We start from the raw sequence: 62,699 nt of genomic DNA, 5'->3' as shown, positions 1-62,699 counted from the left end.
ATCAGGTGTAAAATACAGCGGTATACTCAATCAGGTGTAAAATACAATAGTATACTCAATCAGGTGTAAAATACACTAGTATACTCAATCAGGTGTAAATACAGCTATTTACTTAATTAGGTGAAGTTACAGATGCAACAAGTAATATGCATGCAAAAACTACATCAAACTATACCTTTGCAATGTATATATAAAATATATATAATTCATAATGTATGTATAATTCATTTATCAATGTGAAAGTTAGACTGGGGGGGGGGGGGGGGGGGGGGGGGGGGGGGGTAGCATTGGTGGCCCAGTCGTCTAAGGCGCCGAGATTCGCTGTGCGGAGTTGCGTCCCTTGGGCACACCAGAAACCTAGGATTGTGGGTTCGAATCCCGGTCCCCAATTAATATGTTTCTAGGTTTGTCAGCACCATACCCGTGCTCGTGGGTTTCACCGAAGCGGGTGAACGTCTCAGACCTGCATCACTTCGGATTTTCTTCACACATTAAGCTGACACGCCGTGATATAACGGGAATACTGTTAAAAGCGGCGTTAAACCCAACTCACTCACCCACTCACTCACTCATCTTATAACCAAATCAGAGAACCACTGTTTGTTCCACAAAGCAGTCATGGTCGTAGCTTTTACAACTGTCGATACATAGCACTGTGGGAGAGTATATAAAAATCCAGTAAAACGAATTTAAAACAAAATATTGTTGAATAATAACACCGTGATACATTGAATATAAATACTTGTACAGCTAAATTATTAAGTCCTGTTCATTGAAGTATTAAATATATAAACCCGTGTAAGTGGCTCGAATTAAAACGAGAAAGAAATTACCTTTAAATTTCCACATTTTTCTAAAACCATGTTCATACTTTCTGGACGTTGCTTGTATAGACATGTCAATCACAAGTTTCCAACGGAAATGTGAAGTTAAACATCATGACAGTGGATGGGTTGCAATTGACATCCCACGTGACGACCCTCACCTCGACACGTGGGCGCTCAGTGAGGGTTATAACAATAGACAACCGGAGTTCAGCTTGCATGCGTGAAACATAACTCCAAACATCTACGGCTATATCAATTTCTACATCAGCTTCCAAATGCGTCCACTCTTATCATACTTTCAATGTCTTCTTTCCTCTTGGAAGATTGTCGTCGTCATTTTCATCGAAACCGTGGCCATCAGTATCGTCGTTGTTGTCACCATCGCCCTCGTTATTGTTATAAATGTCATCATCACCATTGACGTCACTGTCATCATCACTATTGTCGTCACTGTCATCATAACCATTGTCGTCACTGTCATCGTCACTGTCATCATCACCATTGCCGTCACTGTCATCATCACCATTGACGTCACTGTCATCATCACCATTGTCGTCACTGTCGCCATCACTGACGTCCTTACTGTTATCATCCCGTCGTCGTCGCTGTCATCATTCATGTCATTATCACTGTCGTCCTTACTGTTATCATCGCCGTCGTCGTCACCGCCATTGCTATCCCCGTATTTGTCATAAATACCGTCGTCACTTTCTTTAACCGTCACTGTCACTGCAATCATTACCGTCATCGTCACTCTCATCCTCTCCGTCGTCGTTCTTGTCTTCGTGACGATACTTGCACGTTGTCGTCAATGCCATCATTAGCATCGCCAGTGTTACTTGACTATCCCCATCGTCGTCATTATCATGAGTACCATCATCACCGCCGTCGTCACTGCCACTAATTGTCTTCACTGTTATCAACACATACGTCTTCATCGTCATCGCCACCTTCACCGTCATCATAACCATCGTCATCATTATCATTAAGACCGTCGTCACTTTTTTATCACCGTTGTCGTCACAACAAACATTACCGTCATCGTTACTGTCGTCGTTGCACCGTTATTGTAAATGACATCATTCACGTCTCCAGTGTCATCATCGCCGCTGTCGTCACATTTATCGTCACCACCATTGTCGTAGTTTTCAACATAACTAATTTTCATCGCTTCTTCTTTCGTATGTTATATAATTTTTGTTGTTATTTTTAATGCATGTACCGTTAAGTTACAAAAATCCAGAAAACGTACATTGTGGCTCTGTTAAGGTTTATGTTTTAACCGTTATGTGAGGCTTGGCCCAAATTCCATAACTTGTTGATATGTCATGATGCATGTATACGTCATGTATCAGGTTGAGGAGTGCTTGTACACACCTGGCACTTGCCCGTCTTTTGTTGACCCTCCACGTCTTCTTTATATCGACATTTTATCGCTAGTGGTGCCCAACTCACTTGGTCTTTGAGGCAGCGAGTCGCACAAGCAAAGCACCAAGTTGAGGTCATAACATACAGAGTAGGGCCTTTTCAGCGTAAATTCCAGCCCTGATCGAGCAGAAGTCCACTGTGGTCGACACATCTTAAGTTCAGTGGAGCGTTGCACCGATGTCACATGTTATCTAATCGTAGTGATGTATATACTTGACTGTGGACGTCATGAGTCGGTACAACCACCGTAAAGGCTGTCGTCATGTGACAGTGTTGATGTTATGAACTTATACGTATTTTTATAAAAAGGGAAATCATTTTTTTTCTGCTTTGAACCTTTTCGGATAAACAAATTAATGCGTTTAACATGTTTTGAATTTGATATTTTTTACTTATTCAAAAGATATGTGCACCAATTTATTTAACACAGGTGTTACTTTCAATGCGATACATGCGCTGTTTTTTTGTTCGTTTTTGACAACAGTTAAATGTTAGAAACTGAAAAGGAAGTCTACTTTTCTTTACATTTTCAGATCTTAACTCAGATTCTGATTTTTGATAATAGATTTATCAATAGCTGTCGACTCTGATTTAAAAACCTTATAACGACAGCTCTTTTGTCGAGGAAACTATTTCTCAATATCTGTGTGTGGTGCAGTAGCCTGGTGGTAAGTTTTGACTCGTTACGATCAAGACCCGGGTTCGATTCCCTTCAAAGGTATAACGTGTGAAGCCCATTCTCCGATGTCCCACGCCACGTTATTGCTGGAATATTCTAAAAGCGGCGCAAAACCATACTCCCTCACACTGCGATGTAACAAGGACACAATCTAACAGCGCCATAGATACTTTCTGGAGACCTAGGCCAGTGTCCCCCAGTCGCGTCCCCGGGATCATGACCTCTGACCCCGTCAGGTTGCGGTGTCACTATACTTTCTCCCTGTGGAGAACAGGATCCCGGTGCCTCTTCTCCGCCTTGGTCGTGTAGTGGTTAGTGCGCTTACCCAGAGTGCGGGAGGTCGGCGGTTCTATCCCCGGCCGTGTCATACCAAAAGATGTTAAGGGATGGTACTTGTTGTCACCCTGCCTGGTACTCAGCATGAAGGGGATAACACAAGGATTGGTTGGCTCTAAGTCAGTGTACTGTGTCTGAGTGGAGTATTTATGTAAACCAGTAGGCTACCCCACAGTCTGACAAACTCTTTATCCTTTCCTGAACGTTGTACTGTGGCCGGGTGAAACAGGCTTTGTGTTTCTCACCGCAGTCCGACTCTAAGAATCAGCCTAAATATGAATGATTAAACTAAATCATTTCTAGGAAATCCATATGAACAATGCCGTTTGTCCATCGATCATCCAATGTATTACATCTCCACTCTTATCATAATATAGGGACGGTGGGGGTAGCTTCGTGGTTAAAGCGTTCGCTCGTCACACCGAAGACCCGGGTTCGATTTCCCACATGGGTACAAATTAAAAGCCCATTTCTGGTGTCCCCCGCCGTGATATTGCTGGAATAATGGAAATAGCGGTTCACTCACTCAACATATTATAATAAATAGGACAAATGAAGGAGATATACCGTATACATACCATACTAAATGATTGGAGGTGTTTTGGTACTGCTGGCCTGCCAACTAAAATTCTCCGATATCACAATTCATAATTTTTCTCGATGAGAAGGCGTTACATTAAAAGAACAAGCGTATAGATGACGAAGTCATCTATATCCCCCGCCATTTTAACACGTTATGGTCCCAAACCAGGTAACTGACTCAACATTTCTCATAGGCCATGTCAAAATAGCTGCAATGGAAATTCTAAAATAAACTCCTAAATAGCAAAAGGCACCAGTTCAGTATGTGCCTAGTAGACATGCAAAGTTTTGTAAGAAATTATTTAACCGTTTTGGAGTTCCGGAGCTCCGGAAACGAACAACACCCTTATAGAAGCTAAGTCCAACTTGTTGCCATGGAAACGTAAAAAATAAAATTTTATAAAATTCCTAAATAGCAAAAGGCACCAGTTCAGCATGAGTCTGATAGACATGCAAAGTTTTGTAGAGAAATATGTATGCGATTTCGGGACGCACACACGCGCAAACACACACACGCACACACACACACACACGGACGGAACCCATTTCTATATCCCTCGCCAACTTCGTTGGGGCGGGGGATAATAATAAATACTAACACATTCCTCCTTACTTGCTTTTATCATTCTTAATAAATGCATGTAGAGAGACGTCGCGAAGTCGCCACAACGTACATACTGATTATGCATGAAATACGGACGATAAAGACGTCCTGTTACCACAGCTTAGGACGAACTGTTAGTTAAGAAGATGAATTTGTGTGGCCCATCTCTGAATACGCCAGTTACTCTGTGCAGGTCTTTATTGGTGAGACTGGGGATTGCATGGTTCGCTGCCCACTAATATAGAGGGCTGATGTGATTAGTGTACATTATATTGAATATCAACAAAGCTAATCAAGTAAAACAGGTTGAAGACGTGATGGGACGAGAGATGGCCACGCAGCATGTAGTTTTACAACATGTATGAAAAGGGTTGGTTGCGTTCGTTAAGATTGTGGCGTGGTGTTAGCGGTATAAGCGGGCATAGGCAGACGACTGTGGCGTGAGTGAGGAACACAGGCATAACGGGACTCCGTTTGCACAGTCGACTGATCCTGTGTCGCGGGTACTTGTGCGAATAGCATACTAACATGGCACTGTAGAGCTCGTGGTGTTAATCATATGTGGCCACAGGAAGTAGATTATCTGTTGCTAGGAAACGCGGCTTCTTTTACACTGAAAACATAGTTGAAAACTCTCTTTCCTGGGTAGTATTTCATACAGCGGAAATGGTGCTAGTTGTAGCAGTAGCAGCAGTAGTAGAAGCAGCAGTAGTAGTAGTAGTAGCAGTAGTAGAAGCAGTAGTAGAAGCAGTAGTAGAAGTAGTAGCAATAGTAGTAGTCGCAGAAGTAGTAGTAGTAGCAGTAGCAGTTGTAGCAGTAGTAACAGCAGTAATAGTAGTAGCAGTAGTAGTAGTAGCAGTAGTAGTAGCAGCAGCAGTAGTAGTAGCAATAGTAGTAGTAGCAGAAGTAGTAGTAGTAGCAGTTGTAGTAGTAGTAACAGCAGTAGTAGTAGTAGCAGTGGTAGTAGTAGCAGTAGTAGTAGTAGTAGTAGTAGTAGCAGCAGTAGAAGTAGTAGCAGTGGTAGTAGTAGCAGTAGTAGTAGTAGCAGTAGTAGTAGTAGCAGCAGTAGTAGCAGTAGTGGTAGAAGTAGTAGTAAAAGTAGTAGTAGTAGTAGTAGTAGTAGTAGCAGTAGTAGTAGTAGCAGCAGCAGCATTAGTAGCAGTAGTAGTAGCAACAGCAGTAATAGTAGTAGCGGTAGTAGCAGTAGTAGTAGTAGCGGTAGCAGTAATAGTAGTAGTAGCTGTAGTAGCAGTAGTAGCAATAGTAGTAGTACCACCAGTAGCAGTAGTAGTAGCTGTTCTAAAGTGTCTATTTGAAACCAATAACGAAACATTGTTTGGATAGCTATTAATGTCGCAATATTTACAGACCGTTACATCCGCATAACGACGAGTAATACCTGTCATATCTTATGAAATGTTGTTTTATGTTGTTATGTTTTCCCATATTCCAAACCGGATAAAACCTTTTTCGCAGAAACCTGATCTTGCAACTTTCAGATTAATTGAAGTTATCATCAGGACAGTCTCCCCTGAATCTGTTAAGGAATCTGTTATCACAAAGACACCCCGACTCAAGCTGTCACCCCAATACCGTATATGTCTCTTCAAACCACCGGCGGTGGTACAAAAGAGGACAAAAGATAAGCTTGTACACATAGATTATTAATATATGACAAGATGAGAATGTCATTCATGGATATATATTATTTTTTTATCTTTACATCTTTATATATTTCATCGATAAATCTCGACAGGTTCTTAAGCTCTCTAGCGTTTTGACTAGACAATAACCGCTTAAATGTATACAAATTATACCATTTATTCTGGTAAGCAATTGGTAAGTATACAAGTCTATGTTTAAGAGCCTGGCATCTAAACAAATACTCGAAATATTTAAACAGGTCGACCTCCTCGACGAATGACTTTTTTATTACCTTTCATAAAATATTCGACTGATCGAACAAATATGCTGTTTAATGTGAACTAAAATGCGAATATGATACATTAATTCTTATATTCTGTTTGCTTTACATTCCGCTCTTTGATAAAACCCCTTGATGAAATTTACATGCATCCCATCTGACAGCGTTGACCAATGTGGATCTTCAAAGCCAACAGGTGCGAGGCCATAACAACGACGCGGAGATGGCCAGAGCGCAGGATGACAATTACCCGTAAATTCAAAGCCATAAACCTGCCTCTCCCTTACATGTTGGGGCAAGGGTCGTCATGTTTACAATAGCTTGACCAGCAGGTGCCCGACCGGACAGGACACTGGACAGAAGAGTCACTGCATGACTGAATTCACTTTACACGTAAAGCATCCATTATAGAAGAAACCAAGTGCGGTTTGTTTAAATTCCGCCATTATATTGGCGTCGGCTTCGTGTGTTTTGCCTATCGCAAGTTGAATTTGAAGCACTTCTTTTGATGACTGTCACTTAGGAATCCGTCTCGTAGAGACAAGTTGGCGTTATCCTTCATGTGATGTCAATACGTCTTGCACGCGTTCTTTGAAACGTTCCCACTTCCCACTGAATACGTGTTTCCATGGATTGGCACACCGACAAGAAATATGGTAATGCCACACGACACACTTACCCGTCCATTCCCGGGTAGATAATGGTGACGTCGGGTGCCCACCCTTATCTACTGATTTATGGACAGAATATGCAGTTGAGCTTCATTCATTCGGTGAAGGGGGGAATGTATTCACGAAGAGATGAAAAGGAACACGCGGGGTGAAAGTCTCCTGTGAAAGTGTGCCGTGTTGTGGTAACCATTAAAGACCGTTCAAGAACCGTAGGTGGCTGTACAGTCATATATCTGTAGTTTCTTTAGTCTTTCTCTAAACTCCTTTAAATAAAAGCGACAAAACCATTTCCACAATCGTGAGAATTCTCGGCTAAAAGAAGAGTGAGTAGTTCTGGCTATGTCATAAGCACGTATTCATGTTATCATATCTACATCTAACAGAAGTCCATATAACCTGAAAATTATTTCTATATTTTATAAATGTGTGCATGTTTAGGTGCTATAAATCTACAACTTTGATTTATGGATTTTATTTTCATTAACATATCTTTAAACGTATCACATTCTTATTTATATGAAGAAGTAAAAGCTTAGCGGATCAGGTTACAGCCATGGAAACAGCTGGAAGTTGGTGGACTTTCAGTTTGTGGTAGATTTTAACCAGTGTTCTGTTTTATTCACACAAAAACACCATGTGCACTCATAATAATTAATTTTCCAGGATACACTATACATATGAGCGTAATATGATTTGGTATATTTTACATACACTATAACAAATTCGTGATTGCTTTCTTCGAGAAAACCTTTAATAAATGGGATCGTTAACGTCTATTAAATACAATCATAATTTCTAAACAAAAACATAATTCATGATTCGATCCGATTACTAGTATGGAGATAGATATATTTAGTAAGAATTTCGGTTAAGAAACAAAAGCAGACATTATTTCAACCATACCTGACATAGATATGTGGCTTTGTAGATATACACTCACGCAGGTATTGAGTACAGCTGCCTTCAAGTCAACACAGAGAATCTCAATCTGTCTTCATCTCGTTTAATACCTTGCTTGTGGGTGAAGACAGCCTCTCATTGACTGGAAACAGCTGCCTCTTGGAACATTCGACCTGCTGGCTTTTCATCTTGGAGTTTCGTAGGAGCTCGGCCCGATGGTAACCGTTGGGGGAATATCGAACCCTCCCACACCAACAAACCCCGTAACTCCTGTTAGCGGGGGAGGACAAATGGTTTTAGGGAAATATCCAATTTGTTTTGCAACAAATGTCGACAATCATCCTGCTTGCGTATTCACCGTAGGCAGTTGTCTTACCCTTAAGTCGGGGTTGATAGGTTCGAGTTGGGTACTGGTCAACGTGCTGCACGTGTTTGGAATATATATATTTGCAAAGTGTCGGTTTCCGTATTGTAGGAAAAGTAGTATTGCGCAAGCACATACAATTGATTAAACCTGAATGGATACTTTCAGAGGGAAGTGTATTCTATTCGACTTTAATTGATAATCTTGATGTTTTCAATTCGGTTTATTTCGTAAGTGTAGGCCATCGGTCCATAGTTACATTTTTATTACAATGGACGTGATGTACACAGCTGTTATTGTTGTGACAATAATGTACTACGAAGTGACATCGCTTGAGAGATATAGATAGCTAGACGTTCAGTTATTTTACAATCAGTTGTAGACATAATGATATTAAATTTTTGTTTGGTCGGATATTCACAATTTTTTGTGGTAAGCGATCCACGCGTAGCTTGTTATAACCGGAGCAAACTAACACAAAATGATACTCGTCCTCCACATACCCAGCATTACAAACACAACATAGTCTTCTGCTTCGTGGGATGTCAGCGTATCTCCCAGTTTCAACATGCAGCCGATGCGAAAAACATCTAAACCGAGCTAGCGCCACTTTCAATTTACTGACGGTCACACAGCTTAGATACAACTCTGTATCAAACGATACCTTGAATAGAGAATAAGAGAACGATTTACTACCCTTTTCCAGAAGACTATGCCAATCCTGTTCATAACTACATTTCAGACGCGACATAAATTCTGTTAAAAACGAATGAGGATGACTTATACACAGTGACTGGTTTTCCCATACAGAGCCAAAATCCAAACCGAACAATAAAGATTGATGTTGAAACGTATGCCAACATGGAGATGAAGGAAAACTATGACTTGTTATCATTCTGTCTTGGTAACGATGGTACTGATGAAGTAATTGACACTGATCCAACCTCTGTGATACGTTTGTTAATTTGTTTGTAAAGGTTATACATGATTTGGATGTTTGGAGATTCTGGGATTTATCTTGAGGAAAATAAAGATCTGACGTTCATTCATCTATTTACTTGAGACACAATAATTTGTTTTGTGATATTGTTATATTATTTCACGTATACTGTGAAAAGTCGTGTTTGCCTGTCAAACATATAGTTTGTGTGGTATTCTTTCAAGTGCAAGTGATCAGAGAACCCACCTATCAATGAATTTACCAGTTTAAGCATATACAGTGCGTGTCAACAAGAATGAATACAGTTCTGGATTTCAAACCAAACCCACCCGTACCATAATGTCAAAACCCCGCGCACTCACTCTCTCTCTCAAGCTTATAGACAGTAGTAAATTTTTATATATTAATTGCCATCGACACCAAGGAATGTAATTGGCTAACCAAGCAATTTGTTTCTGTGTTATTGTTTCCATAAGGTGATAATACAGACCACGCGCACCACCGGACTACTGTTTCCATATTTGGCTGAATTTGGCTGGGCTTGTGTTGTATAAATCCGTTGAACGAAGTCACTGATTTCGTACCGTTGTCTACAGTGTTTTGTGTTAAAGTTTAAATAATCAGTCTGAGAAGTTATTATAATTGTTTATGGAGGTAAACCAAAATGAAATGAAGTCGTACACAAGTCGTACCCGTGCCGAAATGGTAAACGTCTGAGACCCTCATCACTTCGGGCTTTCCTCCCACATAAAGCTGACACGCCACGATATAACTGGAATACTGTTAAAAGCGGCGTTAAACTCTCTCTCTCTCTCTCTCTCTCTCTCTCTCTCTCTCTCTCTCTCTCTCTCTCTCTCTCTCTCTCTCTCTCTCTCTCTCTCTCTCTCTCTCTCTCTCTCTCTTATTGTTGAACGTTGTCCATTGTATTGTGAGTATACCGGTCTATACTGAAGGATATAGCCGCCATCGAGCCACACTCCATCGCCTCACACTTGATGTGGGCGGGAGCTTGTCTCTGAACTGTCATTGCCACGAGGTAAACAAATAGATACCAAGGCTCTTAGACATTTCAATACACAGAGAAAGATAACAGCTTGCGAGTCGTAGAATTAGACTTTAACAGACCGATGTTATTTCTTATTGAGCGCGAACAGCTGAAATGGCCGATACGGCACTAATCAATAGCTATCTGAATGAGTTTAACCTTGAGAGGGTAACTGTAAATTCAACAACTAAGTAAAGAAACGGTTCAATCTCATTAAAATCAGATCTTAGTTCTCGCTACCGCTAAACAAAGATCTAAGGACATCCCATTACGGGTCACGTCAGCACGACCTTTCATCCAACCAATCAGAGCGTCGCTTACCAGATCCTGAAAGTGACAGTCGGATTGTGTTTTCTAGTCATGCAACCTCGAAATATTTATCAGAGGGTATTCCGAACGACAGTTACGGGTTTTATGATTATATCCATACAATCTATGCCATCTATAAGCCATTCCAGAATGTTGTTTTGGTCAGTTTAAAAATATGTTTCGAAGTGTAGTCGCCAGTTTGAAACTAGTGCCGTAAAGCTCGAGATAGCTGCCTTTTGATTGGCAAATGTCGATTTCTTGTCAGTCATTTCATTGGTCGGTCAATGTTCGCGAAAGGTCGTTCTGACGTGACCCGTAAAGGGATGTCCTCAGATCTTTGTTTAGCGGTAGCGAAAACTAAGATCTGATTTTAATGAGATTGAGAAACGGTTTCAATACACTGGTACATATACACAAAAAAACAACATCCAAGTACCTAAGTTTGTTCATTGTCTATTGTTTTAAGCCGCGGTCAGCAATATCCCATCTATATGACGGTGGTCTGTCTATAATCGAATCTAGACCAAACAATCCAGTGATTGGCATCCACGCAACTGGGATACGATGGCACGTCATCAACCGAGTCGCCGATCCAAAGCACCCGATCCAAATAGTCGCGATCGCCTCTTACGACCAGCCTAGGTTGCTGGGGACCTATATTCTTACCTGGAATACCCACGGTGAAATACCTGCGGCAAAAATATCATACAACGTTTGCCTGAAAGGCGATACGATGGATAACTTCCTGGTGTATGTTCCATGAAACCTCGAAACAGCATTGCTCGCTGAATACCATTCCAATAACATTTACGCCAATCACCACAGTTGTTCCGAATTACGTATTATCACCGTGATTTGCGGAATATTAACACTAAGACCCGTGAAGATCTGGGATAGAATAGATCTTCAGCAACCCATGCTTGCCGTAAAAGGCGACTATGCTTGTCGTAAGAGGCGAATAACGGGATCGGGTGATCAGGCTCTCTGACTTGGTTGATGCATGTGATCGTATCCCAATTGCGTGGATCGAAGCTCATGATGTCAACCACTAGATTGTCTGGTCTGATTATTTACAGACCGCCGTCAAAGAGTTGGAATATTGCTGAGTGCGGCGTTAAACAAATAAACAAAAACAACCTATTGCCCGACCAACACATATTACAAATGATGGCGATATAACGAGGCCTAATTTGTCCCAGGTGACGAAAACAATGATTTTATGTCGTAAACAATAACAACGGTCAAGTTAAAAACTGTTTATTGTGATATATATCTGCAATGCAATCAATACTTAAAGCCGTCCCTGCTCAGAATACAATCTCAACAGTTGGTCGGCCAATAGCCGGTTATAACACAATGTATATATTTCTATATATTACATATTTTGTAGTCAGGAATCAGAGGTAATTGTGTCTCCAGAGATCAACATGTAAAACATCACCCTAATACTTAAGTCATCGTTCTGTGACTTTCAGCGTATTTGACGGTAACCGGGACTACACAGCGCATCTTGCCTTACCCTGTAGACGCAATTTGTAAAAGAAAAAAATATACCAATACATCCGCCAATGTGTACATTCGTATTGCTTTCTCAGCTCCCCGGGGATTATATTAACCAATCTGCCTGATAAATGCAATAAGGTTGTGCATTCTCAACACCATCTCATAAAAATCGCCTGATTCAGTATTCAATACGATGACGTCCATGGCCAAACGTACACAATCCCACTCAGCAGATATGTATATCCAGGGTTCCAACACGTTTTCAGATTTGATTCCTTGAGCCAAAAGTCTCTCATCAGTTAATTAAAAGCGAATGGATCCCCCCTGCAGTTCTTCAATTTCAGTCGCACCGGATTCCTCTCACAATGACACTACCAACACGCTAGGTTTAAGTACACGTGTGTAACAAAATATTCCCATTGCTCATATTTCAGTGGTGTTGGCACATAATCGTTGGTAAGAATTAGCGTTTCCGCATAAAATCACCAGCGTTATCGGAAACAGGTGAACATACAAACAAATATAATTAAATGGCAATCGATCTAAAAACAAGTCATCCGAGGCAAGATACAATTCATAGCCACGGAGTTAAGACACATTAAAATCCTTGCATAGTTGTAGGAGTGAAGTCGCATCAAAAAGTCGCGACTACAAAAATCCATCCTGATTTAAAGTAAGCAAAGACTTCATTAGAAGTAAATGTACTAATTAATGCCTGTGATCAACGCGCCTAACTTAGCACAACGCCTATAAACACCATTGACGTCAAACCTTCCATTTGCTCGGCAAAGTTCGGTGATATAGTTTATACGTTAAACCTTTATACACTGACGCCATTTGTTCCGACAAAATGTCGACATTGTCGAACCCCTCTTCTAGTCCGAACCTGACGATGTCGACAAGACGTTTGGTAATGGGAGAGCGAGCCATCTCGTTCCGAAGCTGCTCCAAGGGCATCCATTGACAGGCCTTCACCTCTGCGCTGCATGGTGACAGTTCAAAGGTGAGAGGTCTCAGGCGGCAGACGACGTAGATGTCGGAGCGGCCAAACGCTCCGGGTTGCTGATGTTGCTGTCGGAATGCCAGGATAGATTGGAATTCTGAAAAAAAGATGCAAAGGAAGGTAAGCCTAATAAAAACTAGATTTGAGTGGGTCGTGTTTTACGCCGTTTTTAGCAGAATTCCACAGTATCAGAGAGGGGCGCGCCAATACTAAGAGTGGCAAAGAATTAACGCTTCTAAGCAACCTAGCCGCCCTTATTACACGTGAGACCACGGGCAATTTTTATGTGGCGTTATGAGGGAGCGCCGGACCCATGGGGTTACCATACTGACAGTAACCTGTAGGTCAAAAAGGCTCTTCGAGATATGCATTTCTTGTTATACGATTTATTTTAAGAAAATACACTGATTCCGTTAAAAATAGTGAACAAAACCAGAGTATAAGCTTCTTAGTTTATTGTTTAACGCCGCACTCAGTAACATGACAGCAATATGACAGCGGCCTGTAAATTTGATTGATTTTAATGAGGTACGACCAACGCCGTCAGAGTCGATGACAGATAATCCGATCCATTTAGTCGCTTCGGACGTCAGGCAACTAGGGAACAGTTCTGCCCGGAATCCCCCTGGGTCGCTTTGAGGGAAATACATGTTGGCAACATACACTGTGAACAATTAATGAATTATCCAGACACGTTTCAACATGGTTAAATGGTTGGCTCTTCATCAAAGACCCGAGTTCCATTCCCTAAATAGGTATAATAAGTTCTGGTGTTTCTGGTGTTGTTGAAATTCTGTTAAAACTGGCGTAAAACTATACACACTCATCATGTTATTCATGGAGAACGAAACATCAAAAGCTAGGTGGGTCCACCGTGATGGAGTGACGGATCACCTCAGTGTTACTGACGATCTACGGTATGTCGTAGTTGTCTGCACCCACAGGTGAATGAGTGAGTGAGTTGGGTTTAACGCCGCTTTTAACTTTTTTTCAGTTATATCGCGGCGTGTCAACTTAATGTGTGAGGAAAGCCCGATGTGATGCAGGTCTCAGACTTTGACCAATTCGGTGAAACCCACGAGCCAGGTATGGTGCTGACAAACCTAGAAACATAATCGGGGCGAACCGGGATTCGAACCCACAACCATAGGTTTCTGATAAGCCCAAGGGACGCAACTCTGCACGGCGAATCGCGGCGCCTTAGACGACTGGGCCACCCGTGCCCCCCACAGGTGAGTGATGTGCTGACGTGTCACTCACCTTACTATAGTTAATGACAAAGATTAACTATAGAAATAAGAAATATGAAAGAATCGGGTGGTCCTTAACTTCTTTTGAGCAGTATATTTCCAGACTGCAGCGCTGTCGCTGTAACATCAGCGACGAGGGCAAATATACAGCCACCCTAAACTCAAATTAATTACGAATATATAAGAATAAAATACACCTCCAACCCCATCCTCCCCTTATGTAGAAACTGATGACCACTGCAAATACTGTTATGAGGTCAGTATGCCCTCCTAGATGAACGCCCCACGGCTGGGGACCCACCGCGCTCCCCCTCGTGATTACAGACAGTTCCCTGAAGGATTAGTATAGAGTTGCAGCCAGGTAGGAATATACCACACACCTGACAAATATATACGGGCACTGGATTAAAGGTCAGCCCATCTGGGACAGGGTACGCGTGACGTCATCGAGCCTTCTGGGAGGCCCTGATGTCAAACTGCGTCGTGCTTTCATTAGTACGTCAAGCGGCATTTCCAGACTTACTACTGTGATCGCTGAATGATTGCCATTGGCTGCCAAAGCAGAATCGTGAGATGACGGGGGTTCTCGGTTTATTGAAAATGCCAATCACAACCATAGGTAAATATATTTCATTACACATCAACACTGTATTCGAGTCCCAATAGAGCACGTGTGCGCGTTTTGTATTGCCTCATGTAAAAAGACCGTCATATATGTTCTAAAATTTACCAAAGTAAAGTTGTTGCTTTTGATGTATTTTTTGTTTTGTTTTGAGGTGTTTTTTTTTTTTTTTCTGTATTGTTTTAAGTTTACGTTGCTTGGGTCTTATTCTAACCCGGAATCCCCACCAGATTGCAGTCAGCAATATTCCAGCTATATGAGTGAGTGAGTGAGTGAGTGAGTGAGTATGGTTTTACGCCGCTTTTAGCAATATTCCAGCAATATCACGGCGGGGGACACCGGAAATGGGCTTCACACCCAGCTATATGAAAGCGGTCTGCAAATGATCGGGTATGGGCGAACAGTCCAGTGACTGGCATCATGAGCATCGATCTATGCAATTGGGTTACGATGACATGCATCAACCAAGGGAGATAGCCTGACCACCCGATCCCGTTACTAGCATAGTCGCCTTTGACGGCAAGTATGGGTTGCTGAAGACAAATTCTACCCGGATCTTCTTGGGTTTTATAATTAAATTGATCATTGTTCATGACATCATCAACTGTCATCCTAGACATAGCTTTTACTACTAGTATCGTTGGTGTCATCACTGCTGTCATTGCCTTTATACTTTTACTACATATAGTTATCATAGTCATTTCTTGCAAAGATCATAAACGGAAAATTATTCCGTTAGTCGCCTCTTACGACAAGCATGGATTGGTGAGTGAGTGAGTGAGTATGGTTTTACGCCGCTTTTAGCAATATTCCATCAATATCAAGGCGGGGGGCACCAGAAATGGGCTTCACACATTGTACCCATGTACCCGTGACGAGCTAACGCCTTAACCACTAGGCTACCCGACCGTCCCTCATGGGTTGGTGAAGGGTCAGTGCCTTTTGTAATATATATAGAGAGATGTTTCCAACACGACCCGTCCAGATGGTGGGGTTTCTGAGTGAGTGAGTGACTATGGTTTTACGCCACAATATCAGGTCCGGGGACACCCAAAATGGGCGCCACACATTGTGGGAAATCGAACCCGGGTTTTCGGTGTGACGAGCGAACGCTTTAACCATTAGGCTAACCCATCGCCCCGTGGGGTTTCTGAACCAACGGGCAACATGATACTGTTAGAAGTATGTTCATAATACATGGGTTAGTAATTAGTACATTAATGGGTGAATTAGAATCTAATGTCGGTTCGTCATTGTTTCAGCCATATAGAATTACACTTTTGCGACAATAATCGCATGTTTCTCCGCTATATAAAGTACATTCATCGTTAACAAATCATCTCGAACACTACTTTTCTGACAAAGCATCATTTAAATTATTCGTAAAACGTATGTCATCAAACTGCTAGTTAGCTATAAGTCATCTTTCCAAATTTCGTTTCATGTTCTGAAGCTCCGAGTGTCACTCCAATTAAAACGTCGCCTAGCTTTATGTTCAGTCACCGTGTAAACTGGAAAAACCCCCAAAGTTCCGGAACATGAATATTTTGGGGGTTATTTATGCAGTGAGGACTAAGCACACAATTAAAAAAAAAATATATCTTTACTTTTTTGTGCAGTATATGTTGTATCGGTTCATTGTTAAACTCTCAACTTGAAAGGTTTCCTCTTTGACTATATCTGGTAATACTATGTCCCGTGACCTCGCAAATCTGAATACATCTGAATACATCTGTATGTTCAAAGAGAGACTGTCTCCCAGACACCAGAGAATAAATTAAAAAAGTCAAACTGAAACATAGAATGGTTTGGCAAGTCTAGACTGCCTCAGCTGAAATTAAGGATTGTTGCGGGCTCCTTTTTGATCTTAATATTTTAATTATTTTGTAGATATATTTATTAAATAAGATAAATGTCAGTCTAGTTAGCACCGTGTGATCTTTACTTCACCAACCAGAACCACCCTAGCTCTTCAACCAGTGGGACAGTCCCCCAACATGGTACAACTCGACACAGCTGGTCAACACCCTGTCGCAAGGACACTTGATATGATAATAATCTTCACACGATGACCTCAGCATCCGAACATGTGTACTTACTAACATACCACAACCTGGCTAATACGTCCCCTAAATGCTTCAGTATTCTCCACACTGAATACTTCAAATGTACCACATAGTATAGTCACAATGCACGGTACTTACGTTACTCGTGTGGCCACAGATACAAGCAACAAGCACGAAGAAATGTAATCCGACTATGATTTGCCTAAATATTTGGATGACCTGGGCTTATAGGAAATATTCTTATCTATAGATATATTGATGTTGGCGAGCAATCGCCAAAGACCCGCGACTCTGAACATTGGGCCATGGCCAGGAGTGGGACTGGGCTACCGTCTGTCTGATCCACCCGCCCGTGCCCAGTGAACGCCCGGGACAAAAGGGGGACCATTTGTTAGAAAATTTGACAACAAGCGCGCGTGAGTCCGTCAAAGCTGTAGGTGGGTGAGGAACAACTGAGCTATTTGTTCGATATTGAGTTATTTGTCGTTTATTGTTAGCCTCATGCTACTGTAGGTTGTCTCGCTCCTTTGAATAGAGCAAAGATTCAACCGCCCAAGGAGAATCGTAGCGGAGATAGAGCTCCCCGCCCATACAAATGTGGGATTACTGCTAATGATAGTTTGGATATTTCCACTTTCTATAACTGGATGTAACGCCAAGCCTAGATTTATACATATTTTAGACTCCACGCTCCTTGTGCACTTGGCGCATATACTTTGAGTGCAACTTGGAACCAAGGAATCTCATTCCCCAGGGCCTGATGATCTATCTGGTGGGCCAGAAAAAGTAATTAAATAAGTATCATTATTATGGTTTTAGGCCAGTTTAACAATATTCCAGGAATATCACGGCAAGGGACGATAGGAATGAGTGATTGAGTATGGTTTTACGCCGCTTTAGCAATATTCCAGCAATATCACGGCGGGGGACACCAGAAATGGGCTTCACACAATGTACCCATGTCGGGAATCGAACCCGGGTCTTCGGCGTGACGAGCGAACGCTTTAACCACTAGGCTACCCGACCGACCCCGCTAGGAATGAACTTCAGAGGTCATATCCATGTGCGAAACGAACCTTTAGTGTGACGAGCACATCACTAGGATACCCCAACGACCTATAAAACTATCTTGAACATGAGGATCGAGATTATATTTGGTATTGGAGTGAGTGAGACATTGGAGGTTACACCCGCTTATATCGGTAAAAACACTGCGTGTCTAATTGTCGGAGAACAACCCATAGTGACGCAGATGCGCTCGGGTAATGCGACGGTAATCACGTCTACCGTATTTCCTCGATTAAACTTCGGGGTAAGGGGTATCTGAAAACAATAAACGACAATCTAAATTAAACGCCGGGTAGTTTCCATGCACGGAATTCTTCACATTATCATTTTAGAGAACTTTAAATGACGGTACAGAAGATGGGACTGAGCGAATCATTAGTTGAAAACTTAATTCATAAACTCCGGGCCTCGACTAATCGCCGGGGGCAAATATACGCGTTTAATCCAGGCGTTTCATCAGCAAAGCGTTTCCCTGATAAGACTCCCTCCAACATCATTTTATTCCTTGAACATTATGTATATACAAACGGATCAAAGAACCGTTGTCATAGGATTGAGTCCGATCCTTTTCATCAGGACTATATACGAATTAGCTGAAAGATATTCTACAGAATCTGATGTGTAACCAATATTTGTTATTTTGTCAAATCCCTCCCTTGTGTTGCGCGTGGTACCGCGTCAATGTGTTCCCGGTAACAGTATCCATGACGTCATCAAGGCCACCACCCTATGCGACTCACGATAGTCGTTACAAAAAGCACATTTTCTTGATTTTCTCATTTCCTATTCGTGAATGGTGGCGGCTTTCATGAAATGCCAGACGGAAGTACCCCAGCCCACAGTCCAGCCGTGGTAACAAATTACCTTATGTGTTGTTCTTTCTGTATCCCATTTCCCTCCACATAACAGTAAACTGACAAATATCAGTTTTGAGTAATGACTTGAAAGTAGTAAAGGCATGTGCTTGTTGTAATATCTATAGATAGATTGCAAGGATATCTTGTTCACATCCTGATAGTAATTATTTTTTTTCTGATTTCTTTTCTTCACAGACCGCCAAGAACTAATGGATCAATAACATGGAAGCGATCCAACGGTAAATAGTTCTGGTTGCATTCTCTTTGGTGAAGGAATGCCGCTTTCCAATTGGAGTTGAGTTTTCATGTACCGCTACAGCACAGGGGTGGACTAGCGTTAGTGAGTGTGTTGTGTTCGAAGACGCATTCCAGTACTATCACATCAGGGGCACCAGAAAAGGGCTTCACACATTGTATCCATGTTGGGAATCGAAAACCGGGCCTTCGGCATGACGAGCGACCACTTTAACCACAAGGTTACCCCAAGGCCCTTGGTGTGGACTTGACAACCAAGTGGTTGATAGTATGAGCAATACTCCATCATGTCGAGGAAACGGTTCCAACCCATCAGCCAGATTATAACAACTGGGAATATATGTTAGGTGACACTTACAACGAGGTTTTGGTAGTGACATTGTAATCCGCCCCTCAAAAACTATGGGATGAGTCAGAGAGTTGTTTCTTTCGGTTTCAATCTTATTTTAGTTATACCGCTGTATGATACATTAGTATCATATGGGGAGGGTCGGAAGGCCCGAAGTCAATCAGGTCTTACCCAATGAGTACTTTGGCAAAATCCACGAGCACGGGTATGATGCTGACAAACCTGGAGTGTGTGCGTGAGTTTCCAGTTATATCGCGGCGTGTCAGCTTAATGTGGGAGGAAATCCCGAAGTGATGCAGGTCTCGGACGTTTACCACTTCGGTTAAACCCACGAGCACGGTTATGGTGCTGACACACCTAGAAACATAATCGGGCCGAATCGGGATTCGAACCAACAATCATGAGTTTCTGGCGTGCCCAAGGGACGCAACTCTGCACAGTGAATCGCGGCGCCTCAGACGACTGGGCCACCCGTACCCCCGACAAACCTAGAAACATAATCCTTGACGAATCGGTGATTTGGACCCACGATCGTAATAGTAGTATTAATACTTATCGCAAAGGCACGCAATTCTGCATACACACTTGTCCGTTTCAGGTTGGCTGTTAGGCCTCAAATCCCTGCAGTTGTCTCATCTGCAGGATCAAACCAGGCTTATCCCCTCGATCACACAGAACTTAAGAGGTCATGAAGTTGGCAAATAATCTTCGGATGACGTTTTAGTTCAGTGAAGAAAGAGTTAGTTAGTAAGAATGGTTTTACGCCGCTTTTAGCCATATTCCAGCAATATCATGGCGGGGGACACCAGAAATGGGCTTCACACATTGTGCCCATGTCGGGAATCGAACCCCGTATCTTCGGCGTGACGAGCGAACGCTTTAACCAATCGGTTACCCGACCGCCCCAGTGAAGGACTGACTGACTGACTGAGTATGGTTTTACGCCGCTTTTAGCAATATTCCAGCAATATCACGGCGGGGGACACCAGAAATGGGCTTCACACATTGTACCCATGTCGGGAATCGAACCCGGGTCTTCGTCGTGACGAGCGAACGCTTTAACCAATCGGCTACCCGACCGCCCCAGTGAAGAAGGAAGTTTGGTATAACCAAATATTCAGATTACTAAGTACCTAAGCACAGACAGGTTTACATCGACACAGTCATCTGTATTATCTTCCTGTTGTACTGTTAGTTGTTCCCAGGCAGGTGCAAAGGTTCACTCACTGACAAAGAACTAACAGTTCTGTATCCGCCACCGCCTACGAATTCAATATGTCAGGATCAACTACATTGGTTTACTGATCACAACACTCCATAAACACTTGTTGTTAATCAACATGTCCAAGCCGCTAAATGGCAAAGAGCAAATTCTACAAACATACTTTGTTTCCAATCACCCAATAAACATTGAAATGTAGTTTTAAACCAGGCGTAAAAACAGCTAAATGTCAAAGTTCTGCCAAATGACATACTCAAAAATAAATTCGCTCTTAAGATAAAACTTTTTGATTCATGATACAGTTATGATAAGTTAACTGACTGGATAAAGTTTCAGATTTGAAATAACTAACACAGATTTATCTCAAACGTTTATAGGACATCCTTCGAAGATATGTTAGTGTTTTCAAATATTCATTATTAGAATGAAGCGACAGGACTCGGTGATTAAAATAATACATAGTTTTGAAACCAACAACTTTTTCACAGTTGTATTTTAGATCTGTCAAAATTAGACTACATTTAAACATTTAACTTGATCACGGCCGTTAGCAACCAACAATATACTTCCAACGTTAACGAATTGTTACAATAGGAACATTGCACAGATTGTTCCATGACTCAGCACAACCATTACAATGTTAATAGAAACAGAAAATAATATCTTGCGAACTCTCAAATATGAGACTTATCTCATTAAGAATAAATGTTTCCCAAGTGTGGATAACTTAATGACCTACATCGAAGTAGGCCAACGTGTAACTGTTCTGAGAATGGAATTTTAAAAATCGTGCACGGGAGGGTCAGTGAAGTATAGGTGGAACTGAAATATACCTATGGGCAGTTTGGTTTGGAACCCGAGCAGGGTGGAGCGGATTGTCAACTTAAAATGGATATTTCGTGATATCCGACCGGAAACAGAGCTAACTGGGCAAGGAGCAACTGTCAAGCCCGTCCCTCTATTACAAACCCAGTCTAAGTCACAACAGGGTGTGGGCACTACTTCCCAACAATACGAGCGGAGAGTACATGCCTCACGTTAATGATCGTCTTGAAAACACATTGTTTCTACTGCGATGCAACTCACACGTGTGAAAGCACAACATTACAACAAAAGTGTGTATTTGTTACATAGAAACATGGCGTGTGTGTCGGGCATCTGGGGAGCTAATTACTCAGTGACGACAGTGAGTGGTGCTTGCCTGGTTGAAATATCACCGCCTTATCTTTTCAAGATGCTTGCCTAGTTAAATCAAAACATCTTTGGAAGCCGAGCACGCGCCATACGTGCTAACTTTGTCATCATTTTCTGGTGAATCACTAAAAACGGAAAGCAAGAAATTCGACCCCTGGTCAACGACAATAACCCGGCGATTACGGAACGGTTGCATTGAAAAGTTGAATTGGTAAGTGTAGGCGGAATGAGGATCCGGTATTTGTCGTAAACGGCTAAAAGTTGTTGACAGTCGTCTAGATCGCATGTGGAACCATTCCCTGAGTGGTTATTTTTTGTTCGATAAGCAGGGGCGGGAATAAGCCACCATACCGCGACACCAAGCACACCGGAAATACTACTGTTTTGTCGCGACCAGGCTATTCTATGGAGGCTGTAATTAGCCGACAGACACAAATGACCACTTTTTGCCAATATCATGCTCCTACACATCAAAACAGCCATCTCGCTTTTGTAGTTGAGGCGAAAACATATTTGTGATGGGAATAAAGGTCTTGGTCGTCACGGAATTAACGACACGGCCTTCGAGTTTATATTATAGGTGTGGCAAGGTGCTACTTGGACTTGTCATTTTGTGTATGTACTGCAGGCGGGTTAGTTCTCAGTATTAGAAATTTGATATTTCTTTGTTGTTTAAAGCAGCACTCAGCAATATTTCAGCTATATGACAGCGGTCTGTATATAAACGAATTTCGACCAGACGACCAGACCATGATTGACATCATGAGCATCGATCCACGAAATTGTGGCCCAGTCATGTAAGGCGCCGCGATTCGCTGTGCAGAGTTGCGTCCCTTGGGCACGCCAGAAACCTATGAGGGTTCGAATCCCCGTTCGCCCCGATTATGTTTCTAGGTTTGGCAGCACCATACCCGAGCTCGTGTGTTTCACCGGAGTGGTAAACGTCTGAGACCTGCATCACTTCGGGCTTTCCTCTCACATTAAGCTGACACGCCGCGATATAACTGGAATACTGTTAAAAGCGGAGTTAAACCCAACTCACTCATCCATTGTACTTAGGGCATGGTGTATTTACAGCTACTGACAACTGGCCGCCTCAACAGCAGTGGGAGTCGCCATGATATAGCTGGAATAGTGCAACATTCTCTCACTTCACAAGTGTTCCCGAGGCCTTGGATCTGGATAGCACTTTGCCGTGTACTTGGAGTTTTTATTCAGCGGTTTACCTACTCCAGGCCCAACCACACAAAAAGGTCACATTTATATACAACAATGCAATGTTCAGTATATATGGAGGAGATATGCAGCCCTCCCTTTCTGTCAATACTGACTTAGATGACCCTCCATCAGCAATATATTAAGGTGTGTGCCGCAATATTAGCGACGGCACATGTCTATACCGTAAGCCATTAAACAAGAGCTGTATATGACAATATTCAGTGGCAATAATTGTGATAAATGAGTCCAATACGCGACCGCCGGCAGTCTGGTGCAGCCGGGGATCAATCACTGTGTCACGTGACGAACCTGTCGTATCGCCATTCGCGATGCTCTTTAAAACAATCTATTCTGAAAATGTCCAATAGTAAATATGGCCTTCGGACATCTGAAAGAAATTAAACGTTCCCTAACCAATGAATTGTTCAGACAAGAACATGCGTTTCTGCATTGATGTGTATGAAATTTCACAAGCAGATCATATTTCACGATTATTTGATTGACAATAATGGCACAAAAATATGTTTTGACGTCAACAGATTTTGTTAATGAACTGATCGCTTAAAGCTAAGACACAGAACGTCATGACAATACAGAGAGAGCATATCAAATAGACAACAGAATTCCACACATTTTGGAAAAATGAGATTATTCAAACGGCTTGACGTCAGAAACATAAACATAAAGCGCACTGACGACAGTGGCACTTCGGTTCCCTCTGTTCACAGCTATACCACCACAGGCTATTCGCATTTGGCTCTTACAAGTTTGTTTGTTCGTTTGTCTGTTGTTTAATGCCGCATTCAGCAATATTCCAGCTATATGGCGGCGGTCTGTAAATAATCGAGTCTGGACCAGACAATCCAGTGATTGACATCACAAGCATCAATCCACGCAATTAGTTGGTTGGTTGGTTTGTTGTTTAACGCCGCACTCGGCAATATTCCAGCTATATGAATGCGGTCTGTATATAATCGAACCTGGACCAGACAATCCAGTGATTAATATCATGCATCAATCCACGCAATTGGGTACCACACCCATTTCAATCCACAAGAATAGGGCTCGATGGCATTTTTTGTCAAGAAATTACACATTGATGAGGTCAAATGGTGACTCCATCAAGCCAACATCAATCTGCTGTGAGTGAGTTTGGCCGAAATCCTATTTGTTTTACAGCGCTCAAGACTTAAGGTGAACTGGATCCAAACGACAATATTTGATGAGAATAAACCGTTGTGTTCAGATGACCACCATACTCTTCTCCATATATAAAAGCTACAAAACCCTTTCCATAATCATAAGAAATCTGTGCTGAAAGCAAACTCCATTGAACGATTCCAAATATATCATAAGTTTTTGTTTATGGATCACTATCAAACAGTGATGATGCCAGGTGTTCGCTTAAAACAGCTATCGTGACGCGAAAAACAGTTTCCGTTTAGGGCGTAAGTAAGAAAACACAAACATTCCCAAGTGCAAAAAATAATTTCAACGAGACACAAAACAATTGAATGTACATTGCGCCTTAATTTGATCAAGGAAATTGACATGAATGGCTAGGATCTGAAGGCAAGCCCTCTGGGTCTTTGGTTTAAAAAGTGTATTGCGTAACTACCATTGATCTCCCGCGGATAAAGCCATCATACAGGTATTTGCATTAATCAAAATATGACACACAACACGCAGTTTCCTTTCGTCGTTGTTCCTCCAACAATGATTTCAAGCAGAGAACCACGGTACAGAAGCTCACCTTCATTCTGTGATATCACATGTCAGGGGTGGGCATGTGTCAAACTATCTACGTGTATTTTGCACCCGTGAAGATCCGGTGGTAGAATAGGTTTTCAGCAACCCATGTTTGCCGTAAAAGGCGACTATGCTTGTCGTTAGAGGCGACCAACGGGATCGGGTGGTTGATGCATGTCATCGTATCCCAATTGCGTGGAACGATGCTCATGATGTCAATCACTGGATTGTCTGGTACAGACTCGATTATTTACAGACCACCGTCATATAGCCCGAATACTGCTGAGTGCGGCGTTAAACAACAAACAAACTAGTAGTTGTCATGACATACTTAATGCCATAAAAAGGCCTTTCTCTAAATCTTGTAATCCCTCAAAACATTTTGTGATAACCACTTTTGAATGCCCTCGTATCTTACTGTATTTGCTGAAAAAGGAAAAACAACGATCAAGTTATATTTCCCTGGTGTCTGTGATTCCCACGTAAGCAGACACTATTACACTTCTTTCTGATAGTGATGCTAGTTACTGACAGTAATTAGACAAACTGGATCCGGAGCGTTTCATATAATCAGATTAAACCTTAATTTGTGTATGATCAGACTGTGTAAATTGGTAAATAAAGCACACATCAGTCAAAAAATGAAAACATCAATTTGTTGAAATAGTCCACTTCTGAATATTGAATAGCAAACTGATTGTAGATAGATGTTTGCCGTAAGAGGCGACTTGGTTGATGAATGTCATCGTATCCCAATTGCGTAGATTGATGCTCATGATGTCAACCACTAAATTGTCTGGTTCAGACTCGATTATTTACTCGATTACATATAGCTGCAATATTGCTAAGTGCAGCGACAAATAACAAACAAACTAAAACCAAACCATGGAAAACAACTTATCAATGTTACTCGTACTCAGTAATGACGACACAGCTATATTAGCATGCAATATCAATATCCTAAACAAGATGGAACTGCGTGTCGGCCATATTGAATTCTCAAAATGAAGATTACTCCGCTATAACTTGGGACACGTAGGAAATGTGAAACTTATTTGATATGTTCAGTATATTTGGAGGAGATAACTTGTACTGCTAATGTCGAAGACCCATCACATAAGCTCATACTGGAAATGTCAAGGTGGGTTCATACAACAGGATGCAGCAGTGGTCTCAATAAGAATTACACCAACTGTAAAATCTAACTACATATCACAAACGAGAACATGTTACCGACCGCATGGCTCAGGTGAAGACTTGATTATTTACAGGCCGCCTGTAGTTTAGTCTAAAACTGCCGAAAGACATTTATAAGAAATGGAAAAAGGATTGTATTGTGTTTGTTGATTTATTTAAACCTTTTACAGTTAAAGGTTGTGGTTTATGGAACAAACTGAACAAAAATGGAATATCATAGGAAAATGTTGCAATGCAATAGGATTACATGAATAACAATAATAAATCTTATTTTTCACATAATGGAGATGTAACGGATCTTTTACTTTATTATATTGGTGTACTACAAGGTGAAATGTTGACACCCTTCCTATTTACACTGTTGCTAAACGACCATGAAACATGTGTCTCTTTATATGGCTGTAAAGGAATGCAAAGTGTAAATAACCATGTTTCGATTCCCTTGGATTGTATATAGAACATTTATATTATGTGTATAGCATCATATGCTGACGACGCTGTGATAACGACAGATAATCCAGAAAATGGAACTATATTTGGAGATAAATGTAATAGATGGGAACTCAAAGTGAATATAGATTGCAACATTTTATAAACGGCCGTCAAAAAAGGCATGCAATGTATGTTTAATAATAATGTCATCAAGGTTGCGAAAGAATATGTTTAGCTTGGTGTCATGTTTACAAACACGGGAAAATTGTAAAAAGCCGAGAAAAAAAGTGACAGGCATCGAGGGCTGTGTATGCAATATTTAGAAAAATAGTGCCACGGAACTAGCTCATTTGGATATGTAGTCTAAAGGTTAATGTCAACAGCTACTTATTGTTTCTGCATAAATACAGACATGGAAGGCACAAACAAAAATGAAACAAGTTACTTAATTTCATCAATGTTTCTAAAAATGAATGTACTATTGTTAGTCTATGTGGATCATTTTTGCAATACACATGTTACATTTAATCAACCATAGGAGAATAACTATCGAACACCGATCTGCGATCTAAGTAATAATTTCATTCCTTCAAAATTGTCTCATTACTCATTAATTAACATAATTAGTATTAACATAGCACGCAAATAAGACCCCCCCCCCCCCCCCCCCCCAATGAAACTCGACACTTGACATGTAAAGGAAGCCTTTCCATCATCAAGGGAAGTGAAAAGTAGCCACAAACTATTTGGTACATTAGTCACTTAATAAAAGAATTCACGTTCATATCTTTGAGTGAGTGAGTATGGTTTTACGCCGCTTTTAGCATATTCCAGCAATATCACGGCGGGGGACACCAGAAATGGGCTTCACACATTGTACCCATGTCGGGAATCGAACCCAGGTCTTCGGCGTGACGAGTTATATCTTTGAACATGTCAACCTCATGCATAACCCGTGAAGATCCGGGATAGAATTTGTTTTCAGCAACCCATGCTTGAAGAAAGAGGCAACTAACAGGATTGGGTGGTCAGGCTCGTTGACTTGGTTGATGTATGTCATCGTATCCCATTTGAGTAGGCTGATGCTCATGACGTCAGTCAGTGGTTTGTCTGGTCTATACTCGATTATTTACAGACCGCCACCATATAGCTGGCATATTGCTAAGTGCGGAGTTAAATAACAAACGAAACCTGTACTTGCATCGTTTTGTGCAGATGCATGAGCTACCCAAACACTACAGGTACCCTTGCATAGAGAATCCCGACCGTCTGAACGTCCGGTGAATCGTTACACCCCAGCTCAGGACTCTTTGACGACAGGGACGGACAAAAGCACTGTTGCAGCAGTTATCAAAATGAAAGTAAGATATGGCTGAAAAACGGTTCTCTTAAACCAGACATGCCCGGAGAATGTGATACTGAGCCGAATGTTCTCAAGGCACGTGTTTTGCACCGACACTCTTCCACAGCAAATGATTTTTTCAATAAACTAGGAGAACCATATACTAACTATCGCACGAACCTCAGCGATGTGCTTGAGAGTGGATCTTTTACATCGCTGTCAGCACGAATCCTTCTTTTCTTCCTTCCAGACACCTACGCCGTTACTACATATACATTCAAATACCTCAAGTCAAAAATAAGTTAATGAAAATACGCCCAGTTGGACATCAAGATCTCTGCCGGTAACCGCACGTTTTCCACGCGGAGCAGACGACAGCTTGCTTACGTGACAACTCTGGGCGCGAGTCTAGCACGCGACAACGAGGTTGGAAATACAATGATGGAAGAATCGACACATCTCCTTCCCCTGTTTATACACATGCACGATCTTGAGGAGGAGGTGAAGGGTTCTATTTTCCTAGAGTAGTATCCTTTTCTAGGTTTTGTTTTCGCGTGTTGCTGAAGTCGGGGGTCACGCAGAAACAACGTCACGATCGCGGCGGGGCCAGACGTGAAGAAACATACACTATTGCATCATAGAGGCAGGCGGTGCACCGTACATCCTTCGACTGGAGGGAGATGAGGCACTGCGAGGCTGCTGATGGGTAGACTCATTCTTAGCGTGCTCTAGGTGGGAGGGAGCAGGCTGCTCAGAAAGCGTAGAATAGCAAAATAAGTAGAGTAATTATCACTGAACGTATCGGAAACAAATGTTTCTGTTCCTATACTCCGTGGTTGCGGATGATACAATTAGATGTATTTCCGCCAATGCATTAACAAAATTGATCCCGTGCCAGGGAGTACTAAACAGTGAGGCCAATAAGCGTCAAGAATAAGTCTTTACAGGATAATACTGAATACAATAAAATAAATTAAAAAAAGGATAAAATTTTGAAGAAATATTAGTAATGTGAATTTGGGTTTTAGCGCCATCTGCAACATTCCGGTTCCAGTGCCTCGTCGCGTTTGTCAAGGGGTGACTTAAATGGAATACCCGTGAAGGTCCGGGTTAGAATCGATCTCCAACAACCTGTGTTTGTCGTAACAGGCGACTAAGGGGGTCGGGTGGTCAGGCTCGCTGATGTGTTTGTTGCATGTCATCGTATCCCAATTGTGTAGAACTATGCTCATGATGTCGATCACGTAGTTGCCTGGTCCAGATTTGATTACGGCACATATTGTCGCCAATCGTCACGTTTTACCGCCGGCGAAGACATATGCTGGGGGTGCAGTGATTTGAAAGTCCACAGTTATGATACATTTTTAGATGACTCAGGATATTGTTAATGCGGACATCTTATGAAGAAGCTTTACATTATCTTTCATTTGCCCCCAGTTTACGGTTATTGGAAGTAACAATCAGAATGGATATGATCCTAAAACTGTTTTATATGGAAATACAAATTTAACTATAGATAATCTGCGACCAGAAACCAGAAATATTTGCAAGCGTTGGAATATACCTCTGATACACTAGTTATAAACTAGTGATTTGCTGTTTTAATATATATCTGTAAAACTGGTCTATGTACATGTATATATTTGTCAATCTGACACTTATTTGAATACCACTTCTAGTTTGCTAAGTATGTTTATTAAACTATTTTGAACAATGTATGATGTAATTTATATAGGAGCGAGATAGTTAAATAGGGAAACCTTGTTTAAATCCCCATCCACTATATATTGTACATATAATTGTAGAAATATATTCTGTTTAAATCATATATGCCGCAACACTTGTGTGCGTCGGAGTGAGAAGGAGACACAAGCAGGCGGACAGACAGACAGACAGAGAGGCAGTATATATCCCACTGGTCGTTATATGTCGGAGACAATATATGCCGTAACACACCGTCATACCAGTTGGAATATGGCCGATTGCGGCGTTAAACAAAAGACACAACAATGCGTGTCCTGCGTACAGCTTTTCTGCCCCGAGTCACAACAGAATGTTCCGTTCAAGACCGGGGCAATTTTTAAACGTCCGTGATGGAGAAATCATGAGAATCCCATGATTCTACTCCCGGAATCAACAGATTCGAGTGATTTCTCCGACTTAAATCATGTCATTCAAAACTACAGTTGCGTCAGTTTTACTTTTTTTTAAATGCACGTTCAGAAATGAAATGTAAAAACATGTTCCGAATTGATACGATTGGCCCTGTAGATCGATACTCACGATCACAATCACTGGATTGTCTGGTCCAGACTCGATTTGTTAGAGACCGACGTCATATAGCTGGAATATTGCTGAGTGCAGCGTTAAACAAACTAACAAACAAACGATTGGCCCTGAGCACCTTGATAACCGTTATCAAATGCTAGATTTGAGCTAGTCTGTGTTATTAGATATTTGAAGTAGATAGAACAGGTGGTCAGGACCGGTAGATAATTTCAAGATCAACAAAACAAGAAGATAACTGATGTGACGACTGTATTAAGCAACCGACAGAATTATGCAAAAGTACAACACGCTAACGACACAATGATAACCATACGCATTATACACTCACGGCTAGTGTCAATCAAAACCTTTGACTGGCATGTGACATACCAGCTTTTTTTTTGATTGACAGGGTAGGTCGGCACATGTCGAATGACCCCATTGATACAATCATGTATGATACAGCAGTTTCCGTTGGTAAACTGTCTGTGCCTTGATGGGTGGTAGACGAAAGTTCGAGATTGATAGCATTCTATCATATAGCAGTCATACACCATCTGCAATATATCATTGAGGGCATCGAATACGCCCTTGCTACAGACTCAGGGACCTTGTCACAGGGTATATTCGCTATAGAGGTTATTCAATAAAATGCCTATTGAACCGTGTGAATAAGTGAGTGTGTTTAGTTTAACGCCGCTTTCCCGTCGTATGACCGCTTGATAATATTGAATGTGGGAAGAAACCACTTTGGTGAAATCCACGAGCAGGGGTATGGTGCTGATAAACCTAGAAACAAAATCGGGGCGAACCGGGATTCGAACCACAATCGTAGGTTTCTGGCGTACCCAAGGGACGCAACTTCCCCGAACTGCAGCGAATTAGACGACTGGGCATTGACCACCCGATCCCCCTTTTACACGGTTTGGGGTACCCGGGATCTATCCTACTCGGAAATTCCAACTGGGTGTAATTAAATGAAATAAAATATATTTCATACAAAATGTTGGCTACACGAATTACGACTATTGGGTTGAATATGTTCCCGTGGCCAGTACTACTATGCTTGCCGGGGCGACCAAACTGACGATCTTGGTCCACTTGTACAAACCCGTATTAGTGCGACGATGATCGTAACTTCATACCCTAACTCAGATTCACGATAGACGCAGTGCTGAGATGATGTGCAAGCCGACCCTAGGGGATAGAATGTATGACACGGCTGGGTTTTTTGTCATCAACCACTGGTTGGCCCGTTCAGATTCGATTGTTCACAGGGCGTCATGATACAGCGGGAATATTCCATACTGTGGCGTAAAACATCATTCACTCACACACTAATTCCTATGAGTGCACTTAATCTTTGTTTCTGGTATGTTTCTGGCAATGCTGGAGTGTACATTAACATGGTTGTTTCATCTCGTAATGGTGAACTTTAGCAGCTCACGAATGAGATAAACATATCATTTGAAAAGAAAATATCCTCTACTTATATATTTATATTATATTATAGAATTTGTATAGCGCACTTCCATTATATAACTGGTCAAATGCACTTTGACCAGTTCTTATTGTTACCCCGGGCACTGGATAAGTGTGCACTAAATTTTCGTTATTATCTCCATGGGATCCATACAAGCCTAGCTGCCTCTAAGGCGCTAGAAGGTTAAAAGTCACATTACCATTTCATCCTATCGGGTACCCATTCACTGCTGGGTGAACAGAGGCATATTTCGAACAAGGTCACTTGCCAAAGGGCTACATCGCAAGCGTTATACGTCACCCACCCAACTACTTGCTAGACCCATGCTTGCCGTAAAAGGCGACAGTGCTTGAGGTAAGAGGCGACAAAAGGGACCGGATGATCAGGCTCGCTGACTTGGTTGATGCATGTCATCGTATCCCAATTGTATTGATTGATGCTCATGATGTCAATGAGTGGATTGTATGGTCCAGACTCGATTATTTACAGACCGACGTCATATAGCTGGAATATTGTTGAGTGCGGCGTTAAACAACAAACCAAACCAAAAACTTGCTTAACCTGTTCGCTGTTCACAGGATCACGTGCCACCACAATTGAAAAGTACACGACTATTGGAAACACAGAGGTGTCGACCTTGCAAAGAAAGCTGTACTAACGAGGGCACCATTTGGCCACGTGCATTATTAAGCGATATCAACCGCTTGCACAAACGATATCGGCTCTACAGTACCATAGTCGACACACTAAGATCGCTTTGTGCATTTTGGCCCTGTCATACTCACAGCTCCAGTTCAGTGACCCCAAGGTCGTTTGCCCTACGGGAATCACAGATAAGTAAGTGCTGACTGGACGTACCGAGTCCAACTTCTTTGTGGGCATATAGGAGTTGATTGATGATTATCTCTGTGGATTGTAACCACTACTTTCTTATTCACACAGTGGTCGGTCGGGTAGCCTAGTGGTTAAAGCGTAAGCTCGTCATACCGAAGCCCTGGTTTCGATTCACGACATGGGTACAATGGTGAAGCCCATTTCTGGTGTCCCCCGCCGTGATATTGCTGGAATATTGCTAAAAGCGGCGTAAAACCATACTCACTCACTAACTTACTAATGTAGAGATGACCTGTTTCGATATTCTAAAATTCACACAACTCTTGCGCCTTTTTGCGCTATACAGCACTTTACTGTTATATCCAGAATTGAGAGAAGAAATACAATATGTAATAAGGATTGAATCCAGAAGCAAAGTATCAAAAGAATGAACAAAATGTAATACTTTTGCTGATGAATATTATCACCATGTCATCTTAAACTGTGAATGTATACTTATTCATACAGACCAACGTTTACATACGAGTCTGTTGACCATGTCAAACGCAAGACCGTGCTTAAAGTGTGTTACGTTTGGTATTTTATCAAAACCTTGTGCAACGTATCCAGTATTTAATGTATTTAAATGCATACATTTACTTTGGCCACACCAAGTATTTGTTCTTAAGAGTCCGGTTTTACCCTACTTTAAGCAATATTCCGGCAATATCAGGGCGGGGGACACACACATGGGCTTCACACATTTTACCCACATTGGGATTCTAACCCAGGCTTTCGATGTGACAAGCGAACGCTTTAACCACTTGGCTTCCTCAAGAAGAAACGTGGGGATTTAGTTCAACAAATATCCAACATGTATAATACGTGCGAATCCCAACACAGGACAAGCATAAAATGTATCTAAAAGCGGTCTACATCTCGGACGAAACAGATTCCTTTGGGCGTAATAGGCAATATGCGGTGAAAAACCATATGAATGGATCACCAAAAATCAGTGATGACACCAGGTGTTCGCGAAAAGAGTAAGCATGTCCTGCCCTACCTGCAGCACCCGTAATGACGTCGCCTATTGTAGCTCTGTCTTTCTATCCCACTCTTTGTATTAGAGGCTGTCCGTAAAGATAATATACATCTGGATTTAGCATTCAACGTTAAAGTATTTGTCGTTGACGTCTTCGGGCCGTTAAATCTTCAAGAGAGAGATTTATTATAATGTCAGTGTTGCAATGTCATCCGGCTTTTATGGAATAAAAGTTTTTATCACCAGTATTTGTCTTAGAGTAAGATATTTCAATTTGACTAGTCCTGTCAGTCAGTGATCATATACACAAGCTAAACACAAAAGTTTTCGACAACAGTGATAAAATTTTATGAGCACTTCGACGAACTCCGACATTCAGTATTATACATTTCGAAAGAACTGCCAACTTGACATACAGCTGGCGCCTGTCATCTATTGTTCGATCCTTGAGACATATAAATATCATATCTAAATAGGGAAATCATATTTAACAAATTTACTGTTCCAAAATGTATCGTCCTTTGTAAAATATCCAACATTAATACGAAACCCTGGTTTGATTGTATCAGTGTCATAAATATTTACAAAAACTACCTTAATTTTGTATTTGAATTCACCTACAGCCTAACAGTTAAACATATCCAGAACGTTTGGGTCTCACAGCAGTAATTTTTCCACATCTTTTATGAACTTCTATAGTTGATTCAAACACACCTTGTGATGAATGTCATAACACCCAATCAGGGTATGTATTTGTTAACCGAGCTGGCGCACTGCCCATACCCACCAAGTAGCGATCATGTCGAACAAAGACGCATCTATATCATGATCTACAGACTTGTTAACGTTAGCATACAACACTTAAGGACTGCCAAGCAGTCCAAGGATTTTATAGTCTTCTTGACACTTGTAGAGATCGGCTGTTTGCTGACAAAGCCAGATTTTACCTTCCACAGGCGATAGACTTTCTTTGTGTACCCCTCCCCGGATCTTCAGCTACACCGGTAAATAATATTCCTGTCAAGTTTCTTTACAAATTCGACTGAACTGAATTGGCAAGGCAGCTATCGGTGTATATCGAGACAATAGACGTGACACAACACGGCTACATATCTTTTTGACCTTCATATATCATAGAAACAGTTCAGCACCCGTTACCTGCCGATTTTAAAGTGCGGAATCTTCACCACGCGTTTTAATGTATTGACTTGGGCGGTTATAGCGGCCTTCAGCAGGGAAATGGTTTACAAGACATTCTCTATGTTCGTCTTAATTCTTTATAGGGTACTAAAGGTATCACAACTGTGTTCAAATATAAAACGTATTACATTTCCAGCGCTATAATGACACGGCATAGGTGGTGGTATTCTTATACCTTTCAGGTCAGTCGTAACTGAGACGTACCTTTCGATTAAGTACGTGTCAATACAATCATTCATAACGCATGGACAATGACATTTTCCGGGAAAGAAGCCGACTTAAGAAAGCACGGCGCACCGAACATGATCCACAAGCCTAGCAATGCCCATACAGAGTCATAACTGCTATAGGATTGGTCGTTAACAGTAGGCACACCGGTAAAAGAGGAATATGACAATGGTTATATGTACCTATTATCACATGTAAAATAGGGAGATATCATGGTGCGTAGATCAATGTGTTGATTCATTGAGAAATAGAGAATTTGTAGCTCACCTGACTCGAGTATGATTCATTGAATTATTTTCAAAAACAACAGCAAAGCACGGCCAAATGATACATGCGTCCGTCGAATATGTTTTTTCAAAATTGTCTATAATGTAAATACTGCCTTGTTGGTGTATGTATCGTGTATGCTTAGTTTCAAGTTACTCAACAATGCATTGTCAATTAACAGACACTTCATTGTTAGGTTGGAAGGGGGGATGTTGTAAACAGAAGGCAATTTTGTACAAAGATACGTTCATCTGTGCCAAACCGTAAAATATAAAAACAATAATGCAGCGACAATTAAGACGTAATAATGATTAATATATAGTTCCTTTCGTTATTTCAGACATGACTGTCGTGGCCATTATAGAAATCCATAACAATTAGATCTATTTCAGGTGCGAACATTGTTTGCGAACTGTCAACCTCATGGGGAATAGGTCTAAGCCAGCCAACAGCACAAGAACGGTTGGATTCAGGTATACCACATGTTGTGTATCTCTTCTGTGATGAACGAGCGAGCGAGTAAGTGAGTATGGTTTTTCGCCGCTTTTAGCAATATTCCAGCAATATCACGGCGGGGGACACCAGAAATGGGCTTCACACAATGTACCCATGTCGGGAATCGAACCCCGGTCTTCGGTGTGATGAGTGAACGCTTTAACCACGAGGCTACCCGACCGCCCCGTATTATAAACGAAAGGGAGGCGCAACTGCAAGACCACTCCCACCCACGGACACCACTTTGCTATCACATTCATGCACATATCTTTACTATCCATTCATACACCTACATATATACAGACAGGAAAATAGCCGGATTGTAGAAAGGTATATGACAGTTATACCACCCACGGACACCACTTTGCTATCACATTCATGCACATATCTTTACTATCCATTCATACACCTACATATATACAGACAGGTAAATAGCCGGACTGTAGAAAGGTAGGTGCATACCGGAAAAATATCTATGTACAAAATGTGCACAATAAAAACAATGTTAGGAGCATGTGCTGAAATGTGTGATGATGTAACGTATTCTTAAAGTAAAATAATAGAAGTAACAAATCGTATCCTTTAATAGAATTTTATCCTGAATATATAAGACCTCAACGCAAGAATACCTAATCTCGATTATCCGCCGAAACCGATTCCATTGGCCTTAAAGTCGAACTAGCTGTAAAAATTGAATGGATGGGTCACTGGAGTGAGTGAGTTTGGTTTTACGCCGCTTTTAGCAATATTCCAGCAATATCACGGCGTGGGACACCAGAAATGGGCTTCACACAATGTACCCATGTCGGGAATCGAACCCCGTATCTTCGGCGTGACGAGCGAACGCTTTAACCAGTTTGGTATAACCAAATATTCAGATTACAAAGTACCTAAGCACAGACAAGTTTACATCGACACAGTCATCTATATTATCTTCCTGTTGTACTGTTAGTTGTTCCCAGGCAGGTGCAAAGGCGAACGCTTTAACCACTAGGCTACCCGACCGCCCTGGGTCACTGGAAAGAAATTATTCCGTATTTAAGGTTAATATAAATATCTAGGTCAGGTATGGGTAATTTGGCGATATGTGCTCATAATATAAACACATGTGCTGCAAGTTTGTAAGCACCATGGCAAGGTACAACATCAACTCGAGTGACACCGAGCACCGAGAATAAAGAACGAGAATTTTTGAATTGTCAAACTGATCCGCTTCTGTCAACGTTGCTTCATGTTGACGTTCACTGTGTACTTTTGAAAACGGCCCGATACATGTTGTAATCATATTTTCTATAACAATCTTCCCTGCTCACACGGTCTAGAATTACCGGCAGACTGCTCGGGGTCGTTAAGACTAATTTACACTGCCTCTATGATAATAGAGATGAAAGAGACGGAGGGTAAATGTTGCAATATTTGAGAGCAAATGAAGCACATGTTCTCAATGGGAAGACGACTGAACAGCCTCAGACCGCACGAACAGGATCAGCCCTTGACGCTCAAATGAAACAAATTTGCAGAAGGATTGGGCTAATTTGTCTGTATTAAGCAAACGGTTTGCTAGATTACGCTGTTGGGCTACTTTCACAAAGCAGGGAGGGGCCCTTTCTAGCAACACTGAGCGGGCAGCCTCCAGATCGGCACACCTTGCCACAAACACATTGATTACACATCAAAGGGGACGCCTTTAGGCAGGTGTTTATGGCTTCATTGTAGTTGATTTTCAAAGTCAACAGTGTTTTGAAAGAAAAATACTAGCTTTTTTCCCTGACCTTGGCCAAACGGATTGATCAAGCATTGTAGCTGGTAATCTCTGCGGAGACTTTACGTTGGGCCGTGGCTCTCGTTTCCCGTCGTCCCCTTGGGTTTGCGAGTGAAGGAACTGTTACCAACAACAAATACTGCTTTTTATGCTTTGACCTTTTTATGTTGTCGTAGCGGTGTATCAACACTCCGTTTGCTTTACATGTGCAAGTCTGTGAGAAACAAACCGTCTCGGCTAATAAAGTATTCGTTTGTTTTAATATTGTTTCGTGATGCGGCAATAAATAGTGCACTTACATCGTTTAAGTCTGGCTCAATGACACTCCATGGTTTGCTTGCTTGGGGACAGCAGCACTTATATTTTTATGAATCGTTTAAACTACATTATGGGAAATAAAACTAAGCATATCGCATTCATCATAGGCTATATTTGAACTGCCATACAGAAGACTCAAACATTACGTAAAAGACCTCTAAGTCAAACTAGTACTTAAAAGTATAACATTTTATGTTTCAAAATCCAAGGTTTAAAATTGGAACGGCTCCTTAATCAGGACAAGCGACTCACGTGTCACGTTAACCCGTGTACGTGTTACATAATTAAATACCCCACTTTGGTACACGTGACATGACATATGCATAATCGCGCACCTGCCATTCTGACCTCGACCAACTTGTGGAGTGATTGACAGTCTGACAAATGTACATGTCATCGACGTGTAGAATCTATACCATAGGTTGTGGACCGACCGCAACGCTTCTTTTGTTAATGTGATCATCTACTTCGCGAGACCTGCGTACCCAATGACCCAAAGTCATCGCTGTCAGAATACAAAACTCGCTTTACCTGCGAAATTGTTTTGAACCAAAAGGTATATTCGTTGATATTAAAGATATGATAGACTCACGAGAGAACGAAATGCATTTCTATTATTATATATAAAATGAATAAGCAAATACGAGAATGGCATGGCATTGTTACAGCAAGATTGTTGACAACATAACATGAAATGTCATTCATTACAAGTAGATTTTATTTTTATAAGTTTTATACCGAGTGCAGTGAGTGAGTATGGTTTAACTCAGCTTCGAGCAGAGAGAGAGAGAGAGAGAGAGAGAGAGAGAGAGAGAGAGAGAGAGAGAGAGAGATAAATAAGGATATATAGAGATAGATATGCATGCATGGGCTTCACGCATTTATTGGGAATCAAAGTCAAATTCCAAATGATTTCAGTGGTTAAAGAAGTGTCATGATCCATAGTCTGCTACCCATTTCAAGTCTTTATCCCGCGGGCCACCTCCGTGGTGTAGTGAATAGAGCGTCTTCCCGCAGTAGTATCGGTGGTTCAATTCCCGCAGCCTCATATCAAAAGACGTTAAAAGCTAGTACTTGTTGTTACCTGGCTGGCGTTCAGCATTACTGGTATAAAACAAGGACTGGTCAGTATACTGTGTCTGAATGGGACAATGTTGCAATACGTGTCATAAGTCTCAGCGTTCTATGTTTATTACATTTTAAAAAAGAAACGAAACTTCAGCACTGGAATAAAATGGGCAGATTCTTAAACATTTATCAACGGACAACCTCCAGCCAAAAATTTAGATTCAGATCATAGAACCAAAGACAAAATCATGCTAAGACGCTGCGAGGTTTCGTGTTAGTTATATCTATAAAATATGTCTAGTTCTAGTAATTATGTAATAGATCAATAGGTATCATACTTTGAACTATGTTAAAAAACACGACCCCCTTCTTTACTAAATGTGCCAATTAATTATTCTCGTAATTCATTTATAAAAACAAATTCATTGCCATCCCCGTGACATAATAACATCCATTAGACAAAAAATACAATATTTGCTGTAATGAGCTGCACACGATGTCTACCGTGCCTGACAATAGTCGATGGCAACTCGGAAATGACAGCAAGATTGGACTTAAGATAATCGAACCCGGATCTTCGCTGCAGCGAGCGAACGCTATAATCACTAGGCCACCACACCGCCCCATCGGGGAGAATATAGGTTTAAGGACTCTTCTGTGCTCTGAATCCGACTGCTGTGTGTAACCGTTTTGGTTGATCAAAGGGTATTCCCCAAACGCACATATTCGGAACAACTTGGTTTGGGAAATGACATGTAATAATGCATTGATTTGTAATATGTTCAAGTCGGATCAAGCTATTACTCAAAGTTCTGATCACACGTAAAAAAAAAGTTCCAGTGCAGATAACCCAACAAGGTTTTGCTGAAACAGCACCCCGTATTCAAAAATGTGGTAGTAAAGGTCACAATGATGTAACGTTAACGTTAAAGCGCCTGATGGGCCGATAGCTTTAACTTGTTGATGCACATCACAAGCAGATAGATGACAAAGATACAGTCACGGGGTAAGCTAGAACATGATATAAGTTTCTCACATGAAACCCCCGACACGTAACGCACCGGCACATAACTACTTGTTTGTCCTGATCAGCTGGAACATTCTATCTAGGTCTGCGAGTGCCTCGGCAACAAGGCTGCCGTTGCGGTCACCAACCTTGTACATGATGAGAGGGTTGGGGTCGGCCACACTCCAACATAACAGTCGGGGTTTGACAAGGGGCTCGAACCCCGACCTTCCATCCAACCTGAACGAAACAAACCTGGGCAAATATGTAGCTTCTCTCAAGGTCAGAATTACAAAATCTGATGAGTTGGGTCGTTTATTATTAGCTACTGTCCCCGACCGCAGCTGTCGTAGAGACTTGTGCGATTGTTCTAAACGCTGACACGGTTTTTTCTGTATAACAGGATGGAAGACCTCTGCAACAATGAATCACATTCTGTTTGTGGAATTGGAAACACTGTACACTTGTGATTGTCACAAATCCAATCTGAGAACCTTTCAGAATCCAAAGAACGATCTAAATCCAGGTTTACTAACACTTTACAAACATTCCTACGTTTTTGTTTATTTAACATCATCCAATGTACATACGAAAGAAAATACAGTTTTGCTTTTCAATATTTCATCAACAAAAATGGTAGAAAATGGCAACACGTATTAGAAATTCCACCAAGAAACCACATCCCTTCCTCTCTGGATAAACAAACTATTTAAAGGGATCGAATGTGGTATTTGATAAAGTATACATTACTCTTACTTAGTTTGACTGATCGATCACATGATCGATGATATTGAACTTCGGATACAAACGGCCTGAGATCGGCTCAACCTGTCGGCTTATGGGCAATATGAGTATGGGAGCGCCAATGCGTTGACAGGCACACTATGGCTTACGGCATTCTTCATTGAAAAGATCTCGGGAGACACGTGCTAGGCAAACAAATTCCGACATTTTATGACAAACATAATGTGATTTAGGCAGACTCATAATCCCTTCAGTAAAAATAAAATATTCCACAATCGTTAGATACACCTCGACATAGGTATAATCGCTTGAAATAGTTTAGGAGAATATCATTGGCTTGGACGTCCTAAATCTTTCCGATTTGAACGTAGGAGAAATGTATTGTCAACACGTAGGAATACACCTTTGAATCTTTGTGTGTTTAATAACGCGACTAGGTCAGAACATTATGTAGGTAAAATAAACACTGAAGTAAGGGAATGAATGAACTGTTTATATGAATGGACCGAGCCCAAGGACGAACGTTGCACTGTCTCCGACTGGCTGTTGGTGAATTTTATATGCTATATGGGAGTTATCTCCCTTGCAACTTGCCAAACGTTTTGTAAGATCGGTTAGTTCCTGTTTGACGCGGTTGGTGTGGCGCGTAAGTCTGCAGGTTGACCGGTCTTGTCCTGGGTATTGACTTTTCTTATCGTAAGTTGTTGTAAATTATGCAAGGAGAAAATAGAGCACTCGTTTTGACGGCGCGCCCACGTGATATCTGCAGACAATAATAGATCACACGTAACGTCCAACCGTGTTAACCATGTTAAGTGGGCCACGTGCTTGGCGTGAAGGTGAAAGGTACACTACTGCTCATATTTCAGTTCCCCTTGTCTGATGAAGACTCTTGATACAATAAAGACTTTGTGTTTGCAATTGAAGCTTTGGGAATATTTCTTCATGTACTCTGACAGGCGCAAATATACGTTAATCTCCCAGGGACCACCACATAGATGAGTATGTGTCACGGCTGGTGAATGTATTGTCATAGCGACTGATTTACAACACCCATTGTCTGAAGAACATTTAATTGCAAAGGCTCATTACCCTGGAGCCATGACATCTATATGCCTTGAAACACTCAATTGCTGTTATTTATAAGATGCTAATCCTAATTGTTAATCCCCATCTTTGTGTACATCGACTGTCTGCCGTCCTGCTGATGAATTACTGTTTACATTTATATTTATTACTTACTAAATGTCAGGTGACCTTGGCCATATAAGCCTTGGTCCAGAGAGATTGAAAAAGGAGAAAAGAAAGGTCTTACCCTTAGCCTAGCTAGGGTTAGGCTGGGTGCTCCGGGGCACCTAGACAACAACCACTAACACTATGTGCTGACCAGGCACATAGTGTCTTTTGTATGTACATGTATATATCAACAGGTATAAAGTATAACTGTATATACCACAAGCCATCGTCTCCAAGTTGTCACTTCCTACTGAGAACCATACGTCGGCCCCTTGCATATACGAGTATGCAAATTGTTCATTAATCGACGTCAGACCGACACGCGCTGTTACTATTCTAAAAAGTAGGTGAATATTGTTCGAGTTTGCAGTTGCCAATGTTGCAGCAATACAATGGCAATCGGTAATTTTGAGTACAGAAGGGCCAAGTCGTGGTTGGAAGCATTATCAGCAAACGTTCACACCAACAGTAGATGACACCCACTGGTCACACCTTGCGATCACTCATTCAGGTTAATGCGAAAACATTGGGGAACTAGAGATCTATTCTGTCTCAAAACTAAAATGTGGGTTATGTTGAAGAAATGGTAATGATAGTTGTGACAATAGTGGAGTGAGCGAGCCAGTGAATGTTATAGAGCCTCCCAGCCCACCCCCTATCAAGTCATGTATTGACTTACAACCTGCACATAACACCTGTACGTGCCACAATATTGGCAGTGTTACCGATACTGGCCAACTGATCAAATTTGGTCTGCCTTTACCACAAGCATGGTATATAACTCAGTGATAATGCTACAACAGGTGTTATCAGTAATGTCCCAACAACAGGTGCCACCATTATCAGTAATGTCACAACAGGTGCCACCATTATCAGTAATGTCCCAACAACAGGTACCACCATTTTCAGTAATGTCAAAACAACAGGTGCCATCATGATAAGTAATGTCACAACAGGTGCCATCATGATCAGTAATGTCACAGCAACAGGTGCCACCATTATCAATAATGTCACAACAGGTGCCACCATTATCAGTAATGTCACAGCAACAGGTGCCAGCATTATCAGTAATGTCACAACAGCAGGTGCCAGCATCATCAGTAATGTCACAACAGCAGGTGTCACCATGATCAGTAATGTCACAACAATAGGTGCCACCATTATCAGTAATGTCACAGCTACAGGTGCCACCATTATCAGTAATGTCACAGCAACAGGTACCACCATTTTCAGTAATGTCAAAACAACAGGTGCCATCATGATAAGTAATGTCACAACAGGTGCCATCATGATCAGTAATGTCACAGCAACAGGTGCCACCATTATCAATAATGTCACAACAGGTGCCATCATTATCAGTAATGTCACAGCAACAGGTGCCAGCATTATCAGTAATGTCACAACAGCAGGTGCCAGCATCATCAGTAATGTCACAACAGCAGGTGTCACCATGATCAGTAATGTCACAACAGGTGCCACCATTATCAGTAATGTCACAGCTACAGGTGCCACCATGATCAGTAATGTCACAACAATAGGTGCCACCATGATCAGTAATGTCACAACAATAGGTACCACCATAATCACCAATGACACAGCAACAGGTGCCAGCATTATCAGTAATGTCACAGCAACAGGTGCCACCATTATCAGTAATGTCACAACAGGTGCCATTATGATCAGTAATGTCACAACAGGTGCCATCATTATCAGTAATGTCACAACAACAGGTGCCACCATTATCAGTAATGTCACAGCAACAGGTGCCACCATTATCAGTCATGTCACAACAGGTGCCATCATGATCAGTAATGTCACAACAATAGGTGCCACCATTATCAGTAATGTCACAACAACAGGTGCCACCATTATAAATAATGTCACAACAGGTGCCACCATTATCAGTAATGTCATAGCACTAGGTGCCATCATGATCAGTAATGTCACAACAATAGGTGCCACCATTATCAGTAATGTCACAACAGGGGCCAGCATTATCAGTTATGTCACAGCAACATGTGCCACCATTATCAGTAATGACACAGCAACAGGTGCCACCATTATCAGTAATGTCACAGCAACAGGTGCCATCATGATCAGCAATGTCACAACAGCAGGTGCCACCATTATCAGTAATGTCACAACAGGTGCCAGCATTATCAGTAATGTCACAACAGGTGCCACCATTATCAGTAATGTCATAGCACTAGGTGCCATCATGATCAGTAATGTCACAACAATAGGTGCCACCATTATCAGTAATGTCACAACAGGTGCCAGCATTATCAGTTATGTCACAGCAACATGTGCCACCATTATCAGTAATGACACAGCAACAGGTGCCACCATTATCAGTAATGTCACAGCAACAGGTGCCAGCATTATCAGTAATGTCACAGCAACAGGTGCCACCATTATCAGTAATGTCACAGCAACAGGTGCCACCATTATCAGTTATGTCACAACAGATGCCACCATTATCAGTAATGTCACAATATCAAGTTCCAAATGTTTAGTAAAGTCTTCATAATGGTTTTCATGTCATCATGCATGTCATCATCATAGAAGTCATCAAATTGCTGTCATAGTCAAAGACCTAGCTGTTTCTATTTGTGGTGTCATCATCACCTTGTTGCTTTTACTACATATAGTTATAACAGTCATTTCCTACAAAGATCACAAACGGAAATATGGCAAGCATGGCTGCCATCCCCGAACAGCCCAACTCCTTCCCTGCAGCACTCAACATGCCATGTGCCCCTGATGACTCTTGAAGCGACAAGCTGGAAGCGAAGGTGTCCGGGTCTGACAGAGGTTATCTCCAAGAGGTTGTGACAGTTGGTGGTGCTTGTCCTGGGTCTTGTCTCTCTGACTCGCTGATGATGTGCGCAGATGACGATGTGACAAAACTGATTATTCTGTAAAGTTTGTTATGTAAATATCCTTCATGTGTAATTAGGTGTCTCATAAGATAAGACATTGCATGTTTTGCAAAAGCATTACTGTCAACGATGTGTGAATGACAGGTTGATCATGATGTGTTCATCAACAGGCTCATCAAGAGGAACAATACATTTTCAAGGAAATTAAACTGCAAGCAAACCCAGGTGAATGCCTTAATCTCATATGAATGTCTGTGTAAATTGTCTGAGGTACATTAGAGATACTTCGACAAGTGGAAAGTGCTGTACATGCAAACCGGATGTTGGTAGTAGCAACTACCATTTTTTTGCTGGGCCGTAAAAATTGTGATTTCACCCAAACACAAGGAGCACGGTTAGCCCTTTTACTGAATAATTTGAACTTAATCTAATTACATTGCACACCAAAGGGATTCTGGACCACAATCATTGTATTTATATACAACATTCAATATTAAGTTCAATATTTCTTACTATATTTTTGGTGTCATCTGGTGTGATAACGACAAGTCGAAAACAAGGTACTTGTCAGTGTTAAAATGACATCAATACAATTGTGTGTCAAGTGTAGCTAGCTCTATTATGGTATTTTAGGTTTGAATCAATGTATCACCTTTCGGTGATGCATATATTCCAAGATATTTAACAAAACACAAACTGTACGAGTTGATGGTAGTTACTATAACACTGTCTTGGTTGTTGTTTTTATAGAAGCTGACTGTTGTGGTAGTTGTAGCGTGACAGAATCTCATTTATACCTTGTTCCTGCTTTTCAATTTGGCGATAGGCCAAGAAGGACACCAGTTCAGGATGTGCATCTGAAGGTATCTATTCGGGAGAAGAGGTATGAATAATTCAATTACCTGTTTTAACACCGGTTTCTTCAAATACCTCCCTTACAGCTGTAGCACCTACAACAAACAAAAACAGTGAGTGAGTGAGAGGTGGGTGAGTGAGGGAGTGTTTGGGTGAGTGGTGGGTGGGTAGGTGGATGAGTGAGTGAGTGGTTGGCAAGTGAGTGAGTGAGTGAGTGGTGGGCGAATGAGTGAGTGTTTTGGTGAGTGAGTGCGTGAGTAAGTGGTTGGCAAGTGAGCGAGTGAGTGAGTGAGAGTGAGTGTGTGAGTGAGTGAATGTTTGGTTGAGTGGTGGGCGAATGAGTGAGAGTTTTGGTGAGTGAGTGAGTGGTTGAATGAGTGAGTAGGTGTATGACCACACGGGCAATTTGGTGGGTGGATGAGTGAGTGAATGAACTAAATGTCACTTTGAACAGCTGGCCATGTCAGTTATAATGTGTCACTTAAATGTGAAGCACTTTGCAGACATTGTTGAAACCCAGAAACACATATATGAATCAGTGGCATCTGAGGGCTAAAACCCTTCTGCATGAGTTACATACACCAACGTGTCACCCATGCCCCTGGCATCATGACAACAACACCAATGTATGCCCCCTTGAATCTCTCCACCCCCTCTTCCTGCACTAGGTGATACGTCTTGTACAGTATTACCCTCATGCAGCTCAACAACAACACAGTCATCCCAACAAGGAATGGTCACGGCTTAATAACAGAAACACATTTCCCACGGATCATTACATATACCACATAACTCCCACTCCAAGGACGGGGGCACACTAAAGAAGAATATTACATTGGAGATTAACTTAAGTATATATGTTTGTAGACGTAATATTCCTTTGATGTGTGTCAGTATCGAGTAAGTACAAAGGTAGGTGTGCACACATTCCTGTGTAGATGACAATTTAGAAAGGCAATTACATGTTAAATTGTCACTCTGGGTATCTTGAGTACATGGAAACAAACACTTACAGCAGCGTAATTGAGATAGACATGTTTCATAAAGCCATGTACATGACAGTGGATCAAAAACGTGTGAAATGTACAGACGTATATTACAATCTTTAGTCTTCCCACAACAGACAGGGCTTGTAGATTACATTGTTCATTTCCAATTCAGTCGCACTTTATCTGTCTGGCCAGAAGCTGTTCCTTCAGCTGAAGGGGCTGAGAGCCTTAACTTCCACAGGGTCTCCCTCAAATTGGCTTATTACCACCTATCACTCCCTTCACTCTTACCACAGCGATATTGGAGAAAGTTGCGACCAAACAAAGCCAGCCTTCTGACTAGCTCAACCATATTGTTAGCACTGTATGTTTATTACGATGGAGTCATCTCTTCATAAATCTAGCTGTATGGCCTTATCATGAAATTGACTTGTTTATTGTATTTCTCTCGTTCCTTTCATCGGGTGACCACTGGTGTTATTCACTCAGTTGGGTCACTTTTCTCTTATAGGTGAAGTAAGAGTTCTTAGTGGCCAAAAAACATATTCCCTGTACGTGGTTTCATGAACATTATTTTACTGGTGCATTGAAACTGCATTGTGTACATTTAACCTGATAATCTGCATTGACACCCAGACAGGTAGTCTGTTTCCACTGGGTCAATACAAAACATACTCTATGAGAATTACCACTTTAAAATATTGCTTCCAAGATCACAAAAAAATATTTTTTCATTTCAAGTACTTCACAATGTCTTGAAGAAATTTTCAGCTGCGTAAACAAATCATTCATTGAGCACTGGAGTATTTGTTTATATGAGCTGTGACATTTTTACTGCTTGTATTATATATAGTAAATAACTATATTTTTTTCAAAATAATTAGTCTTGTTTCTGTTTGAGACATGTAACATCTGTCACTAATTTATCAAAGCCATGAAATAATATTATTGCCAAACAGATATTTTTTTAATTAATGGGTGTAGCAAATCAAGGATGACAGTAAGACAGATTAATATGAATAAGCTATCAATATGAATGAAATGCTGCAGCTGCCCAAAATAGCATGCACATCAATTTTTTCCCATTACAAAGGTAATATTTCAAAGATTTCCTCATTAATGCATCTCCATTCACAGGGCAGACAAATCTGTCAAGTATGTATATAATTAACATTAGTTTCTAATCCTGGCCTGTCACTTGTGAAGTCAGCTGCCACTTACTCAGTGAAATAGACAGGCGTACCTTGCACTTCTATAAGGCATACCATATGTTTTGCTGAGGTCTTGCCAAGCAATAAGGCCTTGTGTACATTGAGAAATGTTCTACTTTACCTAATTGTGCATCATATCCTGAGGCCATAAGCCTACAAATAACCAACTTCACATCGATTGCAAACCTTATCTGTTATTAAAGAAAATTCTGTGTTTAATTCTGTTAGAAATTGACATCTAAATCTCTCCTTCACATTAGAGAAAAACTGATTGCTTTTCTAAAACTCTTATCCAAACAATTCAAACTGTGGTTTATCTAACAGAATAATTGAACCCAGTTGTGGAAGCCTGACATTTTTCTGTATATCATCCAAAAGATAATAATAGGTAAATGTCCATCCCATTTTTCATAACACAAACATTTAATAAGCAACCTTTGTTAATTGTGATGATTTGTCATTTTTTTCCAGACATGATTGTGCCAGTAGATAAAAGAATATTGAGCAGTTGGCAAAGTACATTTTTCCGCAAGCACTGAACAGACTTTGGCATCTTACCCAAAGGGCAATTAAGTGTGCACAGTTTTGTTTGATCTATTTAACAATTCAGCAGCCACTTAAAGATGTCTGCTGGTTTGGTTTTCTGTTCACTGTGCAACCCAAACTGGCGAGTATAGAGTCTTTTAACGACATATTTTTAGTCAGTCTATTGCATATATGAAGGGACGAGAGAGTGAGTTCGAATAAATGCTACTTTTAACAGTATTCAGGTTATATCATGGCGTGTCAACTTAATGTGGGAGGAATGCCCGAAGTGATGCAGGTCTCAGACATTTACCACTTTGGTGAAACCAAGAAGCACAGGAATGGCGCTGACAAACCTAGAAACATAATTAAGGTGAACCAAGATGCAAACCCATGATCATAGGTTTCTGTGTGCCCAAGGGACGCAACTCTGCACAGCCTTAAATGACAGGGCCGCCTGTGCCTCCATATGAAGCAATGAAGCAATGAAGTCTAATATCACAGACTACAAGTAAAATCATCAAATATAGGGTGCAGTATTCCGTATATCAAGTTGAATTAGGTCCCATTTTATGCCATGTTGCACATATTGTTTCTCACAGAAGGAAATAAGTTAGCACTGCAATGTTCTTTGTGTGAGTTTGGTTTAACGTCGCTTTAACAGTATTCCAGTTATATCATAGCGTGTCAGGTTAATGCGGAAGGAAAGCCCGAAGTGATGCAGGTCTTAGATGTTTACCACTTTGGTGAAATCCACGAGCTCGGGTATGGTGCTGACAAACGCAATGCTCTTCCAACTAAGACGTCAGGGTATTATAACCTTGACGTCAGGTCACGGAATGACATCATCAATGGCATGTCACTGAACGGAGAAATTGAGGGAATACGTAAATGAGCATGTTTTCACTCCTCTGTTCCAAAATGTGCACACAAACAGATAATTCATATGATGTTTCTTACAGACGAACATTTCATTTTATCAATACGTTGTTGAACAATATGATTTCGCTGTATGCCTCAGGAATGAAGTGTGCATTTGACACATACAGTAGTTAACAAGTATGCCATGTGCATTAGACTGCACACTAACCCCTTTCTTTCTATTTGAATATTAGATTAAATAACAAAAAGTTTATAAAATACAGTGGACATTCTTGACTACAAAGACTGTATTACACAAGCACAGTCACGACATAAAAGGCAGAGTCATTGATATCTCTGCCCTTTCAAGTATTTGCATAACATTACAAAAAGTATGTCATATACCTTAATATACCAAAAAAGGTTAATCCCAAGGCTTGGGAGCAAACTGACATTTTGAATGATGGTAAACTAAATGATTCCCTCTATTCTTTTCTAAATTAACATTACATTACATAATACAGGTTTTCTTTCAAGTTCATAATACAGGTTAGTTTTCTAGGACATTGATAGATTGTCATCCAAAATGTGCTAAATATATTTTTAATAATTAGATAACATATTGGTAGAGAAACAGATGAATGTCCCACCAAAAATTGATAAAAATGATAAAAATGTATGAGACCAAGTATGATCTTGAGGCAGTGAGTGAGTGAGTGAATGTTGGTTAATGCAGATGTCAGTAATATTATAGCTATTTCAGGGTTGAGAATCATCGATGTCAGAAATAGCATAGCTATTTCAGGGTTGAGAGTCATCGATGTCAGAAATATCATAGCTATTCCAGGGTTGAGAGTCATCCATGTCAGTAATATTATAGCTATTTCAGGGTTGAGAGTCATCAATGTTAGAAATATCATAGCTATTTCAGGGTTGAGAGTCATCCATGTCAGTAATATCATAACTATTTCAGGGTTGAGAGTCATCGATGTCAGAAATATCATAGCTATTTCAGGGTTGAGAGTCATCCATGTCAGAAATATCATAACTATTCCAGGGTTGAGTGTCATCGATGTCAGAAATATCATAACTATTTCAGGGTTGAGAGTCATCCATGTCAGAAATATCATAACTATTCCAGGGTTGAGTGTCATCCATGTCAGAAATATCATAGCTATTTCAGGGTTGAGAGTCATCCATGTCAGAAATATCATAACTATTCCAGGGTTGAGTGTCATCGATGTCAGAAATATCATAACTATTCCAGGGTTGAGTGTCATCCATGCCAGAAATATAACTATTCCAGGGTTGAGTGTCATCGATGTCAGAAATATCATAACTATTCCAGGGTTGAGTGTCATCCATGCCAGAAATATCATAACTATTTCAGGGTTGAGTGTCATCGATGTCAGAAATATCATAACTATTCCAGGGTTGAGTGTCATCCATGTCAGAAATATCATAACTATTTTAGGGTTGAGAGTCATCCATGTCAGAAATATCATAACTATTCCAGGGTTGAGAGTCATCCATGTCAGATGTCAAGCCACAGAGCCCAACCACCTGGCCCAACAAGTCCAACACAACCAGCAGTGGAGCGTGGGGACCCATTCTAACCCAGTCACCACAGGACAAGGTCCTGCCGACAAGAAGGGTCTTTCTGTTACAAAGAATCCTCCAAAAGGTTACTCTGATGATTCCCCATGTAAATAATATACCTTTATAGGGCATCTCATTTGAGGAAAACATATACCGCATTCCAAAAAAGTAACCTATAGATCTGATAGAAAAAAGGAAATAATAACTCAAATCTCTAAGCAAACAGGTACCATTCATATCACACAAAAATGTCCGAAAGGTAAAATGAATTGATTTTTACTTGACTCTCCATTCCAAATAATATGAGACGAGCCAATACCTAACTCTCCTATATTAACTGGTTGAAACAAAAGCTTATTTTAAGTGGATGATTATCCCTATTTATCCTGTTTAAGAGGTGAGAATTATCTTCCGATACACCCGCAACTAACAAGACTTGAGAGGAACACGTACGTCAAAACAAGGACTATGTTACCACAACATTAGCTTGGTCCTTGTGGTACTTGAAATGCCTTCAACGCCTTGTACATCAAAGAGGAAAGTGCCCTGTCTTACATATGCCTATTGTAGATAGGAAATCATCTATACTAATTCTCTACTTGAAATGGCTGAGTGTCTAGGCTGAGCAGCGAACTGCTACCCACACCTTTGAAGTCACAAAGAGGTTTGATTAGGAACTATTTATCATCATTAAATAATAGTTGAAGAAGTAGGCAGGGATTTGGGGTCTTACGCTGTCACTGAGGAACAGACAAAGTAACAGTGTTTTGGGTACGGGTGAAGATGGATTCATTGAATTCTTTTCAACTGCTGTGGTATTTTTATAGGGCCTATGATAATGGCATTTAGGTATGGTGTGATTAATCGAACTCCGGCTCCATGGAAGGAGTCCATTTGTGATGACAATGAATGAATGAAATGAAGAAATTGAAAAGGCTCGGAGAAAATTGTCCTGATTTATACTGTAAAGGTCAACCACAATGGTAGTGGATTACTAGTAACATTAGCAACATAAAAATTGCTGAGTTGGTAGATCCTTATATGTTCATATTAAGTGACTAAACAGTTATTAGTTGGTTTACAGAATTTTGTTTTGTTTTTATATGTTGGTGGTTGGAGAAAGAAATTGTCTTCAAATGAACATGTCAGTGGTCAAAGTATAATGTTAACTAAATTCTCAATTAACATTCCAAATTATCTGAATTTATACCCCTCAACTGCACTCACGAGGCACTTTCACCGGTTTCCCGCCTGAACAACTGCAAAACAAACATCTCATTGAAGGCCATAAGTCATTTCAGTGTACATCACTTCAAACACTTCGCTATGTATTTTGGATTTTGTCATAATTCCTCTTTTATACATAAAATAATATTTTGATATTTCATGTTCACTTATTTATATATTTACTCTTTAATGCAATTAGGGTCGTATTAAAAAAATATGAGAAAGGTCATTTAAATTTTACTTTAATTTTGCTATTTTTCATGTTAGCTGATTCTTAAACCAACAACAACAAAAGTAATGGCCTAAACCTTCTTGACAAAATTCAATATTTCTGATCACCCCACATAAGCACAACCACAGTGTCAAAGGAATTTCTTTTGTGTATACATTAACTTGAAGAATGATAAAATATTACAAACAAATTATTTTTTAATATTTCTAGCAATATTAATTGGTTTTAAAATTCATTTCCACATGCTCCTGATGAAAAAAATACAGGCTGAATGTCCTTATAAGCCTACATTATGACCAAGCACGATAAATTCTGTGCTAATGTCTCAAATATCTCATTTATTCACACTAAAAACTATTTTTATTGTAACATCTCTGTTTAAACGTATGTGAGACGACTGACATGGAACACTTGCTACATAAACACTTTTAAACACTGAGGATACTGAACCGGATGATGGCAAGTTTTGCAGATTTTATGTACACTTCATAAGCTCAGTTTGTTTGTTTGCTGTTTAACACCACTCAGCAATATTCCAGCTATATGACGGCAGTTTGTAAGTAATTGAATCTGGACCAGACAATCCAGTGATTGACATCATGAACATCGATCTACGCAATTGGGATATGATGACGTCCATCAACCCAGTCAGCGAGTCTGACCACCAGATCCTGTTAGTCGCGCCTTACGACAAGCATGGGCTGCTGACATGAGCTCGATATTTCCATTAATTATTCAGTTTGACTACCATCAAATAAAATATATATGGTCGATTTACATATATATGAATTTAATATTAATTTTCAAAGTTTTCCAAAATAGTAAATTCCAGGCAGTGGTGAAAAATCAGTTGAGTTTAATTGAATCAGATAGGCCAGACTTTTTCATTTTCAAAACAAATTAAACCAAATAAATTACGTATTTTTGGTAGTTTGAAATGTTGTTTCTTAAATCAAACAAAAAGGCAAGTCTAGAGTTACCTCCCATCCATTAAAGACATGGCTACCTTGTGGTTCATCATATTTTGTTGTGTTTTGAAGTTTTCAAGGTAAATTTTTCAACAGGTTTTAAATAAACATTTATATTGATAGTGATATAAACGAGGGTGTTTTTTTTTACACTTTACATAATTCTTGTCGATGGAATAATTAAACCACTTCTTTAATATTTATTTTGTTAATTTTCACAATTCATTTTCTTAGAGTCAGTGGATTCATGAACAAAGCTTAGAAAACGTCTAGCCTTATATCAGAGCCTGCCACCTTAGTCAAGGAGGAAGTCAATAGTGAAGCAGGTCATAGACATTTACTGGTAAAACCCACCAACATCTGTATGGTGCTAAAATCACATGACCTTATTTCAATCACAAGTCTTCAGGATAAATTTTTTTTTCAAATATTATTTTGCTAGTTAGTTTAGCCCCCCCCCCCCAAAAAAAAATTGCTAAAAATGATGAGAGTTATTGCAAAAATATCATACAAAGCTATGGGCGTTTTCTGCTTTCAGATATAAGTGTTACACCCAGTCTGTGCAACTGCCCATTGAGTGCAATGTGCTAACAGTTATCTGCTCATTTCACGCAATGGGCTTCCTTTAGTAATTTAAAAAAAATCAGTAATGGTTGATCGCATTTATTTAGTGCACATTAAAGTCTATATTTGGTCATATATATTATTTTCGAGCCATATTTTATTTGTGTTTTACAATAGTTTAGAATTTATGATTTAATGTTGATGCATCTGTGTGTGAAAAAAAAATCAGTGAACAGATCTTTGTAAAATAACATGGTGAAAAGATCCTTTTAAAATAATTTTGTCCTTTTGACTTCTGTGCATAAGATGTTAAAACTCATACACGTCACTGTCCATTGCATGCATTGGGCAAGGTGTATTAAGGTTTTTCAACCCAAATACAGCCACTGACAGTTCTGTGGCCATTGCTACTATCCTGATCACACATGGAATAACCTGGTCCCATATTGACAATATATGCCAACCGATAAAAGAAACGCAAATACCATACATATTTGTTAATATGTGAAGATGTAATCATATTCAAGAGATATTAGATTGGTTCAATGCACAAAAGAATATACTAGTATATTGTGTGAATCGACTCCCATGGACGCATCACACGTGACATGATAGACCCATGACTCTAGATGCACCATTTGTCTCGTGTAAGGATTAGCGTGTAAAGTCTGGAAATCATGTGCAGCATATCGTGATATGAATAAAAACACTCTGTGGTAACACTTGACTGATTGTTTGTTTTGTCATCAATTGGTAAACATTTGAAACATCTCTTCTTAACGTATAAACTTCATTACATGTTTCTTAGGTTCACATTTCTTTTGGTGCTGAGTATACTTCTGTTCCATTCATAAGTTACTGTCAGACATGACAACAATCAAAGACTGGTGAAACCTACAGCTCTGTAGCTGTTGCAGACCAGAATTTGTCTTTCCAAAAACATGTCCCATTTGGCAGTAGATGTTGGGTGAAGACGTGGACCAATTCAAGGACACAATCCAAGAAGCATGTTCTTTACTTTCAGTATAAATTTTCATCCAAATGAGGACACTTCATTTGGTGGTCACTGGTTAAATAACTTGTACTTCTAGTTGTATTACAACATTACCAGGGCTTTATTACAGCCATATCACAGTCATGCTTCAGGAGTATCACGGCGGTGGGTAAGCCTTGTTGGTTTATTCCCCTGTTCGCTTCCTGACATGGGTACAATGTGTGATTCCCAATTTTGCTGTCCCCTGACATGATATTGCTGGAACACAGTTAAATGTGTAAAACCATACTCACTCACTCTCTTCGGCCATATCTGATGGGTATTACAATCATATTACAGTTCACCCGTGAAGATCCAGGTTAGAATAGGTCTTCAGCAACCTGTTCTTGCTGTAAGAGGCGACTAACAAGATTGGGTGGTCAGGCTCGCTGACATGGTTGATGCATGACATCGTAACCAAACTGTGTAGATTGATGCCCATGATGCCAATCACTGGATTGTCTTGTCCAGACTCGATTATTTACAGACTGCCATCATATAGCTGGAATATTGCCTGAAGTGATGCAGGTCCTAACAAGCCAAGCATCATATTGAGGGTGAACCTGACAATCTGGCTATGGGGTTAATCGTGGACTACAGAGCCTTGGGCCCTGTACGGAATCCAGATAATTGTTGTACATTGAAAACACACTAAATGTCACCTTCATATATTATAACTAGTGGTGTCAGACATGAACAAAGTTTCACTACACCACACAAAAAATAAAGTGATACTTATATATTTGGTCACAAACCCAAGACAGTTTGCTTACATCAATAGTAGACAATTTTTCTGAGAGTTGTCCTTAAATTCATATAAGGAATAGAGGGCTCTCCGTGTTCATCCTGGCTCATAGGGACTACAAAGCACCTGTCAGAGGCAGAATAATGTACCTACCTATGTCCTCTCCCAGGTCTGACAACCCACCAGGGAACTTCCACAAATTAAACTGAAATGATCAAAAGAGGAATAAATTCATTTGAAAAAATATAAACATGTCACAGTGATTTTACTGTTGCTTCACTCATTATGGCCTCGTCATCGTTATTTGTTTGTTTACTGTTTAATTCCACACTCAGCATATTCAAGCTACATGTCAGAGATCTAAAAATACCCGATAATTGCATCAGGACCAGAAAATCCAGTGATTGACATCATGAGAAATCGATCTACACAATTGGAATACGATGACATACATCGGCCAAGTCAGCAAGCCTGACTGCCAAACGCTATTAGTCGCCTCTTAAAACAAACTTGGGTTGCAGGAGACCAATTCTAACCTGTATCTTCACAGGGGAGTAACACTATGTACTATAACCTTGTACCCTTAGCTAGATCTAGGCAATGTAACTAGTACCTGTGTGAAACTGACACACTGTCTCTGTATAAAAGTAAGGATAATTGGTAACTACCAGGACACGTGAAGATTCCGGGGTAGAATAGGTCTTCAGCAACCAATGCCTGCCGTAAAAGGTGACTATGCTTGTTGTAAAAGGTGACTAACGGGATCGGGTGGTCAGGCTCGCTGACTTGGTTGATGCATGTAATTGATCCCAATTGTGTGGATCGATGCTCATGATATTAATCACTTGATTGTCTGGTCCAGACTCGATTATTTACAGACCGACGTCATATAGCTGGAATATTGCTGAGCGCGGCATTAAACAACAAACCAACCAACCAATGGTAACTACCAGACAGAAACACATAACATTTGAGTTCACAGTTAAAGGCAGTTTTGAATGTCTTGCATGAAACCTACCTGGCCTACAAATTCACTATAGCCAGGTGATATTCAGTGGTGGTAACAACATTTTTAGTCCACTGGTTCTTTTAATGACAACATATTGCAAAACCCTTAAAAATGGCAAATTTCTACTCGTCATTGTGATACCTTAACTATTGGGCAGGTTGGTAAGGACTGCAGGACTAATGCTGCTATTAATATGTTTAAGTATCTTTGCATAAGTTCCAAAGTCAAATCAGACCATGGTGACATTTGTTTATTTTTCAGTTGTCAGATTCAGCAGAGAGCCACAGTGAGAAAGAAAAAAAATACTTTAAATTGCCTGACCACTCCATCTTTGACAGATTAGAAAATAGAAAAGGAACAACCAAAAACATACACAATATAAGTAGCCATGAACCTCTTAAATAACAAGTGATCAAGTGAATCAAAGGCTATTTCAAACCTTTCACAAAGAAAGCAAAGGCTTCTCAGAAATTCACACGTTCCTGTTATATGTCTACACATTCTCCACTTTCAGCAGTATTAGCACCAAGTCCAACAAAACCGACCACCCCAAACAACTTCATACCAAATAGAATTACAAAATATTGAGCTTCACAATCATATTTTATTAAAGCCAACCAATCATATTGTTTAGCTAATATCTGTAAACAATAAAATGGAAAATGTGTGGCCTAAACAATTTACACCATGACACCAAACAAGAAACATCTGAAGCCCCAGGAATCTCTCTTTTCTAAGTAAGAGATTGATTTTAAGGAAACAATTATTTTATATTTAAATATCAAACCAGATTTATTTGTCATCATTTTATTCTAAAAAATCACAGGCACAAAATTAACTTTTAACCAAACCAAGCAAAAAATTCAATGGACAACTATTCAAGCAACTGTCACCAATCACAATAAAGATTAGGATCCTAAGAGTTGTCTCCCATTAATGTCAATTCAGTTTCTCTTGCCCTTTGATTACAAAATTCCATCATTGTCTCCACTTTCTACTTGACAGGACACCGTGTACATGTGGAAGATGCATCTTTATTGGACTTGACACAGGCCAAAACCTGCCAACATTCCAACCCCCACAGACTATTCTAGTCATGCATGAAAAATCACGGTACATTCTTTTGAGATTCCTGTTACCGCAGGGTCATGATTCATGATACTTTGGGTACAATATAAACACTGAGAGTGCAGTTCTGCCCATTCTTCTCTACCTTCTTTACTTACCTTGCTGTTTTTATCTTTTATGACTAGCACCTGTTGAAGATCTTCTCTCACAACAAAGCCTGGAGAAGAAAGTTAATACATAAGCCATGTGTCAGAAACGCACAAGAAACAGACATCATGATTTCAGTTGATGTCTCATATCAACGTAAAAAGTTCTACCCTGTACAATTCAGATCGAACCAGTCATCACTATTTTTAAAACTTGGATAAAATATAGGAGTGAGTGAGTATGGTTTTATGCCGCTTTTAGCAATATTCCAGCAATATCACGGCGGGGTACACCAGAAATGGGCTGCACACGTTGTACCCATGTCAGGAATCAATCCCGGGTCTTCGGCGTGACGAGCGAACGCTTTAACCACTAGGCTACCCGACCGCCCTTATAAAATATAGGAAAATAAGTAAAATGTGAAAAAAACCTCATTTCCTGTCACTATCAATATGAATCAAATATTTAATCTACTATCATTAGAAACTGTCAAAAATTTGTTTAAAATCTGCAAAACAACGGATTATGAAGAATCAGAAAATGTCTGTGTCTATAACGGAAGGGAGGGAACTCTAAACTCCCCTCACTCCATCGACACATTTTTTTTTCTATTTTTTTTTTCTATCTACCAGGTACATAACAAATTACCCGATCCTCCCACCCTACCACACCCCAAACAAAACTATGGTCAGTACCTGATGCTCCAATTTGGTGGGTGGCAAACCGAGGTGTCCTGTCAGACTGGGAGGAGTTGAGCCACAGCTTCAGCATGGCCTTGTCACCCTCCGCATGGTGGAATGTGAAGCCGTGGTCTACTGCAGCAGCGATCAGTCGACTATGAGTTAGAGGCACATGTAGCCACACTGCCGACCTCTCCTCTGCCTTCCAAGACTGTAGGCACACTGTGTAACAATATAACATTAATGCCCCATGACTGTAGGAAAACTGTGTAACAATACAACATAAATGCCCCAGGACTGTAGGCACTTTGTGTAACATTATAACATTAATGCCCCAGGACTGAAGGTGCTCAGTGTAACAATATAACATACATGCCCAAGGACTGAAGGTGCTCTGTGTAACATTATAACATTAATGCCCCAGGACTTAAGGTGCTCTGTGTAACAATATAACATTAAAGCCCAAGGACTGTAGGCACACTGTGTAACAATAAAACATTAATGCCCAAGGACCTAAGGTGCTCTGTGTAACAATATAACATTAATGCCCCAGGACTGTAGGCACTTTGTGTAACATTAAAACATTAATGCCCCAGGACTGAAGGTGCTCAGTGTAACAATATAACATACATGCCCAAGGACTGTAGGCACTTTGTGTAACATTATAACATTAATGCCCCAGGACCTAAGGTGCTCTGTGTAACAATATAACATTAATGCCCCAGGACTGAAGGTGCTCTGTGTAACAATATAACATAAATGCCCCAGGACTGTTGGCTCTTCGTAGTTCTTTGCTCTTAGTATTGTTTTAGCTGTGCTACCAGTTTAGCTGTAGAAAAGCATTCAAGACATGGTGAGAACTTGCACAAGGAACTTGTGAGTGCAGCCAAGTGTGGTTGGTTTCATTATTCCTATAGTTGGATACCATGAAGCCATATTGAACAAAACCACAAATATATAACAATTGAGTTAGGAGGGCATTCCCATGTACAAAAGTCTTTTGTCTTATACTGTACCAAACAGTATGGTTCAGGGCAGCCCAAAAAGTGATATGACTGGCAAAAACTCCAACCCACAGAGCCCTAAAGTGTCAAATTAGTCATGTCAAATAAAACCATCAAGTGGTATCAAAAATACATCTGCCAACCACATGATATTCCTTTGTTTTGGTTCATTATGGTATTGAAAACATAAAAATTGATTAATAAAAAATCTAGTCATGCAGATATGTTGTGGTTATGGTATTAATTGTTTCAATAAAATGCGTGTATGTGTGTTTTTAAAATGCTGTAACTTGGGGCTAGTTCTGTTTAGCATTTTTGTTCAATTCATTATTACATGACAGGAGCCATACTGAATCAAGCATGTATAACACAGATTACCAGTGTAAGCAATCTTTCTCAAACAGTCCCAACGACATATGTACAAAACATAAAAGGTTATGAGTTTGTTTCCAAGGATTTGACCAGATACGTTTCAAAATTACTTCATTCAGGCATCAAAGTTGAAAATGTTAAATGGCTGACATCTCAAAATGATGTGATTGTGGTTTGGTCCTGTATGGCTTCATGGTATCCTCTTTTCACCTGTATTCAGCACTAGAGCTTGATATTGGTCTGTCTGTGTCATAGACGATCCTGGGACAGTGCAAGTAAAGAGACGTCTCTTATACTATACTAGGACCTTATATTACTCTAAATGAGGAACAGACAGGTAGCCTAGTGGTTAAAGCGTTCGCTGGTCACGGCGAAGACCCAGGTTCGAATCCTGACATGGATACAATGTGTGAAGCTCATTTCTGGTGTCCCCAGCCGTGTTATTGCTGGAATATTGCTTAAAGCGGCGTAAAACCATACTCACTCACTCACACACTATTACTCTAAATAAATAATAATAAGTTCATGTGCACTCAGCATATGTCATATTCTTGTGCCGTCGTGAGAGTCAGTGAAAAGATGAGGTACAATGACAAATGGGAAGATATGCATCCCTCCTCCCTGCATCCAGCTGGAAAACTGTATCTGCCCCTGAAGCCTGACAGGCAGGGAGATGCTAATGCAAATGGGTTGTGGTGAAGAAGCAATGATGCTGAAAGTGCAAAAGAAATTTTGGGGTCGGAATTTTATGAAAATCTGCACTGCCCTCTCCCTGGTCTGTTGTATGTGGAATTTGTAGTGTACATGCAAATAAGGTCTGTTATTGTATGCATGTTGCAAGAGTCTGGGGTCAGAGTCTCATTTAGGATATTGACCATGTGTAAGCAAGTATCAATGGCAGCGCCCTGTGTTCTTTCATTGAAGATCAATAAAGTCTTCATTTCACTCCATAAATCATCATTTCATTTGTCAACAGACCAAGCACCATCTTGGACTTTATAGAATTGTTGCTCTGTTGTGTACCTTAAGGTTGTGTGTGGAATTGTTGCTCAGTTGTGTACCTTTAACTTGTGTGTGGAATTGTTGTTCTGTTGTGTACTTTTAAGTTGTGTGTGGAATTGTTGCTCTGTTGTGTACCTTTAAGTTGTGTGTGGAATTGATGCTCTGTTGTGTACCTTTAAGTTGTGTGTGGAGTTGTTGTTCTGTTGTGCCTGCTGGAAGCTGGGCGAGGTTGACAGTCACACCATTGTGCTGATCCTTCTCGTATTCTAGACTTGTCACTCCACGACTGACCGACGTCCACAGGGGCAGCCGGCATCTAATACATCTTAGGACATGCTTGCCCGCTGTCTTGTACAGCGCCATCTTCTCCACATTGAAAGCTGACAAGGTACAAGCCAGCAGTGAGATTGGAATGAAACAGTCCCATTTACTTTAATTCAAGAAGTTGCTAAAATATTCTGCTGTGCTATATTTATTTTAATACACAAACATTCGTGCGGCAATGATTAGCAATGTTTGTGGTGGTTTGAATAGCAGAAATGATTCTGAATAACCAATGAAAACTGGAGGGTCGTATCTGACAATATGTTTTCATTATTACAAATTTAGGAGAGATCGATAGCAGACGACAGTTTAGAAACTTTATATGATACAACAGCATCAGATCAGTTATACAACTCAGAACGTGTCAATCGCAGTATTGTTATTACTTAATTTGATTTCTTATAAAATACGATTGAATAAGCTCCTTATAATGTAAGTACCATATTGCTCGTGGCTGGCAATATATTCTCACCTGTCCCAGTTGTAGACAGTCGAGTTGTCAATGACTCAATATCCTTATCAGGTGTTAGAGGATATTAGAGTTATCTTCCCTTTAATGACCGTCTTCAAGCTCCTGCCCAGCGCGTTACACTCTCAGTATAGTATAGAGAGCTCAGTAGACGGGCTATCGGTGTAAGGAGCTTGAGTTGTCTTTTGTTTCGGTTTTATTAACGTTGTAAACGGAAACGAAATCAGAATGATAAAAATAAAGCCCTCAGTCCCGATATCCGTTCTTTTCGGAGGGCCCCTATCCAAGTATTTCTCATATTCACAACTGTCATACAATATTACATTTTTGCAATAACATGATAAAGTTATACTTTCAATTCCTATGAACATTCCAACCCACCAACAGAAACTTGGCTATTTTGTAGGATCTTTCAAAGACGTATATATACAACTTTGGATCACCACTGAAAGTTAGTCTTCAAATGCTTCCGTAACACAGGAACTTGTTATTGGTCATAACATATAGGGGGTATATATTTTATTAACTGACCAATAACAAGTCCCTGTGTTCCGTACCACGCTTGTGATCGGGGTTAAACTGTGCTTTTTGACATCATCATATTGTCTCTGTAATTTGATTAGGAGACAAACGTACTCGTACTCGGTTTATAATGTCTGGTTAAGCGTCTCCTACCACGGTAAAATTAAACGCCAATCTTTGGACAAGGGTGAGTGATGGTTCACTTTGTTGCCGACTCCAGTTGTTTGACGCCGAAAGGAGTAGATCGATGTGACTGCCGCCTGTAAATAATCGAGATTGGATCAGACAAACCAGTGACTGATAGTATGAGCATCGTCACGATAAAAAGACGTGTTGGCTAATGGGTCCAGTTAAGTGTAATTATCAAAACAGAAGGGGGATACGGTGTATAAGGGCGCCCTTCACTATTAATGTTTCAGAGCCCCGTTCCGCAAAGCGATCGTAGCGCTACGACAGTCGTAAGTCTATGTTAAAGTATGGGAGTTCGGTCACCTTACCGCTAAGATCGCTTTGTGGAACGGGGCCAATGGTCACCACGGTATTCC

General features: G+C 40.6%; 2 protein-coding genes across 2 annotated transcripts; both read right to left on the bottom strand.

Annotated features, from left to right (window-relative positions):
- Positions 1-1,117: 1,117 nt before the first annotated feature.
- On the bottom strand, positions 1,118-1,804 carry LOC139450952 (aspartate and glycine-rich protein-like). The gene is made up of 2 exons (XM_071232775.1): positions 1,667-1,804; positions 1,118-1,432 (listed from the first exon to the last, which is right to left on the bottom strand). The coding sequence occupies exons 1-2, from the start codon at positions 1,802-1,804 to the stop codon at positions 1,118-1,120; spliced, it is 453 nt and encodes a 150-aa protein (XP_071088876.1).
- Positions 1,805-11,904: 10,100 nt separating this feature from the next.
- On the bottom strand, positions 11,905-61,674 carry LOC139450165 (nucleoside diphosphate-linked moiety X motif 6-like). The gene is made up of 7 exons (XM_071231842.1): positions 61,636-61,674; positions 61,013-61,219; positions 58,477-58,683; positions 57,793-57,851; positions 55,711-55,762; positions 45,651-45,698; positions 11,905-13,212 (listed from the first exon to the last, which is right to left on the bottom strand). The coding sequence occupies exons 2-7, from the start codon at positions 61,200-61,202 to the stop codon at positions 12,878-12,880; spliced, it is 891 nt and encodes a 296-aa protein (XP_071087943.1). The 5' UTR covers positions 61,203-61,219; positions 61,636-61,674; the 3' UTR covers positions 11,905-12,877.
- Positions 61,675-62,699: the final 1,025 nt, after the last annotated feature.

Source organism: Haliotis cracherodii, unplaced genomic scaffold (assembly GCF_022045235.1).
Source record: "Haliotis cracherodii isolate W230 unplaced genomic scaffold, xgHalCrac1.p SCAF_8, whole genome shotgun sequence".
Taxonomy (NCBI): Eukaryota; Metazoa; Mollusca; class Gastropoda; order Lepetellida; family Haliotidae; genus Haliotis; species Haliotis cracherodii.
The sequence above is the reverse complement of the archived record's forward strand: the minus strand, read 5'-3'. Positions and strand labels throughout refer to the sequence as shown.

What these genes read in the sequence shown, in the direction of transcription:
- LOC139450952 (XM_071232775.1), bottom strand. Translation starts at nt 1,804, where the DNA reads ATGACGATGGTTATGATGACGGTGAAGGTGGCGATGACGATGAAGACG. An exon ending in ACGACGATGGGGATAGTCAA is followed by an intron (nt 1,433 to 1,666) that starts GTAACACTGGCG and finishes GAATGATGACAG; the next exon opens with CGACGACGACGGGATGATAA.
- LOC139450165 (XM_071231842.1), bottom strand. Translation starts at nt 61,202, where the DNA reads ATGGCGCTGTACAAGACAGCGGGCAAGCATGTCCTAAGATGTATTAGA. An exon ending in CCACCAAATTGGAGCATCAG is followed by an intron (nt 57,852 to 58,476) that starts GTACTGACCATA and finishes TTTCTTCTCCAG; the next exon opens with GCTTTGTTGTGAGAGAAGAT. An exon ending in AGAAACCGGTGTTAAAACAG is followed by an intron (nt 13,213 to 45,650) that starts GTAATTGAATTA and finishes TCTTTTTTTCAG; the next exon opens with AATTCCAATCTATCCTGGCA.